The sequence below is a fragment of the Hibiscus syriacus genome, unplaced genomic scaffold (assembly GCF_006381635.1).
Source record: "Hibiscus syriacus cultivar Baekdansim isolate YM2019G1 unplaced genomic scaffold, ASM638163v2 tig00110937_pilon, whole genome shotgun sequence".
In the NCBI taxonomy this organism is placed as follows: domain Eukaryota; kingdom Viridiplantae; phylum Streptophyta; class Magnoliopsida; order Malvales; family Malvaceae; genus Hibiscus; species Hibiscus syriacus.
Window position 1 is genome coordinate 677,262 of NW_024062922.1, and position 72,089 is coordinate 749,350.

Sequence of the window (72,089 nt, forward strand, 5' to 3'; positions counted from 1 at the left end):
GCCATTAGCATAATAACGATATAACCAATCCATTCCCAATATCACTTCAAATTCGTCGAAAGGTAATTTCATCAGATTAGCAGGAAATTCAATTCCCTGAATTTATATGAGACACCCTCGGCTCACCAAATTTATCCGGGCACTGTGCCCTAATGGGTTCATCACTATCACCTCATTGCTAGTAGTTTCTAACGGAATGTTCAATTCTTTCACTAACTTACTAGTAATGTATGAAGATGTAGACCCCATATCAATCAATACAATAACATCTTTGTCAAACAATAGAAAGGTACCTGTTATCATATCTGGGTCATCACAATCCTCATTAGTCTTGAGGTTGTACACTCGAGCAGTGGAGTGTATCTCCTGTTGAGCAAAGGATTCCGATTGGCTTCTTCCTCTGCCTCTACCTCTTCCTCTCTGGCCTACAGAAATAGATCTCTCTGGCTTTGTAGCTTCACTGGTTAACATTGGACAATCCCAAACAAAATGGCCAGTGTCCCCACATCTAAAGCAAACTCCAGAAATCATCTGGCATATCCCTGAATGATTCTTTCCACAATGTGAGCATTGTCTGGCTTGACTCTGATTAGATCTCCCAGCTCCAGATCCCACTGACTGAGTTTGTCTACCTCTTATCTGATTTGATCCTCTAGCGGAGGATGCCACTGACTCTGATCTAACTTGGGGTCGAAAACCAGCATCTCTGCCCCTTTTTTATGGTGCGGAACTCGAAGAAGCACATGTTCTTTTGACTGTCTGAGCTTTTGAATTTTCAAACCTCTCGTTCTGAGCTCTTTCCAGAGCCTTGGCATGGTTGACTACCTCTTGAAACGAGGATAAATTCAAGATAATTAACATTTCCTTCAACCGAGAACGTAACCCCTCTACAAACCACTCACAAGTATCCTTCTCCGTAGGAATTAACTCGGCAACAAAGCGGCTCAACTTATTGAATTCACACTCGTACTCATATACAGTGTGATTCCATTGCTTCAAATTTATGAACTCTTGCTTAATTTGACGAACAAATTGATCTCCGATGTACTTATGTTTGAATTCTTCTAAAAATAATGACCAAGTTACTTGGGCATTAGACATCCTCAATGTAACATTGGTCCACTAGATCCTTGCTTGTCCTCTCAACAAGGAAATTACTCCATCCAGCTTCTCAGCATCAGAATAATGAAGTCCCATAAGCATGACCTTCGCGTCATTAAGCTAAAGGTCCGCAGTAACAGGACCTTCATCAGCTTCCCCTCTAAACTCTAGAGCTCCTAATCCCTTCAACTCTTTCGCAACATTCATTTTTGGAGTTGAAGTAACAAGAGGTTGGAAACGCGTCAATACCGTGTCTAACGTTCTAAAGAATACATCTTAATCATTTACAGGCATTCCAAAGGATGTCTGTTCTTCACTCTGCCTGGCCAGGGCAGGTGAATTACTACTTTCAGCGGGTCTATCATCTACCGCTTCATTCCTAGAACTACCTCGTCCGGACATCTATAAAAATACAACTATATAGTTCTATTAGCAAAACAACATACTTACTATTCCATCAGATCAGAAGTTTCCACTATTTTGTTGGTATATATATATTATCAGACAATCTAGACTCCAGTTTATGTCGAGAATCGACTAAACCGTAGCTCTGATACCATTAAATGTAACACCCCTAACTCATATTCGACCCGAATACAAGTTCGAGATGTCACATTAACTTTTCAAACTTTGATTCTTAAAGAAAAATCCCGGGAATTTAAAACTTTCATTAAAACAAAATATTTTAATTTACATAAAAGAGACCACTTAATACAAAATCGATCAGAGCATTCGTAATTAACCACTTATTACATACCAACACTTTATACACAACAAAATACCTACTTTGTCAATTACTTCTGATCTGATTTCTTAGTAATGTTGCTGTCCGTGCCACTGCTATTCTGAATCTTCTTATTTCTTGGTACCTACGTATAAATCACTTACACGCTAAGTCATAGACTTAGTGAGACAATAAATTAATATGCATTCTTACCATTTCCTTTATGACATTTCAATATGCATGTATCTATTACACAATAACATATATAATCATATCATGCATGTACAAAACTTACCTTCTTGTTCCACTTTCACTTTACTTTATATTTCAATTGCCCATGTATATTATTGAGAATAGAGGTATGTGAGTACATAGAGGTTATGCACTAATGTTGTCACCACAGCTCGTATCAATTCCCTCATGGGGCACCGAACCTTAGTTCAGTATTCGTCCCGAAGGATTGTCATATATGTCCCGTAGGACCACTACATCCCGAAGGACTACGTCCCGAATGACTATCATACCCTCGACTCTTGGCATGCCAATTACACCTATAGCTCTCATATCGTATACTATGGGCATTATTCTTATATTCCATATGTTCATGTACTCATGTCATTTCTCTTGTGATCATGTAGCTCATGTCATTTCTCTTGTGATCATGTAGCTCATGTCATTTCTCTTGTGATCATGTAGCTCATGTCATGTTCTCATATCACATATCATATCATATGTGTATTTGAATCTATTCATATATATATACATCATTTATCTAATCACATGAACATATATATGCCTTATGCATGTATTACAATAATTATCATGTATGCATGTTCACAACTATTGTACTATAAAAATCAATATAGGAATTAGACTTATCACAAGTCTTATTCCATTATACTATACATATAGTATGCACTCACCTTTGCTTTGATTCGATTCTAATCCTTTGATCGTTCCGGAATAAGCTTACTTTTAGTATCTACATAATCACACATGGATCTATATCAGTATTATAGCTAATATACTCTAATGGTTCACTCTTTAGATTAAGATAAATGTCAATTTCCTCTTTTAATGAAGGTATGCAACGATGCACTACTTGTGCATCGGTGCATAAAATGCATTCGATGTTATGGGATGCATCGATGCATGCCTTATGCATCGATGCATTAATTGCATTCAATCTTTTTATTTTAAAAGAGTGCATCGATGCACTACTTGTGCATCGATACAACTTCAAACACTTTCTGGGTTTTAACCTTGATGCATCGATGCACTATGAATATGCATCGATGCATTCTGCCCAGAATCCTCTTTTTGAACCCGAAAATTCATTCATTTTGGATTAAATCCTTCATGTTTAATCCTCTTTTTCATTCTTAACTATAGTACACATCCTTAAACCAATTTATACTCATTTATTTCATCTAAAACCTCCAAATTCTATCATTCATATGTAATTTAAGAATTACATCAATAATTCAACATGTTTGAATTCCACTTTTAACACTTCGTATATCTTAACTAGATTGATGACAAGTCAAATTTAACTTTCAATTCTAGTTATAAACTCTATTCCAAGATTTCATTTAAGAACTTCAAATATTAAATATCTCCTAACTCAATCATCCTTTGATGTTAAGATAACTTAAGCTTAGTTATCATCTAATAATCAAAACCCAATATTAAATTTAACGCTAAACTCAATAATCAGAAATCTTACCTTTGCTTTTGTTCACACGCACAAGGAAGAAAGAAGAAGAAGAGAACTCTGGAAGTCTTGGGTGTTTTCTCCCCTTCCACCCACGTGTATCTTTATATATACATACTTATCCCTTCTTTAATTATTTTTCCTTGCAATTACTCTATTGTCCTTTCATTCCTTCTTCCTTTCAATTCCATCCTACACAATAATTTACATGTAAATCTTTATACTATTCATTCATTTTATTTTAACCACCAAATTCTGAGACTTTACAATTTAGTCACTAACCCGGTATTGAGGATGTTACATTAACATCTAACCTATCGTTCATGCACAACTCCTTTTAGTCCAATGAAATCCTAGCCTTATCTCTAAGGTGGATTATGCCTAGTCACTATCTAGAACTCATTGCTTATGTGGTTCCTCCCTAGTTTCTCTCGAACACTAAGGATGTGCTACCTAGACATTTTCTCGAACACTAAGTAATCTCCTAAGGAACGACTACTCTCATAGCTCCTATAACCTTAAGGTACTAAGCTTCATAAACAAAACAAAATATAACATAGAAAAATAATCATTCATTAAAGCAAAACTTAAATATCCAAAATAAACTCCCACCAAATAGGATTAGTTCATGGTGGGGGTTCGAAATAAGCAAGCACAAAGCAAGTTAATATGTTCCTTACAACCCAAAAGAAAAATAACGAAAGCAATGAACAAAGGGAAGGAGGAAAAGCCTTTGACGTGCACTGCCAGAGCTTCCCTCGGCCACCACGGACAGTCCCAGCAAACTAGCTCCTCTCGGATGCCTAGAATGTCACTCCCTCTAGTTTGTCAACGGAGGAATGCCACGGAAAAAATAATTGACAAAAAAAGAGAGATATTTTTCTCCAAATTTTTAGGCTCTTAGCGGCTGTCTAAAAATCTCTCAGTCCTCTTAAAAAGTCAGGCTTCATCTCCTATTTATAGGGGAGAATGAACCTAGGGTTTTGTGTTGAAATTACACTAGCACCCTAAAGTTCATTCCTTTTATGTGAGAGTCAGTGCAAAGATGGTAACTGACCCCTCCATTATGGCTGATTGCAGAAAGCACTTTTTATGCCATGACAGCTGGCTCTTACTAAAAATATATTCTTTAACTTTTTCTACCCAGAAATACCGTCCGAGATATCGCGGCAATCGCATTTTGCTCAGTAGTCTCATCATGTCATGGCAATTCCCTTTTGCTTATCTTTGCTCCCAAATCCTGCATATCATTAAACAAAACACCTTCCCCATAACGCAGCACTGATTACAAAATAAAATGTCGCGGCAAACAAAATTTCACTACATGCAACTATATACTCCTAAATGCATCTATATGATCCTATATGAGCTCTTAGACAGTCAATAACTTAAGTGAAAAGGTCCCAAATATGACCTTTTTACAGAGTTATCAGTGAGTAATAGAGTGAGTGTAACATCTTAAACTACGAGTTAGTGATCAAATTGTAAAATTTCAGAATTTGGTGATTAAAGTGGAAAAGTTAAAAAGTTCAATGATTTTTTTGAAATTATTTCCTGAAGGGTTGTTAGTAATTATTGAAAGAGTCAAAAGGCAAATAGGTCATTGAACAAGAAAAATAATTAAATAAAATTTAGTGGGTATTATAATACCTATGTGATGCATGTGTGAAGAGATAAGTTTCCAAACTTATCTTCTTCATCTTCTTCTCTTCTCCAACGTGCCCAAGCTAGAGCAAATATGAGTTTTATATTTTGTTGATTATTTGTTAATTTTAAGAGTGGGTTTTGATCATTAGATGATAACTAAGCTTAAGGAGAGCTTAAGTTATCTTAAAATCAAAAGATGAAGAAGTTACGAAAGATTAAAGAAAATGGGTTTTTAGGTGGAATTTTGAATAAAAAGGTTTAAATGAATTTGGAGGATGAATTTGACTTTTCATCTATGAGAATAAGAAGTTAGAAGTGTTAGAATTAAGTTTGGATAACATGGAAAATTTAGTATGATTTTTAGCCTTAAGAATTTGGATGAAATATGGGAGATTATAAAGTGTTGGAATGATATAAATTAGTTAAAGTTGTTATAGATGAGTTTAGTAGCATGATAAGGATTTTATACATGAAAATTGGGTGAAGTATTGATGAATTTTGGGCTATTTTGGACAAGTGCATCGATACACTATGAGTATGTACCGATGCACTAAGATAATTTTTGAATGTGGATCGATGCATTAAGGGGTGCATCGATGCATGTGAGTTCGAAGCCATTTTGTGTACCGATACACCCATAGTGCATCGATACACCCCTAAATAAAAAATGAAATTTTGGTTCATTAAACTAGCTTGAGTTATTAACATCAAGTTATAAGGTTTAGGCTTTTGATAATCATATCGGAAATTATATTTATGTAGATATCGAGCCTAAACGAGTTACGGATCAATCAAAGAGTTAGGATTGAATCAAAGCAAGAAATGGTGAGTGCAATTTAAATTGTACTTATGTGATTGATCAAACATTGGCTTGCGATAAGCCAATGATGGATTTACTATGGTAAGAAGTAACTTATAAAACGCTATGTGATTAATATGCGTGCATTAGTATATAGAAATGGATGTATGTTATTATATGTTTACACATACATATGGTATGTGACAGAAGAGAAGGAACATATGATTATAAGATCAATGATTACACGTACTTGTGATACGTGACTGAAAAGAAAAGGTATGTGTTTTTAAGAGAAAGGATATGAATAAGTAATGTGAATTGTTATAAATGATAATGCCCATGTTATGTGATATGAAAGCTAGGGGTATAGTTGGCATGCTAAGGGTCGAGGGTTTACCTATGTTCTTCGGGACATATGGACTGTTTACCTATGTTCTTCGGGACATATAGACTGTTTACCTATGTTCTTCGGGACATATAGACTGTTTACCTAGGTTCTTCGGAATCTATGGACTGGTCCTTCGGGACATTTAGACGAGTTGTGGTGACAGCATAATTGTGCACAACCTCAATGTACTCAAATACCTTAAGTTCTCAAAAGTATACATGGGCTAATACATGGTCTTTAAAGAGAGTAAATAAATCAATTGATTTGATACTATGTATGTTTTGTTATGAAATAGTATATGTGTTCCATGGTATGTCTAGAAATGTTCGGTATATACTTATACGATAAAAAAAGTATTAAAAGTGTTTGGATTATCATATGTTATCATGTATACTGATTCATATGCGATACGATTGAATTCATAGATTGCATGTTTATATTTATGAGAAATGCATTATTATTATGTTTATGTCTCACTAAGTCTATACCTTAGCGTGTAAGTGATTTACACGTAGGTACTAAGAAGCAGAAGGATCAAAGCTAAGTTCTAAGTAACAACATATCTCTGCTCAAAGATCAGATCAGAAGTAAATTACACAGTATGTATTATTATGTGATAAACAGGTTGGCATGTAAACAAAGTCGATAAATTAAGTATTTATGCTCTGATCGAGTTTTGTAATGTTTTAAACGTGTTTATGTAAATGTAAATGTATAGTAATGAACGGTTAAATTTTTACGAGATTTATGTACATTTTACGAAAGTCACTGTAGCGGTATTGGAGCACTGTTCATGGCGATGTTCATTACTGTTCACGAAGCTGTTCATTATTGTTCACGGTATTGTTCATACCGTATTTTACTGTTCATAAATACGTTTTTATCTCAAAATTTTATACCAAACACAATTGAACAATATATGATCGTATTTTCTTAATATAAGTTCAAATGTTCTGTTATTTTGCAAGAATAAAGGTTTTGAAATGTCAATGTGACATCTCAGACTCGTATCCGGGTCGGGTATGGGTTGGGGTGTTATAGTGAGCTTTAGAAAAAGCTCAGTAATACAAAACTACCAGATGATACTGAAGATCATGCATATAATAGATAAACATATGTTTCCTTATTAATTCAGACATCTACAGACTTTTATGCTGAGCTGAGGTCCCACTGATATCTCAGATAGTGAAAAATAATAACCTTTCAATTCAGAGAAATTGTTTCGGATGACTGGGTTCAGGAGACCATGATAGATTATCTAGTGTGTTCCCACAAAACTAGTGAAAATATATATATCGTTTTTAAAACTGAAGCAATTTAAAACGTATTTTCCAAAAATAATCATAGTATAACCCTCTAACCGAACGCCAATATGCAATTCCACAGAACTGCATCCATAAGGACTTACCCTAGGCCCAAAAGGGCGTGAGAGCCAATATAAGGGAGCACCTTGGGTTCATAAGGTCTTACCCTAGCCGAAGCGTAGGCGCCCACTTGAGGGGAGTGCCCTCAGCCCATAAGGACTTACCCAATGCACAAAGCAGAGGAGCCGCCCTAAGGGAGTACCTTAGGGTCCATAAGGTCTTACCATAAGGCCCATTAGCCCAGGAGCTCACCCAAGAGTCGCCTTAGGTCCATAAGGAATTATCAGTCGGTGTTGAACCTATACAAGGAATTACAAGCAACGACTGAACCTGACAGAGATATGAATTACTAGTCGGTGCTGAACTTATACAAGGAATTAGTAGCTGCGAGTGAACCTACCAGAGTCTTCATACCAGATCCCATAGTACCCTAAATAAAACATTTTCAGCTAGTAAACAGAGATATAAAAAATCAGAGAAAACATCCAAGTGATCAGGGAACACACTAGAGGTTCCAGATATTATTCAGAGATACTTGGTATTTATCAGATATGGAGCTAAGGAATTTCTGTAAGCATGTCAAATCTTAAGAACGAGATCCTAATAACGAGGGGTCGATAGCTAACGGAACAACCAATCATTCCGAAAGAGATGCATCGGGACCATAAGTTATATAGATATAACTACCAGATATTTAGGAACTGTTGCATCGACTTTTTCAGGATTCGAATATTCCTGAGGTGATTCCAAAACTCTTTTACACACAAGGGTACTTTAGTACCAATTGATCAGTTTTGCATATGTGAGCAGTGATCCCTATTATTTCAAAGTTATAGCATCTTATCCATCTTCTAAGTCTATTTGAACCGGATGAAAATAAATATCTACATAATGTTCATCTTTAATCATGTGGAATGATGATTTGGTTCGTGGAGCCCACACACCGAGGACCAATAACAATATTTTTTTTTGGGAGCTCATTAAGAGAGATTGATGAGTTCTAATTACACTATAATAATTATCTTATATCCTAAATTAATTTTTAAACTATCATTTAGGTTAATTAATTAATCTACCTAAATTATTGAGGCTAATTTTTACCCATCCCAATAAAATAAGAATAATAATAAAAAGAATATTATTACCCCAAATATTAAAAATGAGAAATAGAATCCAATGACTTAACATACGTATGATTTGGTAAAACATATAATGTAAAAAGTAATCCCAAGAAACCTAAAAGCATCAATTATTTGACTCTTTCCAAAATAATTTAACACCACAACTATTCCTTAAAATAAACCCTCAACTATTATAATATCTTATCACTAAACTGTCATGATTAAAATCAGATGTGATCTTAATGCTTACTTTAATGACAATCCAAGGTTTCACTTTGTCAGCATTCGTTAAGAAATTACAACAATCAATAGTTTAATGTGTAAATTATACATTTAATTTTTTAATTATCATTTTTATTATGTTTTGATGATCTAATTATTTAAAAAAAATAATAGCTGAGGTTTTAAACGTGTAGTTTATTTTATAAAATAAAATGTAAAATTTTAAGTGAAGAAACTTATAAATTCATCAAGGAGAATGCATTGACCGATCTATAAATATTTTTGAGGATGCATACATATGTATATTAATAAAATAAATTTTTTATATGGACAAGCATAAATAAATTTTTAAGATGAACACAATCTATAAAATAAATAATTATTTAAAAAATTTAGATTTTAAGATATACACATCAACGTGGTTCCACAGCCAGGGGAAATAAATATATGAGTAGACGGCCCAACAAATTGTATAGAAAAAAGATGCAGAATCAAGAGCAAAGCTGAGTCAGGCTTCACCAGCAGCAGCAAGTTGAAGATAAGCAACAAGGGACCTACCTTACCTCTAAAAACTTCTGGTTGCAAAACCATGACAATTCATTAACCTCCCAACAATTATATATAATTCTTCTATCATTTTCTTATAAATATAAAATATTACTCATAGAAGTTCCAACTTCAAATCTTATTGGATGTTGTATTTTCCAACTTTGCAATACCTTATAACCAATGCTTTGTCATGTTCCATAGTGTTAACAAAAAACACAGTGATGTCTTCTCTTCCTTTGGTTCCCCTCTTTCCATGTAGCATGAGATCAATGTCTGTAAACATTTATGTTCCTTTTCATGTTCCAGTTACAACATCAAATCCGGTTATCAAACAAGCCAACAAGATCGTTATGCTTAAACACGATCAAGTTCCGGGCAAACAAGCACACATTCATCTGATCGGATCATTCTCCAAGAACAATGTTAATCTCATTTTTCATGTTGTCTTTCCATTCGTCGTGGATGTTTGATGTCTAGTTGGTGTTTAAACAGGTTTTCAAGGATCAGTCCCAGGGTGTAATCTGCTATAGAGATGGAAATGGGGAGATAGTTTGCGAAGGGTACGATGAAGGCCCTCATTTTCGTCAAGGGGTTCTGGGAACGACTTATCATCCAAGGTAAGAACCCTGTTTCAAGGTTCCATGATAAGCTATATTCAAATTACTGTGAACTGTGAGTTGAAGCTTTTGGCAAGGTTCTGGATCCAGAGATGCTGAGATCCTTGATCTTCTTCAAAATAGATGGCTTCAAATCGTTAATGTTGGTGGATTAAGCAGTTGCAATTAAGGTTTTAGCATTGTGCAAGATGACTCGTAGTGGATTGAATTTAACAAATCCCCAGATTTCATGAAATAATTGTTTCTACAAGAAAGACACTTCAAGTATTAGAGATTGTATATAGATAGCTACAACTCTTTCTCCTGTAATCACCTTTTGTTTCTGGATTATCATGAACAAAGCCAATGAAAGGTGAATGCTACGAACACTGAATGAACAATGATCACAGAAATAATGAAAGAATTGGGAATTCATCTAATTCATTGTGGTACATGAAAAAAGAAAGTTGGAAAAAATACACTACATGATAAATGCTAAATCAAAGAATATTTTGTACAAAAATGTCCTGCTGAGATGAAGAAATATTGTACCTTTGACAGAAATTCTCATGGCTTCAAAAGAATTGAAAAAATGGAAAAAATGATATGAACAAGGAAAAAGTAGAATGGAAGAGCTAAATCCCAAATTATAATTTTGAACGTTCAATGACACAGACTCACAGAATCACTTGGCTGAGGCACCACGCTGGCCCTTCTCTTGACCTGTATCTGACTCAGATTTACTTGGAACGGTGGGAGGAGACCACTGATCCGGGATCATTAGAAAATAAGTTGACATTGCTTTCCTGAACCTTTTCTTGTATTGTTCGGGCGAAATTACGGTTGGCGATGCATTCTTCGGCCCGCCAAGGATGCCTGAAGCCTTCACCCAAGTTTCAAGATGCTTGTCCCAGGTATACTGCCTCAAGAAATCGATGATTCCGATAACTAACTCATGCTTCTCTTCATCCACTCCAAGCAGTAATGAGTAATCCATGAGGTCGTTCGACTGCAGGTGGAAAAAGATGAAGAAATGAGAATGTTAGTTACATAAAATTCGGAAATTCTTGTCATGTGAACACATCTCCACACATGTTAACTCGAAGCAACAATTTAAAACTTACTGCGAGGAAAGCAGTGTCATTCCAGACTGCTCTTTCCAACACACGCTTCGCTTTATTACCCACGAAAATAGGGTTAGTCGGCATTGATTCGATCAAGTTCTGATCTAGCAGAACCTTGTTGCTTCCACTAGAATCAGGATTATAACGAGATCTAGAGGATCCTTTGAGATCATATAGCCGCGTGACATTTCTTCTAAACAGAAGATTCTCCATAACCAAAACATCCATCCTTGATTCTTTACCACCTTTAGGTTGCTTTCTCGTAACCTTCCAAGATCAACAATAAGAAATGATTACGTCAAACACAAGCAACTTGTCATCTATGTAAATAAATGAACACTCTTAGTACTGTCTAAAATCCCTCCATTTTCATTCAAAAGTACAAGCAGTTAGCGTCAAACACCCAGAACAATTTTATAAACAAGCAAGCTTCATTATGGAGGATAATAGTTTTATTTTGTTAATGCAAATCAACCTTGTTTCTAAGCATTTAGTTAAGGAAAACGCAGCTCAGTTTTCAATTTTAGTTATATGGGCATTGAAATGATGGCCAAAACCAGCCATTTGTCTTGTTTATCCAAAAGATTAGTGATTATGATATATGGCATTATAGAATCTGAAGCTCTACGAATACGCACCTGATAAACACCGAGAATCTTTGCCAGGCATGTTGGACTTCTAGATCTAATTGCTTCAGACAAGTAATTGAAATATTTAGGTGCAAGTTTTATAAATGATTCCAACTCTGTCTTTGTGACTTGTTTAATGATAAACCGGTCATCCAAGGTCTTTGCAAAGAAAACGTTGCTTTTACCACCCTGAGCTCCCCACTTCTTACAGCGACTCAGAGACCTTATGAAATCTAGCTCTGATGGGCAACATACTTTCCTTAATGTCTCAAACCACTTTGCATAGTAACAAGTAACCGTATATTTCACTTTATCTGATCCGTCTTCTCCGAATGAAACCCGGACATGCAAAGACTTCATACTCGAGGGTGGATCCATAATCAGGGAGCTTCGGCTTCCAGCAAGGTCATCTGCTGAACCGAAACTTCTCTGAGGATAAAAGGGTATATTGTCAACAGAATGGGCCAACTGAAAATTCACTGAATCAGAGAAGGATGATGATGCCATTGAATCCCCCCAGTCTTTAGGCCTATCCCGTTCATCACTTATCTGGAAATGGTATTCAGGTGATACTAGAGCATACGATATGGTGCTTGTGAGCTCATCATCATAAACTGGAATAACAGTGTCATTAACACCCACCGGAAGAAGCAGCCTATCCCCACCTTGCAGTTCCAACTCTCTAAACGATGAAATATTGAACCGATCATACACTTTTAATGTATCAAGCTTTGAAGAACTTCCTAAAAAGTTTTTGTTCGAAGATGAACGATAGAAACTCAAGAAAGGCATTTTTAACCAGCTAACAAATTCTTCCATATTTTCAGAACCTATATTGAACAATGTAGGGGAAGGAGAACAAATAACCTTTGGCACAATATTTTCTTCAGAACGGTCTTCCAAATCTACAGCAGCAATATCAGGAAGTGAAAACGAATTTTTCTTGGATAATACAGGTCCTCGCTGAATTTCTCCAGTCCAAGCAGCATCAAGGGTATCTGATAAATTTTCTATGACAGGAAACTGACCTTCAGACATGGCTCTGCGAACATTTGCCTTTGGTTTCTCATTGTCATATTGGTCAAACATGCTTTGGCTAGCAGAAATATTGCCATAGTCTTTATTTCCACAATTTGAACTTTTGTTCATGTCTGGTTCTTGATGGACTGCATCTGACTGATTAGCATTGAGCTTTGCATCCACCACAGTAGAGTCACCAGATTCAGATCCTTTTCCATGTTCCAATGTATCCATGTCCTTGACCTTTTCAATATCAATAACCGGTTTCTCTTCATGTCCTGTAATCAAATTGCTGAAACAGTTCCGGGGGATGTAATTTTCTAGTTTAGCTGCAAAAACCAGGCGTTGATCCCACATATAAGATTGGAAAAGTAACTGCCGACGCAACCGGTTTATTTCAAGGATGTCCACAACATGTTGTCCTTTTCTCACTTCCCTTTCCGAAGCTTTTTGCATTGACTCCTGAACCAAAGGGAAACAGACAAACTCCAACCATTTAGGCTTAGACATAAGATCCATCTCAACTATGTGAAAAAGTACAGCACATACAGTCTTACATCAAACTCCAGCTTCTCGTTATGTAGTATTCCTTCTAGTTCAGTAATTTGATCTCTCAAATCAGAAGTTTTCGTGTCACTACCAGGTGGCCCTGAGCTGGTTTGTTTTTCAGCAATTTGATTCAGGAACTTTAGTACTTTAGAAAACAGAAGCTCTGCCTGGTTAGTCACCTGTTTATTACAAAAAGATAATAATAGATTACACAAACTGGATCCTTCATAAAACCAAAACGATTATTGTTGCACCTTATCTGTTTCTTGCTGTATCCATTTCTGACTCTCATGGTAAAACTCAAGTTTTGGAGGCGGGAGGCAGACGGAATGAACATCAATTGTTGCATACCGAAAGCAAGCCACCATTCTCCCAAATCTACATTGAGAGAGAGAGAGAAGAGTGCAGATGTGATGCCTGAAGATCTTTTCAGCTAACAATTCTTGGTATTTTACCAGCCAGATCATGGTACACATCATATGTCAAATAGGAATCAATTAACTAGAACATTCGAAAAGTCTCTAAGATCACAGAAAAATATACTATGATTAATATCAACCGACTGAGGAGTCTATTGACACATTGTGGCGAACTATAGTTATAAGGGTCAATAGCCTTCAAAAAACCACATAATGGCACGTTCTGAAAGAAGCTATTTATACTCGCACATGATAAAGAAAATTACCCATAGAAACGAAGACAATCTCTATGTAATGAATGGCCACAGCTTGCAACCCTGCTCGCAGCTGCATGGTTTGAAAAGCTAAGCTCCAAAAACTTCCCAAATGATAAACCCCATGCAGCATCAGACATCACTCTTCTGAAAGTTGCCGGAGGAAAACCATTGGTCCTAGGACATTGCAAGCATCTATGCCACATCCAGATCTTGCCCTCTTTTTCACCAGGCAAGAAAATTTCAGTGAGTTTCTTAACAGACATGGTTAGTGTTCCTTGTCGATGAGTATAACAGTGAACATGTGCTTCTGAAGGCAAGTCACAAGAAGGGCATCTGTAACTCTGAAAAATCAGCAGTTTCCTTAGTTTCAAGGTGATTGCTACATCCGAACAGGGAAATATACAAATGTGAAGAACATAGAGTTTACCTGATCGAATAAATGATCCCTCAAAAACCGACCCAAAGGTTTATCAAAACTGCCATAGTACTTGATACGAAAGAGATGGGATCTTTCGCAGACAGTCCCTTTCCTCACACTTCGAGATGATAATGACACCAAAATGCTCTGATTATCAGAAGGCGCAGAAGGAAACACTTCTTTTAATGGTTTTGACACAGACTGGTTATTATGGTTTTTACCATCTTGTTGCACAGATGTTGCCTCTGAATTCATGTGTGCCGAAGATTCTGTTCGACGAACACCACTATTCATGAAAGATGACTTATTTTTGTCCACAGAAATTTCCCTCATTGAGGAATCTTTGGTACCCATTTCACTTTTCTTGGAAAACACATCTGGAGTTTTCTCAGAAGTAGATGATACAAGGGCACTAGACTCTTTCAAAGTGGGTTGTACAGACCACAGGCTTATATCTTTACTTGAAAAAGATGCTGGAGCCTCTTCTATCTTCTGAATATTACGACCGACGATTGCTGATAGAACACTATTAGCCCTTTGTGGTCCACTAAAATGCTGAGGTCCCTGGGACTTTATATTGGCAGTAGCAAAGTCAGGAACTGTTGATATGGATCTTGCAATGGTTGATGGTTTATCCGGAAGTGCCACGGCCATTGGAGAGTTTGGGAATTCTGGCAGAGAGGCTCCTTCATCGGCAAGAAATGATGTCTCCAAAGCTAAATGATAAGATGCAAAGATTCCATATTGAACTACATGCTTGATTTTCTTCAATTCGTCTCCATTTGCACCCCTAAGTATTATCTGAAGCAAACATATACATACATACATATATATATATATATATATATATATTCAGTTAGACTAATAAAACGACCCGTAATAGCAATAAATTTGATATAGAGCAACACTGTGAGAACATGAATATTGTGTCTACAAAATTTAATTTTATATACTATTATTTTCCAGGTTTCTTTTGTTTTTGGTTATTTTAAATAACTTACAGTGCAACCCAATGGCTTAGGGCAGCCTTCAAAATACATTAGCGTCTTGGCCAATTTCTTCCCTCCTTGTCCAGGAGAGCCAAAATCTTCCCTGAACCTCTCAACATGGAACTTTTCACAGTATCCCAGCTTCTGAGAAAACAGATGATCAATTGAAGGGATTATTTGAGCACCTGTGCAGCGTGCAATGCGTTCTAATAATGACCTCTTGATGTTGAGAACAAGTGATATGTCTTTCTCAAGAAGATATTCCTGGGCAAATCGAGAAACCGATTTCTCCACTAGAAGGATATGAGGTTTATGTGCATGTATCTTTGCAACAGCCATCTTCAAATGATCCATTTCCTGGTTAAAGATGTCAAAACAATAAGATAAACACAAAATTTAGAATTTAGAAATAAAAAGTTCCCTCCCCATTGAAATGGAAATTGAAAGAAACGTATAAAACATGAAACACCTGCAGCAACAAAGTATCAAAACTTGACAATAAGTTAGAGACCCGCTGGTATTCAAGAGCTCCACCAAGGATCATCAATCGAGGTTTCTCTAGTTTTGAAGTCATTCGACGATGAGCAACATTTTTCTTGCAAACAACTCCTTTGACAACCATACTATATGAAACCACAGAAAATCAGAAATAGCAATAAAATTTAGAAGGTTGACAACCAGGCAGTGCTGTAGTTAAATTGGAATGTATCAATGCAGAAAATGGAAGTCTAATTTCAAAAACTAACTATTATGAAAACCTTCGTTTTACTCATAGAATGAGATAATGAAAGAACTGAAGGGAGGTAGCTGATCTTGCTATGTTTAGGCTGTGGAAAACAGCGAGTTCTTGAACTTTAAAAGAGAGGTACCTCCATCTACTTGGAAAAACCATTCCTTACATGATAATCTAATTCATTTGTTATTCTAATTTTTTTTATTAGAAATTGACGACTTTCTCAAGTTGTAGAACAATTGGTGAATGTGGAAAAATGGAGAAGGACCATTCAGGTTAACAATTTGTTTTTTACATTTTGCTCCTGCTTTAACAGTATCTATGGCTATGGACTCCAATAAGATTGTTGATCGATTCATCTCTTCTTTATGAAACATCAGAAAAAAACGGAGAGTTTAATTTACGCTGTTAAGTAGCATCTGAAGAAAATCCTAGCATGAACATTTTAGATTTACATGAGTTAACAAATTAGGAAGCTGCTATTCAGCAACCAAACTAAGGCAGTATGTACTACATTCATATGCTGGAACATTAAAGATAAGGTAAAGTGTTAATGCAGACAACGTACATGGTTATCTGTTTGATCTAATTCAGATATCGAAATTCATTAGAACAAATGATAAAGGGTACCACATAAACATTTACTATCTTGTGTAACACTTACCTCTCATTGCGATATCCAGAAGCTATGCATTTCACTTTAACATATCCACCAGGGTCCATCTCTCCCCCTTTGGTGGTGTATGGCTTCAAAAGCGAAGCGGCCTCCCAAGAAAGAGCGGTGATGATCTCCAACCAGCTATCTTTACTATTTTCATCACCCACAGGAAGGTTCTCTACCTGTAAAAGCTGAGCAATCAAGGCCCTAAAATGTCCATCAACAATATTCTTTGTTACTTTTTTCTGCTCCTCAGTCGATTTATCCCTAGAGCGAGATTCCCCACTTCCGAAGCTGCTTGTCTTGTGCCAATACCCCCAGTCTCCTGCACCATCTGTATCATCCTCGTCATCAAACAGAGCAGCTTCCTTCTCATCATCTTCATCTTCTGGTTCGGGAGGGAGCCAAAGAGGTCCATCATTTTCAAAATCTACAGGCTCAGCAGGATATAGTGAAGGTAATGCTTCACATTCATCACCATCATGTTCATCTTTCTTCACAGACTGTGATATTCCTTCCGAACTCGGTGAAGGAACCTGGTTCACTGGAGAACTGCTTAAACTTTTTGAGTCGATATTTTCTCCATCAGGATGAACTTTTTGTGGCTCGTCATCATCATTGCTAATTTCATCGAAGTCAGTAGGAGTATAGTAGCCATCATCATCAGAGTAATGCAATGTCTCAGAATCAGACAAATATAAGCGGTACTCATTGTCCTCATCATCAATCCAAACCTTTTCAGTCAATAATCGTTCGGAACTTTTTGAGTCAACATTTTCTTCATCAGAATGAAATTTGTGTGATCCATCATTTTTGCTCATCTCATCAAAACTAAGAGGCGTATAGTACCCATTATCTTCAGAGAAATCAGACAAATACGAGTTGTACTCATCGTCCTCACCATCGAGCCCAATGCTGAAAGAAAAGCAATCAACATGTAAGTAATTGGAATAGCAAGTTGTACCCATTTTAAGAAGGGTGCAACATCATCTGACCTGTTCCATGAAAACTCATATTGGCTTGAAGACGGATCTTCTGCATCCATAATAAGATCTTTGCTAAACCTTGGTGTTTTCAGGATAGGCCGACGCATGCCTTTCTTCATTGCCGAACGAGGGCTGAGAATAGACCTATGATGCAAATGTTGATATTGCCCACCTTGATATGGCACAGAGCTGAGGCCACCAGATTTAGTTCTGGTAAAACTACGGGCCAACATTGAGGAATTAAAATCCTGGTTGGGCACCCAGACTCGACCATCATTAGTAATCAAGCCGTACCTCCACTGGTTGAAACAATAATCACATACCCTAACTGTCTCCTGCTCTTCTAAGGGGATCATTGGATCATAAGACGGAGCTGGAACTGAGTTTGCAGTACACTTGGCACAGAAAACTCGGCCACAAAGTCGACAATGGTGTCTACGATTAAACAACGTGAACTGGGCATCACAATCATAGCATACCCTGCAGCTATGATCGGGCATCCAAAAATCGACTGATACATTAGCAGGCTCTGATCGCCAAGGGATCCATGACTTTAGTAAACTAACTACCTGAGAAAATGTGTTGTTAGAAGCCTCCATCATCCACCTGCCGATATTTCTACTGTCTTCATTCATTGTGCTATATTCATTTGACACCCGCAATGAACCGTAAACTAGACGGCTGGAAGACAATCCCACCAACAATGTTCTGAGTCCATCAATCTAGCTATGGAAGTAATTCTTCTTCATAACATCCAATGACTCTATCGTACATTAAAGACAATAAACCGCTTTCAACTCATTAAAACTAGATCCAAATCAATTTCTGGAAACCCAATCTGCACCATGATTCTAATCAAATGAATTCAAAATTTTGTGAAAGTTCTTCCATCAAGAATGAAGCAAATTGCAAGAAACCATTGAAAAATTAACACCTTGATTCTTCTGTCGTTACGACAGCTAATGATAAATTGATCAATCAATTTTCCCTCTTCCCGCAGATAAATACATGAGAATTTTTCGCAGTTTTACCTCGAATCCCCAATCAACATCGTTATCATCAAACAAGTGATGATCAACCTTATCAAGAATGAAGCAACAAGCCAATAGATTCTTGCGACGCACGCAAACGGGCCGCTATCAAGGAAACGAAAATCAGGCAAAAGCCAATTGAGAGAGAAAGTCCCAGCAGTCAAGAAACAATAAAAATGGTGAAATTCTTGACCATGATAATGAGCATCTCCTTCTCAATGTCAAAGAAAGAACCCCATTTTTCCATTTAGAAAGTTTGGATCAAAACAACACCTGAAAAAGCCCATGCATTGTTTCCATGCACAAAAATAATCTGGGCATCCTAAATATATCTAATCTCACAATCCAATCAAAATTTTATATATATTTTTTCAATTTATTGACAGTGGTGATTCACCATACAACCTGTGGCAGAGAAAGCTCTCTCCTTTAACATGGGTACATGATATGAATTGTACACTATGCTGTATGTTTAAAAGAAAAGGAATTTTGAGCAATGTTTTCTTTTTTTGGGGTTATGGAAGGACAAAAAATGACATTGAAAGAGAGGGAGGTTTTGTACTTTTGAGGTTTGACTATATTTAAAGACAACAGAAATGGGGGAGGCTTTAAAGGGTCATCCATTTGCTGCCTCTCACCCTCAAAGACGGAAAATGATAAACCACAATGCCTCCACCTTCAACCCAAGTCCATGCTTGTTTTGGTTTTGTATGTAGCAAAACCTATTTATTTTCGTTTAACTAACGATATCTATATCTGATCTATTGATCGATTATTTCAGATCTAATTTTACATAGGCTTATTATGTGCATCCTCTCAACCCAATTTACTCCATCTGCAAACGTTAGCATTCGACCTCTTGACCTTCCTTAAAAAAATATAGTGTCTCGTCCTACTAGACAAACTGATTGTTGGCTCGAATGGATTTTTAGATAAATTACTGTGTTGTTTATCTAACTTTTATAGTATTTTCATTTAGTTATCAAAAAAGGATCTTTACAATTTCATCATTTTAATCAATCGATCATCAAATATCTTTTTGGGTTTGTTAAACCTCTAACAAAAAATAAAACTCATTTTAATTGGTTATCTTGAATTTCTCTTTATATTAAATTATCCTCACTCGATATATAATTCATATTTTATTCTTCTAAAATATAGTTTTAACTTAGTTATTTCAAATTACGTTATCATATTTGGTTTGTAAAGATTTTCTCTCAACAATATAGTTTTATTCATATTTTTATTCTTCTAAGGATAATTTATCATTATCAACATCTCTCAAATGCTGAGAGGATCATTCCTATCTATTTATTTGATAATTAACTCGAGTTGGAAATGTCACAATACAATCTTAAAATATTATCTATATTTTCATACAAAGAAAACTATTTACTTTACCTGATCATGTCAATCTTTATTTTTGTTAAACCAACAATGCAAATCAACTTTTAGTAAACATAGATTATTAGAAAACAATATAATGCAAATATTAGGTTAGAGATTTATAATAAAACATAATAAAAACCAAGCTTGTTTATGATATTTTAGTGGCATGATCAAACATAAAAATTAGGCCCCTAATAACAAGTATCAAACAAAAAAATTAAATTATATGAACAAGCAAAACTAAATAAATTTACATGTAAATTGGTTTTTATTACATTTAATAAACTATTTAATAAAACCATCAAGAATTTTTATTAATTACCAAACTACTCACACAAAACAAGAATGATCATCTTTTAAGAGGGTACTTTCTAGATTTTAACCTTCTCCGTTTTGTCAAAAAATAATAAAATGGAAAGTAAAAAAATAATTTAAAAATGCCACATCAGCATCATCATTAATTTTTTAATAGTGGGTAATAAAAAAATGTAACATTAAATATGATTTTAAAAATAATAATAATTTAATGACCAAAACAGAAATAAAATAGTAGGTGGGTGACTAAATCAATAATTTGTCCTTTTTAATTTTATGTGAATTTATAATTTTGGTCTTGGATAAGTGCCCCTCTTGCCAAGGTGCAAATTAAATATTTAATTATATAATTTTTTTTATATTTTAAGAGGTTTTTTGGACATAAAAAAATTATTTTTGCAAAAAATAAAATATTTTTAACTATATATAGTGTTTTGATATTTTTAAGAATTTTTTAAACTTTAACGCCTTGTTGTAGTTTTCGTCTCTCTTGCCAAGGTGCAAATTAAATATTTAATTATATAATTTTTTTTATATTTTAAGAGGTTTTTTGGACATAAAAAAATTATTTTTGCAAAAAATAAAATATTTTTAACTATATATAGTGTTTTGATATTTTTAAGAATTTTTTAAACTTTAACGCCTTGTTGTAGTTTTCGTCTCAAAAATCCTTATTTCAACCTCTAATTCTGAATTTCCTGATATTTATTAATAATAGCGTCAAAAACTATTTTTTGGTAACAAGTTAAATATTTAATTATGTAGTGTGTTTTGATAATTTTTAAGAATTTTTTGGACGTAAAAAAATTAATTTTGTATCAAATTAAATATTTAATTATATAGAGTATTTAGATTATTTTTAAGAATTTTATTTATTTATATAATGTGCTTTGATATTGTTTAAGAATTTTTTTGACGTAAAACTCTTTCTTGCAGCAAATTAAATATTTAATTATGTAGAGTTTTTTTATATTTTTAAGAGTTTTTTCGGACATAATTTTTTTATTTTCGTATTAAATTAAATATTTAATCATATAGAGTTGTTAGATATTTTCTTTTGAATTTTTTGGACCGTAGCGCCATGCCGATGTTTTCGTCCCAAAATGTCGTGTTTTAACCTCTAATTCCAAATTTTTCTGTATTTATTATTAATAACATAAAAAACTCTTTTTTTGTATCAAATCAAATATTTAATGATATAGAGTGTCTTGGTAGTTTTTTTAAAAAAAATTGATGTAAAAAAATTATTTTATCAGCAAATTAAATATTTAATTATATAGAGTTTTTGTATATTTTTAAGAAGTTTTTTGGAATAAAAAAATTATTTTTGCAGGAAATAAAATATTTTTAACTATATGTAGTTTTCTGATATTTTTTAAAGAATTTTTTGGACTTTACAACTTGTCGTGGTATTCGTATATCTTGAGAAATATAGGGATCAGTGTGTGATTGCTTAATAATTGATGTGTTTTGTTGAAAATGAAAGTAGGAATGTTGAATCTAATATTAGAATGTGAAACCGGGCAATTTTGAAAAGTTGACAAATTTAAGGACCAAATCATAAACATAGAAAAGATAGGGATGTAAGTAAAAAATTTGCAATTGTTGGTTTAATATGTTTTAATTAAACATTGAAAATTTTGGTTATGTTAATCGAAGCTTAAGTTGAAGTTAATTTGTTAAGATTAAGGACTAAATTGTACATTTGTATAAGTTGTGGTCTAAAATGAAATTTTAGTATAAAGTTGATGAGTAGAATTTGAGTATGTTGTCGGAATGTTCGAATCTGTTTTGTGATTATTGAATTTGGGAATAAATGGAAAAAAAGGACTATATTGAATAAAATGAAAGTTAAGATGAAAATTTAAAAGAATTTAATCTATGGTTAAAATTATGGTAGTATGGATTTTGAATCGAATTTGGAAGAATGTATAAACTAAAGAAATAAGTTGTAAATATGAAGAAATTAGGGATTAAAGTAGAAATTGAGTATTGGATGATGTGTAAAGCGTCAATAATTATTAGAGGGACTTGAATAGTTAAAGTGAAATTTGGCTCAACGTGTAAAGTTGTATAAGATAGAGATACAATTCGCAAGTTTTAGGAAGTTGGTGGTGAAATGGCAATCATGTAAAGTTAATGCATTAGATTTGATATGATGTAAAAATAATTGATATGGATTTAAATCTAATATTAATGAACTAACTTGTATATATTCAAAATATTGAGTTTATAATTGAAAGGAAAGTATTAGTGGTTAAATGTGAAATGTTGAAAAGTTAAGTTTATTATGGTATTATTGATTTACCAAATCGAAACTAACTATAATTCTGGATTTTTCAGCTTTTCACATTTAACCACTAATAAACTTTCATTTTAATTGATATGGATTTAAATCTAATATTAATGAACTAACTTGTATATATTCAAAATATTGAGTTTATAATTGAAAGGAAAGTATTAGTGGTTAAATGTGAAATGTTGAAAAGTTAAGTTTATTATGGTATTATTGATTTACCAAATACAAGTTAGTTCATTAATATTAGGTTTGAGTTTCACGGGCAATAATTTCCACCTATCAATAGACGGAACTCGAGGAAAATAGACCCCATCAATAGCAATGCTCACATTGGGTCCATAAAATCAAACACTAGAATTCCAAGACTCGCCTCACACTTTAGCCATGTAAAGCAGTTTTTGCTTGTGAGTTGCTATTTACTATTCTTTGATTGTCTTAGGCGAAGCTAAACAAGTTTTGGGCAAAGAAGATGTAGGGAACAGAGAGTATATAATAAATGCCGAATATCCATCCTGCCAAAGGGCCAGTGGTCAACATTTCTGCAATTCAAAATCTCAGTTAATTAGTCAACAAACACTAGCACAGAATCTTGCGCTTGGAAAGAAATTTCAATTTCAATACTTGAATCTTCCTCCTTAAAACTCAAAACATCCTAACTCGCATTTTCATGAGACCTAAAATAAAAAAGTATAGGACCATTTTACAGGTTCCTGGCTAGAATTTGACCATTGACATTTATTATTCAATTGATTTTAGCAAATACCTTGTATACACCTTGTACGCCAGTTAATTTGGCCTGTGGCATGCCTGCATTGCTTTCCCATCCTCCGTGGGAAGCAAAACTTCCTCATAGCTTTTGTTGTTGCTCATGCAGCTGCAGATTCACAATTTCCTTATGTGCCACTTTCAGTGTTAGCATTGAGTTCTTGGAAGAAAGTTTTTACTGCGCCATATGTAGACCAACATATTGCAGCAGCAGGAGCATGGAAAAGCATTCGAGGAATCCATCCCCTCATAAGGCCCATGTAGTTGTCCTTCCGCTCAATTTTTTCAACCACATCCCCAATAGAACTACTCTTAAATCTATCACATCCGCATACATCCTGTGATATAATTTTTAATAACAATACTACAACAGTCAGCAAAGTAAGATTCATTATTAATCAAATTAAAAAGTTAGGTCATTAAGCATGAATATAAATCTTAATGGATACAGACACAAACGATAAATCATTTTTTGTCAATAACCTTTAAAGTCAAAGTGAAAGAGAAAGCAAAGTAGGATGGACAATAAATAAAGACCTTATGAGCAAACACTTTACATGTATCAAATAGAAGGAAAGCCTGCACATGATATTAAAAAATAACTCAGAAGAATGCTACAAACATTCAGTTTGAGAAAAATGTCTCAATCATCCGTGGTTGTGTTAAAGGAGTTACTGACTGCAGTAATTAAGACTAGATGCTGCATCTTGTCACTTCTAGCATCGTATTCAAGATGTTGGTTCAGTTAACCGGATAAAAGAGATACTGGATATATCACGATATAGAAAAACAAACATGAAAGGTAGGGGACAATTGTCAATTAAAACAATCCTAATCAATTAGGCATTCTATCTATTCGTTAGAGGATTTCAACAACCACTCAATAATGAATGAACCTAAAAGCAAATAACACATTATACCATCTGTCTGGTAACACAGACAGTCAGCATTTCCAATCTTTCAATCACGACAACAAAGGATTAATCATGTTCACATTGAAAACACCAGAATATTCGCTTGAAAATTCAGAATATTCACATTGAAAGCAGCCATGTAACATCAAAAATCAGCTTGAAAAGTGTCCAAAAATAAAAATGCAAAAAGCACAGAGCACAAAAGATTTAAAGAGAATGGAGCCGATACATTACCATACTCAAAAGCACATAAAGCAAGAAGACATGGAAGTCAAGCTGAGGAAACAGCTCCACATCATGACAAGCAACGAAGCTGGGCCCAATTGGATGCATGACTAAAACCCTCTCACCAAACAATCTTTCCAATAAACCAAAACTAACCTCGAAAACTTGCAGAAACCAACACATCCACTGCAAACCATAGGCCAATGCCTCTCCATTAACAACCCGATTTTATCCCTACACCAAGAAACAGCTGTTTTCGCCTTGGAGTAAACATGTTTCTGATATTCCAACCATTTCCAGCCCTCCTTGAAAAGCCCTATATCCTCCATCGCCCATATTTTTAGATCCACCCTCGAAAAAGATCAAATTTTTAATAGGAAAATGGAGAGAGGAAAAATACCCATTTCGGGGATTACAGTTTTGGAGGAAACAAAAGCATTGTAAAAGGAAAGGGAAAGAAATCCAAAGAATCCAAGGCTGGGAAAGCTAAAAAGAATAAGTCTCCCTGGCAGAAGCAAAAGATCTCACATGGGGGGGGGGGGGGAAATCAGTATGTGAATGGTATTTAAAATAGAAGCCACTAACGTAGGAGCGGGCTGGAAGGCTTATGCTGGGTGTTGGTGTTGGGTCTTGTGTTCCGGGTTCACCTTTTGGTTTGGGTTAAAGGGTTCTGGGCGTGAGGCAGGCCCTGGGGTGGTGGACGGGATTTTAGGGTTTAGGGTTTCCCATGCTTATTATCAAGGGAGTAATATAGTTTGTTAAAATGGAGAGGGTATTAGAGATAGTGTTGCGGATTTTGATAACTAGATCTTCACTCCCCACTAACCCTGACTCATCGCCTACTGAATTAGAGAGACGATCTGGTAGCTGATTCATCAATTCCCTGCCTTGGACAAGTTGTTCGATTGCTTTCTTTGTGGTCCTAGACATGTTTTCCGACCAAGCTCCGTATGTAAAATGGAGAATAATTGGCTTAATAGATTGTAAAAGGGAACAGCAAACTCATGGAAGAGACAAGGAACCCAAGGTAGAAAATTCCAGGATGGGGGCACCTCTCTTTACGTTCAATCCCCACTCGCCCTATCTATTGGATGCAAATTTGTCCCCTTGTACAGTTGTACTTTTACACTCCATGCATATTTGTAATCATCCAACTCATTGTTTATTTTTTTGGATTTTCATTTTCTTTTGGTTAATAGGTTGAGTTATTATTTTAATAATCAAATTATATATAATGCTCTTTTGGTTCTTTAATTTTGTAAATTTGATTATTATAAACTATAATATTTTATTTTAACTTTTTTATCTTGATTTTTAACTTTCCTTATCAATTTAAATATAAATCATAATATTATTTTGTTTTCAAATGTTAAATATTTTGTTCTTATCTATCACTCACGGATGAAGGCGAGGAATAATGTAACTAACATTAAGTTTGTTAATTTTTTATGGAAAATATATATATTTAAATCCATGTAAATTTCATTGTTTAAACCTGAATTATTAAAGGAGAATAAAATTCTCTTAATCATTAACATCATTATAATAATTCTTGTTAACCTTTTTTATGTACAAGTATATTATCATTAATCGATATAATTTTTATATTTTATATGTTAATGAATCAAATCATTAAGATTAATCAAATTTAATTAATCAAACTATTAAAAATAATGACTAACAACTATAATAACAAGTTTTTGACAAATGATTAACCTTTATTAAATTAGAAATATATATTTTAAGAGAAAATATAAATATAATGGGTTGTTTTAATTTAATAAATAATAATGAATAACGATGAGATATCTATTTTAGAATATAATTTTAAATTTAATATTTATTTTATAATTTTTAATAATTTAATATAAAAAAATTAATTACTTTTCAGTTTTGAACTTGGATAGATGCAAAGGATTGTAGCATAGGTTGAAGAACGTGGGGACAGAAGTTAAGATATAGAGATAGGGTTCATACTATGGTTGAGTGATGTAATGAAGATTATGTCATTATGAAATCGTCACCATTTTAAGAGTACAACTTGGATACTTTTTTATTCATAATAACTTGTGTTTTACATCAACGGTCAGAATTTTATAATGAGAAAATGTGCCCATGTAACACTTACGACAATAATAAAACTCTATTCTCATATGCAATAGGGTAAGGGGAGGTAAAGTAGTAGGCTGTCCCTAACACCAGGTTGAAAGCAGCTTCGGTGGAAGACCTTCGGCAGTCAGAAAATTAAAAATAAAATAAAATGCAATGCAATGCATGTATAAATAAATAAATAAATAAATACATAGTTGAACAGTCTTCATATGCGCGTCTGTAATGGAAAGTAATCTCTGCAAGTAAATCCCTGCGTAAAAATCTCTGTATATAGACAGAAACGTAAGACCCGACTAAATTTAAAAAGAGGAAACATGAAGAAAATGATACACAGAAGTCAACGATAGCAAGCTACGATAATGAATAAAGTCAAATGGGTTATAACCTAAACTAAGGCAACACTACTTCGCTACCTTAGTTTTAAGCCTACATAAATTCTAATGACAGAAACGTATAAAAAGTAGAAGTCATGGAAATTACTATAAAGACATTAAAAGAAGACAGAGATGATACACCCTATGGATGTGACCCGCACTACTCGGCTACCCTGGTCTTTAGTCTCCATACTTTCATATCAGAGGTCATGTCCTCGGTAAGGGCTAAATCCTTCAAATCAGATCTCAAGCAGTCTTCTCACTTCCGCCTTGGACGTCCTCTCCTTTTGGCACCGTCAACTGTAATCGACTCTACCCTCCTGACCGCATCTGACGGTTGTCGCCTAAGGACATGCCTAAACCACCGTAGTCTTCCCTCCTTTAATTTTTCGGATACAGACACCACCCCTAAGAACATCCTAATAGTTGAGTTTGGTGTCATGTCCCACAGAATCCTACCATATGTCCATCGAAGCATTCTCATTTCTACGACCTCCATCCTCCTTACGTGATCCTTCTTGATTGCCCAACATTCTGATCCATACAGCAGCGCTGGTCTTATTGCCATTATATAAAATTTTCCCTTAAGTTTTAGAGGCACCTTCTTGTCACACAAAACTCTAGTAGCAACCCTCCACTTTAGCCATCCCGTCTTTATATGGTGTATAACGTCATCATCTACGTCACAATCTTTATGTATCATAGACCCTAGGTACTTGAAACAATCCTTTGAGGGGATAACGTGTCCTTCTATGCAAACTTCTACATCTTCATCGTTTTGGTTCCCACTGAAGTTTGAACATAAATACTCTGTCTTTTCAATATTGATTTTTAGACATTTTTCTTCCAAAACAGTCTTCTAGGTAGCCAGTATACTATTCAACTAAGTTTTTGATTCAATAACTAGGACAATGTCGTCTGCGAAAAGCATACACCATGGAACACCATCTGGTGTCATACAATAGATGTCGTCCATAATCAAGGCGAAGATGTAAGGGCTAAGAGCCGACCCCTGGTGGAGTCCGATTTCCACCGGGAATGCCTCGGTGTCTCCAACTGTAGTCCTGATGTATGTAGTAGATCTACAGTACATATCACGGATCGCCCGGATATAAGCAGATGTGATCCGTCTCGTTTCCAAGGTCTTCCAGATCGTATCGCTTGGAACGTTGTCATACGCATTCTCCAGGTCAATGAATGCTATGTGAAGATCTCTATTTTTTCCCTATATTTCTCCATAAGTCGTCGAAGTAGATGAATCGCCTCCGTAGTAGACCTGCTAGGCATAAAGCCAAATTGGTTTTCCGAAACCCTAGTAACCTGTCTCAACCTAGCCTTTATCACCCTTTCCCATAGCTTCATGGTATGACTGAGTAGTTTAATACCTCTGTAGTTTCCACAACATTGGGGATCTCCTTTATTCTTATAAATTGGTATCACCGTAGACTCTTTCCACTCCTCTGGCATCTTGGCAGTCTCTAAAATAATATTAAAGATATGGACCGACAACCCTCCCCATCTTTCTAATAACCATTTTGACTTCCTCAAACCCAATCCTACTTGTAGTGCAGTCATTGGTTGTAGTATGATGGTCGGCTGATCCATCAATGGTAATATCTCTACAGGGAGAGGCACTGTCATTAAATAAGCCAAAGAAATAACTACTCCAAACCCTCTTAATATCATGATCTTTCACTAAAAGAACACCATTGTTATCCTTAATAAACCTAATGCAACATAGATCATTTTTCCTATTATCCCTGGATTTTGCAAGCCTGAAGATGCCGTTTTGTCATTCCTTGGTGTCTAATCTCTTGTACATTTCCTCGTAGGCCTTATCATTTGCTTTAGCCACTGTTTTCTTTGCCTCCTTGTATCTTTGTTTAGCTCTCGATCTTTCTTCGTTGTCATTGCATTGTAGAAACTCCTTGAAGCAAGTTTGCTTTGTCTTCACCTTATTTTGGACCTCGTCGTTCCACCACCACGATTCTTTATGTTCCTTGACCTTCCCTGTCGACAACCCAATGGTGTTTTTTCCCACCTCTCAGATGAAATTTGTCATATTTTTCCGTAACATATCTGCATTATTTGAGTTTGTAGTTCTAAAACCTGTATTAGACAAAACCTTACTCCTAAAGTCATCAGCTGTCGCTCCATGTAAGTTCTTCCAAAGGATTCTAGGTTTACCAAGTTTAGCCCTCTATTTAGTGTTCCGCCCATGGCGAACGCAAAACACCAAAACCAACAATCTATGTTGTGATGCACATGCCTCTTCAGAAAGAAAGAATTTGGAGAAACTTGTTCTTAGGTGAGTTTGTATTTAGATCATTTTATGTGCTTGTCTTGTATGTATGAGTTTATGAAACATATGAGTACATTTTTGCTTACAAATGGTTTTAGACAAATTCAATGTTATTGTTACAAGAAAAATAACCTATTATAATCCCTCATAACTCCCATAATCTTTAAGTAACACTTAAGGGCCTTAGGAGGGCTTTAGGGCTGGTACCCATACCCAGGATAAGATACTGGTATTATTGAGACAGATGAAGGCTACGAGCCTTGATTGCTAAAGACTCGAGGAAGGGGTCTAGGGATGTTGAATCCTACTAATAAAAGCTTACAAGTGAAAATATTAAATAAAATGTACGATATGCATAAGAACATTATAATGTAAGATTCCATAAGACTTATATCTTATTTTAGTGAGAAATATCCGAATATATCCAATTCATTGCTAAGATACTTAAATGCTAGATGGGCGTTTCTATAATGTTATGCGACCTGGAGGCATTCCGAATACTCATGAGGAGTAGACCATCCGGGTGTATGCTTATGATGTTGTGTGATCCATATCTCACCCTAGGTACTTGGCAATGAGGGCCTTTCTAGATGAATGTTTTAATGTTGTGTGACTCATGTATTATCTAGAATACCTTCGGTAGGCTAGATGAGTGTGAGTCTCAGATGTTGTGTGACCCTGCACTACACCATGATGCATACTCATGCTTGTGTGTAAATGTACTTATATTGTTCATAACTAAATGCTAGCATGCTCATACAATGCCTACATGTAATATAATAGAGTTATTTGTGTGGCACTAAGCTTGTGAATTCAATATCAGAATGCGCTTTCATGTTAAGGTTCTTAGATAGATGCTCGATGTGATTATAATCATGTTCATGTTCTAGATCGACTGAGCTATTAGAATACGTCTTGAGTATTACTAGTTTGGACACTTATTTTTATATTAAGTCAAAAAATTTAATGCAATAAAGTGATTTTTTCATACCTTCGCCAAATAGATTTTATTCAGTCAAAAGAATATAAATTTTATATTTTTTTTATAAAAAATAGAAACCATAAATAAATGAGACAGCATGGGAATAAAATATTTATTATTAAAAGAAGGAAAATTAAATGAATCGAGTCATATAAGAGTCAACACCCCGCAGCAAAGAAATAATTTGTGTGGCACACCAACTTTGACTAGATCAACGGCTAAAAATAAAATATGTTAAAACCCGCGAAGCACTAGATCATTAAATTTCCTTTTGCAATTATTAATACGCTGTATATGGATGCCGGATATCTCTCTCTTTCCCATCTGCTAACAAAGCCAGAGGGAGAGCCAACTAAGAAAATAAAAAGTTTATCTTTTTGGTTCAAAAGCAAAGCCCTACTCTACATGCGGTTCGGATCCGGATGTTCAAAGATCCGATTGGCATTTTCGGTTCAATTTCCTCTCTGATCTGTTCCGAAAAGCGCCTTACCGGCCGTGAAAAATGACGCGTTGCTGCTCGCATTGTAGCCATAACGGGCACAACTCTCGGACCTGCCCGAACCGAGGGGTCAAAATTTTCGGAGTTCGATTGACTGATGGGTTAATTCGGAAGAGCGCCAGTATGGGCAACTTAAGCCAATATTCTGGGTCGAATTCTGGCGCGCATAACGGGAATGGGTCGGGCTCGCCCGGTGAGGCGCCGGATCACACCGACGGTTATGCTTCTGAGAACTTCGTCCCCGGGTCATCTTCGAGTCGTGAAATGAAAAAAAGTGTCGTATTTTTGAAGGACTAATTTTATGTTTTCTTAATTTTATTTGCTTTATTGTTTAAGTATTTATTCGGTGGATGATTAGTGTAAGACTATAAGCGATAAAGAATACCTTCCGAACACTCGAGTGTTTGATTTGGCTTAAAAAATTTCACTTATTTTTATTTTGGGAAAAGTGATCAAACTGGATTTCTTTACCAATTTTCATATATTTATTAATTTTAACTTTATGTTTGTATTATTAAATAGTTTAAGGATTTAAAATAAAGTTGTATTTTTTCCTGGTTAGTTTGTTTGGAATTTTAGCTTATAATTAATAGTTAATTTTCTTTTCGTTACAGTCAGGTGGGTTGTTGAATAATAAGAAATGGGTCTGATAATTTCAGTAATTATGCAGTAGAATATCTAAAGATATGCGAACATGGTGGAAATTGAGATAAGACAAGCAGGGCTCTCAAATGATTTTAATTAATTAATTAATATTATTATTTATGCTATAACATGAAATTAATTGGGAAGTTTGCTTGAAAAAATGCTTATAAGATGTGATGTCACTGAGTTTTGGAGGTAATAAAATGGATTTCTTTATGTGCCTGGTGTTTGTGTACATTATTCTAGTTTGGATAATCCTTTAAAAGTTTAAGCATTGGCATTGGAAACAGAAGTCCGGAAAGCACGGAATAAGGTTCTAAGTACGGATAAAACAGGGTGGTACATGTCGGGATTCTTGAATCCAAGTTATTTTTTGTATTGCAGGGGTTCCTTGGACAGAAGAAGAGCATAGGATGTTTCTTTTCGGTCTGCAGAAACTTGGGAAAGGTGACTGGCGTGGAATCTCGCGCAATTATGTAATATCAAGGACTCCTACTCAAGTGTTAGCCATGCTCAAAAATATTTCATCAGGCAGTCCAATGTTTCTAGGAGAAAAAGACGTTCTAGCCTTTTTGATATTGTGGCAGATGAAGTTAGTACCCTTCTCTCAATAATCATGCATCACTTGCCATATCTTACTTGTATGTCTAACAAATTTAAATTGTATGGTTCTTGGTTGACGCTTTGAACTTTCTAATTACTTTTAACCTGAAGGAATTAGCAGTGTAGTACAAGTAGGATTGACATACCATTGATATTTCTTTTTATTTGCCTGTGAAGATTTTGCTTCTATATTGTCGAAATTTTATAATTAGTTCACTTTGTGTAAAAGATACCAGTTTCTGAGAAAATAGTTTGCTTTGTAGAATCAAAAGGGGAAATTGCAGTTTTTCCTCTATACAGTTTTTCGGGGCTGCACGTGATTTAGTTATTTTAGTTTAGTTCTTTGAGCAAAGGAAATAGTCTACGTACCATCGGCATCTAGTGCTAGCATGTGTTATTTATCCATCCAAATTGTCTGCTTCACTATTTGTCTAAGAGACCTTTTTCTTGTTTTTTCTCTTGCAGTCAGGTGACACTCCAATGGTATCATCACAGGATATGTTTCCTGCAAATCATCCAGAGGTCGAAGCACAGAGCAATGACCAGTTGCCTATTTCTCCTCCATGGGATGAAGAAGATAAATCAATGAATTCCAACAACTTGAATGACGGGTAAAGTGTTCCTCCAAAGTTGGAGAGCTCGCAACCGTTTTACCCAGTAGTATATCCTACTTACTTCCCACCATTCTTTCCATATTCATTTCCTTATTGGATGGGGTATAACACGGAACCAACCAAGGACACACATGAAGTGGTCAAGCCGATGGCAGTACATTCGAAGAGTTCAATCAATGTTGACGAGCTGGTGGGGATGTCAAAGTTGAGTTTGGGAGAAACTATTGGTGATGTTGGCTCGTCTCTTTCATTAAAACTCGATGGCTCATCGAGGCAGTCTGCTTTTCATGCCAATCCTGCTTCTTCTAGTAAGTCTAGCATGGATTCAAGTGGGAACCCAATCCATGCGGTTTAAGATCAGCTCTATCTGAATCAAATGTGTTAGATTAGCAGTACAGGTTTATTGTTAGTAGAAGACTAATAATAATTTACCATCTGGTTTGGATTTAATTATATATTTCATTTGTGGGTTCAACTCAATAAGTTTGTTTTTCCAGTCTTTAGTAACTTAATCCGATGCTTAGCATTAGGTTAGAAATTAATTGAATCTTTAAACAGTGTGTTTGCCATGATTTGTATAGGTTTTTTTTGGGGGGCTCAGAGTTGCTACCAATGAAAGATATCATCTTGGAAGGTTCTCTCAACTTGCTTGAGATGCATGGATATTATTCTTAAAGGCATTTTACGATAAAATATATTTTTTAGGATTTAACCAGTCACGGATATAAAAATATTTTTTTACGGTGGACACTTATATATAGGGGTAAGTGAAATTTGTTTCGATTCAAAAAATTGAACTTTTTGACTTGATCCAAATTGTTTTTGAGTTGTAATTTTATAATTTTGACTCAACTCGTAAAATTTAAGTCAAGTTGAGTTATAAATAGAACTCGAATAGTTTGAAATTTTTAGTAATTAATAGATTGGTTTTCTTGATCTAATTTTTTGACTTTATTAACGGTTGAGTGGTTGATTTATTACAAAATGATAACATTAATGACAGTTTGTTATTCATGAAGCTTTAATGTTGAAAAAAGAAATTTACTCATATTTTAATACCATTTATGTAGTTTACCCTTGTTTTTATTAAGAGAGTGAGTCCAAGGGTTGCTTCTAACCGGAGCTCCATGACACAATTTAAATAAAAAATAATAGAACTCATATTTTACAAATTCAAATATAATAATAAGGGTCCTATGAAATATAATACTCTTGAAGAAATGTTGGAAATATTGTCGCGATAGTGTTCCTCGAACAACTCAAGATACTAAACTGCGAACGACTCAATGATAATATCTAGTATCACAATAGTTGTCATGTACTAATCACAAATGGGGAACTCGATATCACATAAGCATCAATAAAAATTCCACCAACATACTAAATGATCTCCTAGTCCTTATATAGTCTTTAGGTAGATCACAAAGAGGAACCTGATATCACAAAAGCCTTGACATAATTCATGCTTAAACAAAGCATTGTCTCAATATCACAAAAATAGTCAAACAAAGCATCATGGATATCCATCAAATAACCTCAATGCAACTATACATGCATACAAGGGTGTCCAGAGGTCACTCACATCAATCAATACTACACAACATCAATGAAGGTAACTCGATTACTCATCATCATGGTACAACACAAGTATGTGAGGTCGTCCCCTCACTTGCTACTATCTCGTTCATTCTCACCTAGAACGTTATGTAGGGGTTTATTTGTCTTTCCACATTTATTAGTTCATTAAACCACTCTATTTTGGTCATTTACACTCAATGGCATTTTGGTCATTTTCTCCTCTAAAAATGTCTTTAGTTTTTGCGCACTTACGATGATTATTATTACTGCTACTCACTTGGTGTATTATTTGTTAGCCTGACATTTGATTTAGGTTCATTACTCATTAGCAACTCTCTAATTGATAATAACAAACTACCCTTCGATTCAACCTTAAACCGAAGGAGCAACTTGCGAGTCTTTGATTTATTGATATTCACATGGTACATGATTCCTCTATAACACTATTTGCGTGGATCATCATCTCGCTCACAGACACATCCTTCAAAACGATCCTTCATTCGTGATTACCCGATACATGCTTGATTATGGGTACTTGGAAGCATTCCACTCATTAAGGTTATTTCGATCATAACCCACTCCTAAGAGTGTTTCTAGCCATTTTTAACCATTGAAGCCTCTCTCAGGCTAAATCCCAATATTACGAGTTATCCCTAGTACTTACAGGATTTAGCGAAGTTGAATTTGACCATAAAAAACAAGTAGTATCAATACTCTACATGTAGTATAGATACTGCATAATCAAGTATCAATTCTCCCTTGAGTATTGATACCAAAAATAGCTAGTGTTCTAAAATTACCCCAATATCGATACTGACACACTTGGTATTGATACCAGATGAGCAATATCGATACTATTCCCTAGAGTATTGATACTCGTTCTAAAAGAATGTCATATTACACTAAAAGTATGAAAAGTATCGATAATGTTCATACAATATCGATACTACAACCTAGAAAATCTAGAAATAGGCTCAGGAATTACTCAAAAATTCTCCCAAACACTCTAGTTTGATCCTAATCATGTTCTAAAGCTTAGAGAGCTTAGAGGAATTATTTACGATCATCCAACACCATAAAAACACTAACTTTACCACAAAATATCATCTAGGGCATGATCAAGCAAAAACCCCCCAACATGCTCAAATATCTAAATCTCCAACAAACATCACATTTAGTAAAGCCATAACACAATAAAAGATTGAAAATACACTACTTTAGCTAGAGAATCTGAAATGAAGTTCCTTTAACTTAAGATCACCTTCTTCTTCCTCTCTTTTTGATCTAAGAAGATTTACATCCCTATTTCTAGCCACACAAGGAAATGGAGGATTTTTCTTAACATAAATGGTTGTATGAAGATTAAAGTATGATTAAAAGTTGATAGAGAAATGGAAGGAACCCGTACCATCCACCTTGATCTTAAAGCTTAGAGGAGAAACAAGAATGAATGAAGGAAGAATAAGAAAAGAGAAAGAGTACAATATAATAAGTGGCAACCAGCTTTTGCCTATGTTACCCATGTCCAAGGCACAAACAAGATCCTAAAAATCAGGCTTGTTTTCAACAAAGATCTAATTATACTTTTCGAGTTCGAGTCGAGTTTCAATATTATATTTCGAGTCTGAGCTGAGCTTGATAATTTTTTGCTCGCAAGTTTTTGAATCGAGTCGAGCCTAATTTTATACTTTTCGAGTTCGAGTCGAGGCTAATTTTATACTTTTCTAGTTCGAGTCGAGCTCAGCAATACTCGAGCTCGACTCGACTCGTTTACAACTCTAATTATTAATTTACATTGTACACCTTTTGACTTCATAAACTGAATAAAAACTTCAAATAATGCTTATTTTTAGTATAACTGCTAGACATGAAAAATTTGATATGTTATCTGACTCAAAATTTGATATAAACATGAACAAGATGATCTCAAATTGATCCGGAACCCGAACCCAAATTAAACCGAAATCGATCAGAATTTTAGTTGGATCGAAAGAGATCCGAACCGGAAAACTCAAACCGAAAGCAACTCGAATTTAGTTTACCCATACCTGATTTGAACCAAACTTCGACCCGATAATTAAGACTAAGTGAATGAATAATTTATTATTATTATTATCTATTTTTAGTATTGATAGATAGTAAAATGATGTATGTTTTATTCTCATTTTATATTATACTACTAGTTAACTACCACTTCTAGTAATAATTTAATGGTTTAATATAATTTTTCCTCAGTTAAAAGATCATCTCTATATATGACGAAATAACTTCTATCTCTTAATTTGGACTGTAACAATTTATATTCACATAAAATTCTTGATTTTAAAAATTTATTGATTCAATTGATTTAAACTAAAACTTCTAGCTCTGAATTTGAGATGCGAGAAATTTGACAATTTTTTTATAGAATAATATATAAACATTAGATTGTGGAGAGAAATATAATAAAACTTTTTCAATGTTTATTTTAAGTGAACTTTGATTCATATTTATAAGAAAATTCATGCTTCTTTGTATTTTTCTGTATAGTTACAACTATTTCAAATATGTTTAATTTTTTTAATAGTATGCGGTGATTATAGAATAATATTTATTCATAATTTTTTAACCAATTAACAACACAATACACATTACAAACGTAACTACTCAAATTTAAGAACACTAAGAAAAATAACATTCCTTCTTCCCACTGCGGTCCTTGATGAATTCCAAATATGTTTTATTTATTAAGTTAAGGTGTTTACAAAGTAGTATTTATTTTAAATACTCTTAATCATTTGACAATGACTGTTCAATCACTCTTGTAATCGTTGATGCTCGAATTCGTGACCTCTAAAAATAACAACAATTCTTTCATCTATTGAAATAAGTTAGTTCGTGCTAGTTCTAAATATGTTCTATTTGAATAACGGTATCTTTTGATTAAATACGGAAATATAGAATTTTATAAGCTAATAGAAGCAACAACTTTTAATCCGTTAGTTAACTTTTGGATTATTTACAACTTTTCTATTGAAACATTGTTCTCTCTTTGTTCTCATTATTTTGTCACTTGTTAACTCTGCACATAATTTTAATAAATTAAAATCATGTCATATAAAAGTTTGAAATGGTAAAATTATTTTTTAAAAAGTTGAATTTTTTTAAGGTTAAAGGGTGAAAAGAGAAATATAAAAGTCAATATTTGTTAAAATTTTCAAAATGAGATAATTTTAAAATAGAAAAGTGACAAAATAATTGGGACAAAGGAAGTGAATGTTTTTTTTAAATGTTTCAACATAATCCAGTTAAATTAAATGGAAAACTTTCTAGCCGCTATCTCCACTTTACCCTAACCGCTATTCTTATTTGATTTTGTTTAACCGGCGGTGACACAAGTTTTAATGTTGGTTGTCAATCGTTGATTATTTTTTTATTTATTTTTATTAGTTTTTTAATAAGAATAATTTTACCTTTATAACACGTTTTTCTCTATCTTTGTGACATATTTTTTTGTTTTCTTTCCGAGTTATTTGGTCGTTCTTTTTATTTTATGTGTTCTCAAAGTTAGATTTGACGATGACATGACTGATTAAGATGTCATTTATTTGTAATCCTCCGTGCTATGAATCCTCAAATTGAATTTGGAAACGCGGTTTTCTATTCATGGATAATTTCTCATGATGACCGGCTCTGATTTGCGGTTCTCGATGGTCTTTCAATAGCTTAACCTCTTTTTATGATTTGTTTGTCAATACAATCAGATTTGTTCGTATCTATTTTTTATTCAAGTCTTGTAGTTGGATTTGTAACCTTTCCCATATATGATTCTTATATGATCTAAGGTGATTAGTTTAGGATAATAGTTGTAAACTCTTTTAGTAATTTTGAATATTTTTACCTTTTAATAAGATTAGCTTATTGCATTAAAAAAATGAAAAATATCTTGGTATTAGAATCTTATTGAAAATATTATTAAATTCCGAGTAAGAGAAAATAAATTTAAGATTGTATATTTTGAAAACTCTTCCAAAAAAGAGACAAAATAAGAAATGCTAGCATGGTAAATTTGATTTGATAATATATTAAAAAATTATTATTTTTCATAATTTAACATTTTATTGAATTTCATATCTTTTATAATTTTTATAAAATGTTGAATTTTCATTTTTTTTATTTTTTGAATTTTGTTAAGATATTTACATCAACTTTTTATTTGATTTATTCAAGTTATAATTTTTTTATTAGACTAAGGTGACTATAAGGTTGTATTTGTTCAAAAAACTTAATCATTTGACAATGAACCTAAAACATCATTATAGACGACTTGATCAAAAACCTTAGGGATAATAATCATCTCTAAAAACCACTAAAGTTTCTTCGTTAGCGCATTCAAGTTATAAAATTTAACTTGTTTCAAACTAAAAAAAAAAACAGAAAACAAGTAACTCAATTCAATTATTTAAAACTTTATTTATTTATTATTAACTAGAGGGGATTGGCACTTACCATTGTAGCACAAAGTCTAAATAGAACCGGTAGTTGAGGGCATGTCCCAGGAAGGGTAGATATCTTTAGTCACTAATCATTCAATTCTCTGTTCTATTAACCCCAAACTCTTCACGTTTCATATACTCTTCATTTCCCTTCCTCGTTTCTCAATCCACACCTATTAATCATCTGTGCCAAAATGGCTCCTAAGAAGGACGGTGTGAGTAAAAGGGCTTTGAAAAAAGGTGCATGGACAGCTGAGGAAGATTCCAAATTGGCCGAGTATATTGAGGTTCATGGTGCAAAGAGATGGAAAACAATCGCCATTAAAGCAGGTTCTTTGTGTTCATCAATAACAGCTGCTTCTGCTTTAACACAGGGAGAAACTACATGTTTTTCTTTTCACGTGTATAGGATTGAATCGGTGCAGCAAGAGTTGCAGACTGAGATGGTTGAACTACTTGAGACCAAACATCAAGAGAGGCAACATATCAGATGATGAAGAGGACTTGATTCTTAGGCTTCATAAACTGCTAGGGAACAAGTTTTTCTATCAGATATTACCATTTTCTTTTCTTTTTTCTTTTGGTTATTATTTGTCTTGTAGGGTCAAGGGATGATGCATTTTGATTTAAATGTTGGTACAGGTGGTCTTTGATTGCTGGGAGACTTCCAGGGCGAACAGACAATGAAATTAAGAACTACTGGAATTCACATTTGTAAGGTATGGCTCATAAATATACCGGTAAAGAGGACAGGGGATAACATCAACTGTTCTTACAAAGAAAGTCTTGTAGAGGGGGTTACAATTATGTGGGTTGGGGGTGTGGGGGCTGCGCCCCTGCGGTACGGTACATGGTTAATTTTGTAATTATGTACCAGGGTTTTTCTATTATAAATAGAGATGTAACCTAAACCTACTATCATTGAATAAAAATTTTCTAGCGCCGCCTAGGCATCGAGGACGTAAGCACATTGCCGAACCTCGTTAAAATTCTTGTGTTCTTTCATTTACTTTGCCCGATTTATCAATAACATTTGAGCAAGAAAGTAAACCAGAATGTTAAGACAGAACAAACTTCATCATCGGAACTAATACTGCCCCACAAGGCATCGAAAACCGTCCTGATCGAAGAACAAGAAGAAGAAGAGGTCGTTAAAGGAAGTGATGAGAACTTCGATTTAAGCGTTGATGTAAACGAGTTCTTCGACTTCTTTAGTGAAGGTTGCTTTGGTTTGGAGTGGGTGAATGAGTTCCTTGAACTTGATGATCAAGAGAAAACCATAACATATGTTAAAATTTAAAATTTCAGTTAAAACGCATAAAATTATAAAACAATTTATAATTAAAATACAAGTTCAGAAAAATCATTCATATATTACAAACATAATTAAAATTATACAAGTTTCAGATTCAAATATAAAAATAGAACACAACCTACATGCCCCCTAATTACATGCACTGTACTCCGCAAACAATGCCGGTGGAACTCTTTTACTGATGTTGATAGTTGCACTGGTTCGATTCTTTTAACCTGAAATGGTGAGTAAAAGAGTGACATTTGGGATACCCAGTAATACAAAACTACCAAGTGATGGTAAAGTACATGCAAATAATAGGCAAGCATAAAAATTTTCTTATCGATTCAGACGTCTACAGGTTTACAGGACGAGCTGTGGTTCCACTGATATTTTTTCGAGTAAAAGACATGAAGATTTTAGTTCAGAGGAAACATTCAGAGGACCAAGTTCAGGAGATCGGAATATGATGTCTAGTGTGTTCCAACAAAATAGAGTAATGTATATAGATCCTTTACAAACGTTAGTAGTTTAAAACATATTTTAAAACCACAATAATACCATCCAACCGAAGACCTCTATGCAATTTCCCCAGAACTTCATCCATAAAGATTTACCCTAAGCACACATCAAAGAAACCACCCTAAGGGAGTACCTTGAGGCCTATAGGCCTACCCAAAGGTCTCCTTAGGTCCGTAAGGAATTACCAGTTTGACCTAGCTGAACCTGCATACTCCAGCTTACCCATACAATCCCCAGTAGAAATCATATTTATCAGTACCTTATAATATCAAAATCATGATCAAGTAGTATACTGTAAAAATGATCATGTAGTTATTTAAATAACATGAATGCCCTCCACCCATACACCATATGCAGTCACGTGATTTACCCAAGGGAGTGCCTTGGGGCCTAAGACCATACCCAAGAAAGGTTCTCGGGGCCTCGGAGCCTACCCAAGGGTCACCTTAAGTCCGTAAGGAATTACCATCTCGATTGGTCTGAACCTCCATACTCCAGCCTATCCAGATAACGTCCCAATAAAACAGTTCAAGTAGTAACTAGTAGATCTCATGATCCATAAATCAGGAACGATTATAATTTCCAGTGAAAATAGGTAATCAAAGAACACATATCATGTAGTCATAGTTCATTTAAAAGTAAATCAAAACATCAATAAATCCGTAATTTCGGAAAATCATGCTTTAAAACAGGTAAAACATTTACATGTCACATAAGGAACACAATAGAGGATCTAGTTATTCTTTGGAGGTACTTGGTAATCAGGAAGGTATTCAGAATCTTTTGCATAAGAGTTACTTAAAATTTCAAGTATGACATAAGTGATTCCATTATTCAAACAAACATGAATATTTTATACATTTTGATTCTTGGAGAATTCTCAGTAATTTAACTCAATAAGGGTAGAACGATGATTTGTGGTATTCAAGATTATATATTGAATTATCAAGATTTCGAGTCCAATTGAACTACAGATCCCAACACTGTGATACTTGTCAATTATTCGGACCGTGATACTTCACTATTATTCACTTCTTAATACTGAATGCACTAGCTGAACTGATCAATATCAAGATCATCATTGATCAGTTCTTGAGGAGACGAATAGGTATTCCATTGGTATTTATTTCATTTCTATATTGTAATAGTATCCAAAATGTTCGAAGACTTGGGTCATACTCCATAACCTTTAGGGGCAGTATATCATTTAGGTTCATCAGTGTTCTCATAGTCTATCCAAAGACATTCACTTAATCCAAGTCATAAAGATATTTAGGTCATCTCGGTATTTGAGGTTATTTTAGTCATTTTGGGATCCAAACACATTATTTATTTTAAAACTTGAGGATAATCCATCATTTAAATACTTCAGTGACATGCCACACTTCCAATAATCTACTTTTCAAATGATAATTCAAAAATAAGAAGATCGTCGTATTAAGAATTCCAAATGTAGAAGTTTATTTTTGGGGATTTTCAAATACACCAAGAATCTAATCGGTGATTCCAAGGTTCAAGTGGATCAAAATATGAGTTCCCAAGTCGTCTCCATTATCATAGCCATCCATAGTCCTTTTTACACTTTAAGGGTTTTATCGTCATTCCATTCAATTTTGTCAGTAGTAATACTTTTGATAAATTAGGCTTCAAGTGTTTATTCAAGAATAAGAATTTATAGGTATTGTGCTTTTTCTGAGCTTAAAAATTGATTATAATATATTTTTCATATAAATTAAGAATTAACATGTACGTTATTAATTTTATCGGGTCAAAATACAAATTCTCTGGGTAATTTCACTATCAGGGTCAATACATACCATTTTTACAACTTAAGGGTATTTTCATAATTTCTTATGCATGTATATCCGACATTTAACCTTTAACGAAAATAATAAAAGTTTAAGGATCTTGAACTCAGTTGATTTACTAACTAATAATTGAACTTGAATTTATTTCTTATCTATCTTCTAATTCCTTACCCAAGTCATTAGAGTTTTATACGGTTTACTACATTCTTATCGTAATCATAACAGGTTTACCTAAATCAACGATATCCATAAGATCAATCGAACTCATTCTTGCTTTTACTAACTATCAACGTGTACCATACAACATACGAAAGGTAGTAGAGTATTATCTCGATTTTCTTGCTCCAACGATCAAACATTTAAACTTCATTTGATCACTCTCGATCTTGAATACAACGTCCAACATTATCTCGGATACATATAAATAGAAATTACATCAGAAACAGGGCTTAATTGCGGAAAACGGATCAAATCGGAAGGTAAAATGCTAAAAACCAACTTACCGGGATTGAATTTCAAGAAAACGGGTTAACTTAGACGAGTTGACTCAATTCGTTTTAGCTCGGTTCGATCCAAGTTGACTCGGACCGGTTTGACCTGGTCTGGTCAAATAGACCCGATTCAGACCGGCTTGGGCCGGTTCGAGGCAATCCAGACCGTTTTAGAAAAAACCAAAGCTGAGAGGCGAGCCCCACGCGCACCCGACAGTGCGTGGCAGCGCGTGAAACAACGGTAAGGAGAGGGTCGGTCGACCGATTACTCTAGTGCATCCCAATTGCGGACGAATAAAATCGACAACGGTGGATGATGGCTTGGGTAGGGTTCTGGTCGGAATCGCCTAGGGAACACAGTGTTGGAGGCGGTGAGGTAACCCGACGTCAGAATCAGCCGGAATCAACCGTAAACCAGTGATGGACGGTTGGTTTTCGCGACAAGACTTCATGATGAAATTAACGACGTCATCCCACGGCGGAATGCTGGTCGGGCTTTGGTCGCCGATCGATGGCGAGCACGATAATGGCGGTGGCGGGCTGAACGACGATCAGATGATGGGGATTCGACGAGGCCGGCGGGGAAGAATTAGGGATTGAATTTTTCCAATTTGGGGATTTTGGGGGTTAACCGGGTTTTAACTAACTAGGAAAAATTGGGAAAATTTAGGGCTAAGTCCCTAAACTTCCTATAGGTTCCAAAATCAACTTGCAAACTTTTAAAATTTGGCAATTTAGTCCTCAACTTTCTTTTAATTAAATTTTTGGGGTCTTACACGTAAATAGACCAAACACAAGTTTCACACATCCAAGGCTTGCTCCAAAGTCCTAAGACAATGCACATGTTGATGTTACATAAAACACTCATATCTATCTTTCCCTAACTGCTGTATAATCACCATGGAATCATTGCATAGTCATATACAATAGGTTGGTAAAATTTCTACTGTTAAATGAAAACGTTAATACCGATGGTCACAAATAATAATAATAAAATAACATAATTATCGTGTCATGTAAGTCATTATCTTAAAAGTAAATTTATCTGGTTAATGTAATCGCAATAATGAAATTACTGTAAGAGTTAACACAATCTTCTCAAATTCATACACCCGAAATAAAGAAATGAAACTCAAATAATATTGTTCTTTTTTTTTTATAGAAATACAATTCAATATCTTTTATAGAAGGTGCTGGTAAATGCTCTAGAAATAAATTCAATATCTTTTATAGAAGGTGGCTAATACTTGACACTTACGTGCACAATTTTATCAAGTATATCTCAATAAAGATCACATGAATCAAGACTGTTAAAACACTAAGAGCATTTAATAAGTTCAACATCTCAAATTTAAATTTTGTGAATTCACCGAGTCGATCTCAATAAAACAACCCAAACAAAATATAAGATCTCATTAAGAATAAAAAACTCAACATTATATGTCGATAAATTTATCAACTATGTCTCAATAGGACCACTTAAAACCATAGGTATAAACTCATTAAGAACACATAGTGACTCATCCTATAAATTCAGTAAATTCATCAAGTTCGTCTCACTAAGACCGCTCAAACTATGGACTATGAAGTCATTAAAAGCGTTTAGTAGTTTATCTTATAAATTTGATAAAATTATCAACTTTATCTTTATAGGACTACCCAAACCACATGTACTATGAACTATTAAGATCAAATTGTTTATTCTTAAACACGTACATTATATGAACCTCTTCTCATACTTGACATTTTAGTGAATGGATCAATAAGATTACTTTTTGTTCTCATGTACTCCAAAGTAAGCACTCCATCAAATGTTTTTACAATCACATCTAATTTGTTTGTGCCTTTTTCTCATTATTATATGCCTGAATTTTAGCAGTATAAAAATAGCTTCGAGTCACATAAATAAACAAATGTTTATCAATTTTATAAAATTTTAAGAAATAATTGTTCTAGCCAATAAAAGCTACTAATAAAAGTTTAATTTCATTATTTATTAGTTACCCATATTATATCGTAATTTTTTTCTAATATTATAAGGTATCCAATAAATTACAGTTCTCAATTTTGTTTCAATTTTAAGAACTTGAATAATTATTTTTTAATAATAATTTAATATTCACTGCTAAGAATTAAGATTGTGGGTATACTACAACATCGATAAAACTAGGTCGAGTAAAATTCAGTGATAACATATAACTCAATAAATTTTAGCGTACTAAATTTTAGGAAACATTGTTCCCTTTATTCTTTCTTTCAATATTATACTATATTTTCAAAAAAAATATTATACTAAAGTTGTATAGAGTACTCATGAGAATCATATCACAATTAAAACTTCTATGAAAAGAATTGATTTTAAGAAAATCATTTTGAAAAAAAAAAACATTTAAATTCCAGTTATCTCATTCAAGTTGTACATTTCAAATTAAAAGAATAATTAAAAAAGAGAAAATATCTCAAATTATAATAAATGTTTATAATCATAATCGTAAATTAAACACATAATTAAGATATTTTCTTATAATCATTGACACAAAAATTAGTAACTTAAGATTATATAAGGATCATATAAGGAAAAACTAAAAAATTTAATAAAAAACTCGAACAAAAATAGATATAAATAAATTTGATCTCATCAACAAATGAACCACAAAATAAGATCAGGCTAATGACAGACCACTGACAAATCGTAAATCAGAGTCGAGTGACGTGAAAAAATTATCCGCAAATGTAAATCGGTTATCCAAATCTAATTCGAGAGTTTAAAACAGAGAAGATCAGCATGATTACATATAAATATCATCTTCATCCACAATGACAATGTCAAATCAACCCTTAAAAAAAGATAAATGAAAACAACGGTCAAACAAATGAAAACAACGGTCAAACAATTGAAAACGTGTCAAAAGGTAGATGAAAACATGTCATAAAGATGAACTTATTAAAATTTAAAAATAAAAAAAATAAAGATGTGATTTAAAAAATAAAAGAGCAATAAAAAAATCCACGGTTGACAACCAACGTCAACCAACAAAAATGAAAAGGAACGATCCTTAAGTTTTTATGGCGAAGCGATCCAACTTAATTTAAAAAACAAGATGAAGTTCGAGTTTGAATTTTTTTTTTGATTTGGAGTCTTCATCGACTTTTGGGTTAGGTAGTCGAACACCTAAAAATGTATTTTAAATGATTTTTAGGAAAAATTCATTTTAAAAGACAAAAATGGTATGCATTTAACTATAAATTAATTTTTAAGCATTCGGGAGTCGATTACGTATGGGGAAGGATGAGCATCCCACAACGTCCAAAATTGATACCTAAACGATTATACATCATCTAAATATCAAAAATTACAAATTCGAATATACATTTTAAATTATGATCATTTTATTCATATGCATTTTCATTTATTTTGAAAAGGGTGTCCTTTTAATTTGAAAAATTAATAAATATCACCATTCAATCAGTCATAATATTATCTCATCAATTTCCAAATTAATACAACATTGTCTTGAAAGTTATTAAATCACAAAAAATATGACAAATTAAACAAGTGTGATGAATGTAACATGAATGCATATTAATATATAGTAATAACACGTTTAATATTTATATTACAAAATAAAATCATTTAAAATTTAGAAAGATATCTTTTGTACGAACAATTTTCAAAAACACATTTCTTGTAAGTCAAGAGATGTTTTCGTAGATTCCCCTCACAAAAGATCATTGCTTTAATTTCCAATAAAAAATATATACATATATATAAAAACATAAAAGAGTATTATTTTGTATGAACAAATACTTAGAAACACACTTATTGTGAATCAAGATACGTTTTCATAAATTCCTCTTACAAAATAATATTATCTCATTTTTCATTAATATCTATAATATACCCAACAAAATACATTTACCACATATAAATAAGTACATATAAACATTTAATATTTACTAAAAAAAGGTATGAGAACTATATATATATATATATTAATATAATCAGAGTTATTTTATATACATATAAATAAAAATGACATGAGCATGTACAAAGAAAACCCAACGAGGATTTAAACGTAATAATATAAACATGGTAGGCTGAAATGCAAATAACAAAATATTAAACAAACATGAAAATGAGTGACCAAAGTAAAAAAGGTGATAAATTTAAAGGTCAAACAACAAAAGCAGCAAAAAAATGGAAACGAATACTAATCTCATGCAATTTGGGAACTGAAAATGAAAATAAACCATAAATGATATTTAGGACTAAAAGTAACAAATATTTAAAATTAAATACCAAATGTACAATAAATGAAAATAAAGGCAAAACGCACTTAAGTGACTAAAATGGAATTTTTATAAAATAAAGGGATAATTAAGAAACTTGCAAAGCCTCAAATTTGGATTAAATTGTATTAAAGTTGAAAGTGGACGGAGCCCTACAAAAATAACTCAACAAGAAAAAATAGGTTGCCCTAGCCTCTAAACGGCAGCGTTTTAAAATGGAACAAAAATAATAGTTTAGATACTAAATCTGTACTTTACCCTATTTATTTTTAGAACAGCACCTGGGTCGCACGTGCCCATCCAGATTAGAGATACTTATATTAGAAGGTCCATATTTCTAACCAAATTCCCCATTGATTTCTCTATTAGAAACCCTCCCCAAACCCTAACCCTAACCCTAAAAAGATTGATGACGATGATCGTTAATCCTTTCTGTCTCTCCAATCTTTGATCGAGGTCCTACAAATTTTTATTATTCCTTTTTCACCAGAGGAATTTCAGAACCGAAACCTTCGAAGCTGCTGCGTTTTTCTTTGAAGATCGATCGGTGGTTGGATTTTCTGTTGAAGACTACTTTTGGTTCGAGTTTTAGTAGATCTGGATCAGCGGAGAATTTATTAAATCCGAGCTAATAAAACAATACAAGAGATCGTGTGAATTTGTCGAGTGTCTATGGCCAAGTGGATTTTACATAATTCATTTTGATTTGCCCTGATATATTTCGGAACTTCTGGATTCGCTTACAAATTGTGAAAATTCGGCTATTTTTTGATAAAATCCTGGAGAAATTGCCAGAATAGATTTGTTGAAGAGAGAGCTTCGGATTTTGCATCGCCGAAGTATCAGGAGTTTGGTTCTATTTCTTTTAGAATAAGAAAAAAATGAAGATTTTTTTTTACAGTTCAATTTTGTTTTTGTTTTCTTACCAGGCCTTTCTTTGAAGGCCAATAAATACTTTGATTACATTTTTTTAGTTAATCATCATCATCATCATCATCACTGTTTTTCTCTATTAAGAGGAAAAAGAAAAGAAAAATGGCTGTTTATTACAAGTTTAAGAGTGCAAGAGATTTTGATTCAATTGCCATGGATGCTCCGTTTATAAGCGTTGGTACTTTGAAAGAAAAAATATTTGAATCAAAGCACTTGGGCAGGGGTACAGACTTCGACCTCGTTGTCACTAATGCCCAAACTAACGAAGGTTGGTCTTTTCACTTTGATAGCTATTTTCAATTAAAAGTTAATTGGGAGCAAATATTGCATTTAGTATATTATTGAAAGGAAAAAAAGGGATTGCATTTAGTACCATGTCCTTAACTACTTCATATTATATGTATTCTCTTTTAGTGTCTAAGCTTTCTAATTTGATTGTTACACATCTTCGACCGGATTGCCTCAATTTGAAATAGAGTTTTATCTCGAGCACAGTTTCCATTGTATAGGTTGTTGTAACCTTGTCTAGCCTTTTGCACTTTGAGTGTTTGGAGGTGGGTTTCAAAAATTAAAAGTCGGATAGTCAATATAAAGAATTGTTTTTTCAGGGAGTGGTATTCTGGTTTTTAATTGAATTCAGCATAGAAATGCCACTTCTGAGTACAGCTAAATCAATCTTTATGTTGGTTCACTTTGTTTCTTGAATGGTTATTTAAATTGTTTGTCCCTATTGGATTAGTCTGTTTTTAGTGTTTTATAGACTTGTTCTCTATTTTCAATTTCAGAATATCTTGATGAAGCAACGGTAATCCCAAAAAATACTTCTGTACTAATTCGCCGGGTTCCTGGAAGGCCTCGCATGCCCATTGTTGCTGCTCAAGAGTATTATCTCGATCGTTTAGATTTCTAACCAGTCAAATATATAACTTTATTAAAGTTGTTGAGAAAAGAAGGTGTAAAATGTTCAATTACTGCATGAACTTAATGTGTTGTGATCTTCTCTGGTGTGTACTGCCTACTATTGGTAGATGAAATTTGATAATGGGTCTGAGTTAGGGTTTTGTCATGCTTCACAGGCCTAAGGTGGGAAATCATACTGAAAATGTTCAACCTGAAAAGATTAACTTTCTGGATGCCGAGTCATCTGCCCCAAAATATGTAAGCTTTTTTTAACGTATTATCCTTGAGGAAAATTTGTGTGTCTTCATGCTACTTGTGTTAACTATTGTGTATTTGGGGAATATTCTACGTATTAGCAAAGAAAAACATTAGAAGTCTAATATCAACCTTGATCTTTTTTCTTTTAGCCCGAAGAAACTGAATGGGATGAATTTGGAAATGATTTATATTCAGTCCCTGATACGATGCCAGTTCTGTCTAGCAATCCAGTTCATAATGCTGCCCCCACTAATAAAGCTGATGAAGACGACAAGATTAAGGCTTTAATTGATACTCCTGCCTTGGATTGGCAGTGGTAATATGAGTCCTAGTTTCTTTTCTTTTTTGTTGTATTGGTGTAACTTTCATTAGTAATGATTTTATTTATTTTGGATTGACAGCCAAAGTGTGGATGGTTTTGGACCTGGTAGAGGCTTTGGAAGGGGTATGGGTGGAAGGATGGGAGGGCGTGGTTTTGGTGATTCTCCTATGCCTTTTTGGTTTTTATTGCATCATTTATTCACGGTGGATGAGAATGCATTTGTGCGCATGATGTTCTTTTTAGGCTAATCTCTAGATTATTTACACTTGAAGCTGTTCCTACTTTTTTGAATGTGATATTAGTTATGCGATTTCATATTATTTTTGTGTCTAATGGTCTATATATGTTTGCATGCGAGTATGATGGCCTTGTCCATAGTTCCTTAACTTGCAAATTTACTGAAGTTTGCACTGTCACCTTTTTTCCTTTCGCTTTTAACATGTAATGATTTTTAATTGTCATTTATTCTCATTTTAAATCAGCCAAGTTTGAAATTTTTTGGGACATTTCATTCATGTAATTGTACTGAAATTGTATATGGAGCTGAATATTATGCTTGTTTTAATTGAACTCAATTAGGATTAGAGCGGAAAACACCTCCTCAGGGTTATGTTTGTCACCGCTGTAAGGTTCCAGGTATGTTGATAATACTTATTTTCCTGGAGTTTGTGCTTTTTAGCAAACTTGTGCTTATTATGGAATTTTTCATATAGGGCATTTTATTCAGCACTGCCCCACAAATGGTGATCCAAACTATGATATCAAAAGGGTAAAGCCTCCAACTGGAATTCCAAAGTCGATGCTGATGGCAACTCCAGATGGCTCTTATGCATTGCCAAGTGGAGCAGTTGCAGTTTTGAAACCTAATGAGTAACTGTCCTGTCTTATAAGTTCAATTTTCTCTATGCTTGTAGGGAATTCATTTTTTATGCTTGAAAATTAATTTGGTTTTTTTTCTAACAGAGCTGCTTTTGAGAAAGAGATTGAGGGCTTACCTTCCACTCGTTCTGTTGGTGACCTTCCACCTGAATTTCACTGCCCATTGTGCAAGGAAGTAATGAAGGATGCTGTTCTAACTAGCAAATGCTGTTTTACGAGTTTTTGTGATAAATGTGAGTTTCATAGCTACTTATTCCATTCATTTTCTAGTTATAATTTTCCTGCTGATGCTTTTGTTTATGCATGTTGAAGCTCACTTTAACAAAATGTAACTCAGGTATAAGGGATCACATTATCTCAAAATTAGTTTGCGTATGTGGGGCTTCCAACATACTCGCCGATGATCTTCTGCCAAATAAGACCCTAAGAGATACAATTTATCGTATATTGGAGTCTGGTAACAGCAGTGCTGACAATGCTGGAAGCACTTTTCAAATTCAAGGTTCATTAGCCATTGTCATAATAAAATGAAGTTTTCAATGAGTTATATGATGTAAGAATCATTATTGATATGTCATTTCTTTCAAATTTAGATATGGAATCCACCCGATGTCCACATCCAAAAATTCTGTCTCCTACTACATCTGCTGCATCAAAGGGAGAGCAGAAGCCAGTATCTGCTAAGGAAGAATGCCCTGTTGTGAATGAAAAAGCTTATGAGGTGAAGGCAGCTATTCCTCCACAGCAGGCCTTGGAGAAAGTTAAGGTTGTTAAACCTGCTGATGCATCTGAGGCTACGCTGGAGTCAATGAGTGTGAAGGAATCTGCATCACAAGGGAGTGCCCTGCTTGCAGAGGAAGAAGTGCAACAGAAGGCAGCTTCTGGAGAGGCAGGTAATGATTATTTGTTTCTTAATTTTTTTTTATCTTGATTTGGTCGGTTTGGAAGAAAACATTCAATAATGTTGGTGCTAATCTCCTCTAGAAATTGTAAGAAAGTAAATAAAGGAATATACACTACCATTGTTTGGTTAAACAGCGGAAAGAAAATGATTCATTTTATTGACCTTTTCCAATTGTATTATCAATTTTTTTATAAAATAACTTGTGTAAAAGATTAAGGGGATTAAAAGGTATAGGTATTTTACATCTTAATATATATATTTTAACTATCCTTTCCCCCAGATTGGGGTAAATAAAAATGGTGTGTTTCAAGGGAAAGCAAGGAATATTCCACTCCCTTCACTTTTCCTTGCTTAAATAAAAAAAATATCCAAAGAAGGGAAAGGTGTTTACTTTCCTTTCCCTTAAAATATAGTTTGAAGTGAGGCTATTCTGCCACATGCCTGCCTTAGTACCATTCTTCTTGAAAGATTGTGGCAAAGGTATCTTTTTTGATAAGAATATTCTGGTCGGGTATATTAACATACATTCTTCAGGTAGTAAATTTTTATGTAATCTTCTTTCATGTTTCATCTTACACACATAGTTGGATGTTGGTGTGTATTATAGAGAGAATTGTTTTCCTTCTCTAGTGGGAATGATGCAATAAATGGATCGAGTTTTAATTTTGATGCTTCGCTTTTCCAGGAAAGAAAAAGAAAAAGAAGAAGGTCCGTTTGCTAGCAAATGGTAGGTCTACGGTCCCTTTTTGGTATTTGATGATGATACTACATGTGAGACTCATAAAATCATTAGGAATGTTTAATCTGAGTCTTATTCTTTTTGCTTTCTAGACTTGCATTGGAAAACCCCTCAGGATCTTGCAGCTGAGAGCTATATGATTTCTATGGGTCCTTCAGTCTATAACCCTTACTGGACTGGTATGCAGCCAGGAATGGATGGGTTTATGGGTCCTTATGTTGGTGGGATGCCTTATATGGGGGGATATGGACTAGGTCCACTGGACATGCCATTTGGAAGTGTCATGCCTCCAGATCCTTTTGGTGCTCAAGGGTACATGTTTCATCCTCCCCCATCTCAAAGGTACGAGTAATATTTGTTAAATAGTTATATGTTATGTTTATAACAGTTGCAATTTTATTGCTTGGGTGTATGCGTGGCAGTTTTGTCTGCTTTAACTTCACATGCAATTTGATTTGAATGTTCTATAGAGATCTTGCTGAGTTTGGAATGGGTATGAATGTTGCCCCACCAAATATGAGTAGAGAGGAATTTGAGGCTCGGCAAGCTGATTTGAGGAGGCGGCATGAAAATCTGAGAGGAGGTGAAAGGTACTGAACATACTCTCATTCTAAGCTTACTATTTGCACGCCAATTGATCACTTACTATGTTCAACTGACTTGGGAATAATATTCTTCTTGTTATTTAGAGATGGATTTCACATGATTAATTGGCTTAGTAGCTATTTTCTAAAATTATTGCAGGGATTTCACCAGAGATCGGGAATTCAATAGAGAAGTGAGTATCTGCAGTGATTTTTCTTTATTGAAATCAAAATATGTATGTATTCATTATTTTCCTACTTTCTGTTTCTGGTTATGCCCATTGCCCATATGGTTCCACTTATTGACATAGTATAAATGAAAAAGAATAGTATAAATGAAAAAGGATAAGCACATAGAGATGGTCAGGGTTGCACGGTTTAAGCATTGTATTTGTGTCATTTTGCAGGGTTCTGATACTATATTATCTATGCTGCTAAATATGTGTTATATACTCTCTGCTTCCTTTGTTTCTTTAAGACAATTTCTGCTGTTTGTTGAGTTCGCAATGAAGTAGAACTTACATTAAACCTCGAAGCCATCCTGTAGTCTTCTATTAATGGTGGCAGGCTTGAGCTCGATCTCGAGCTCAATTAAACTCATTGATTTTTGTACTCAAGCTTGAACTTGAGCTTGATTAAGCTTATTCGTATTCAATAATATGTATTAAGGGTAGAAATGTATTTTAATTATATAAAAAAAGCTCGAAAATCTTGTGATCCATTTGAGCTGGTTGTTATGGTGCTCGAATTCAGTTTTGATCTTTAACTTGAGATGCTCAAGCTCGAGCTTGGCTTGATAATTACCAAATCGAATTCGAGTTTTTTTCAAGTTGAACCAGATAGTTTGCGAGCATAGGTCTCCCATTTGTGCCCTAACTTGAGACACAGATTTCCTTCTAGTTCATCCTGTTTGTGTTTGTTCCTTGATGTTTTTTTTAAAGTATTTTTAAAATTAATTGTAATCATTCTGCACTTGCCATCTACTATTCTCGATCTTTTATCTACCAATGCTCTGTTGTTTTGCTGTTCTATTTCTATCCTCAAAATGAACATTAGAGAGAAATGAACACGAGAGATATATGCTTCTGGTCGCTATTCATGAAACACTACTGGAAGATTCTCTTGGCTTAATAGCATCAGCATGCTCATGTCCAGTGGCTGTGACATGGAAAAATAAGATAGTCTTTTGAGTCGGGGTGGAACACATTTATGATTTAACTTGATCATTTCAATCATGGTTGTTTGTTGCAGAAGCCTACCCCACAAATGTTAGGTGGTGAACGTCGCCATGAGTATCCTCGTCTCCAATCAGAGAGGAGCTCACAGGAACTTTCCTTGTGGGACCATGAAGCAACTTGCTGTCCTTCAAAGAGAAAACCTGACCAACATACTGAACGTGATCGGGATCACGGTCGTGATCACAATCATCACCATCGATCCGAGTCTTCGAAGCTTGCCCCTGAAACAGTCACCAAATCCACTTCCACGACTGCTGCAGCAACAATGGAAAAGACCCAAAAGTCGAGTGTGTTTTCTCGCATTAGCTTTCCAGAACACAGCAAGAAACACATACAATCTTCGGATGCACCTGCATCTTCTGGTCATCACAAGTCAACTTCCAATGGATACAAGGCAACTTGTGTTAGTAGCAGTGGTGGTAGGAAGAACAGTCGGAGCAATGCTGTAGATCAGGAATGTAGTGATGATGATAGACATTTCAAAAGGAAGACATCAAGGAATTCGCGCTCACCATCAACGGAGTGGATAGAGCAATCGCGGCACTCAAGAGGATTCAAGGAACGAGAGCGCAGCAGCTATAATAAACATAGATAAGAGTGAAAATAAGAGTTTGCATCACTGTGAATGCCTACGAAGCTATCGTGAGCGAGCACACTGAAGCTATTGGAATCCCTTTTGGACCTTTTATTGCATTATATGCTTACAATTATAATATAATATAAAAGCTTTTTGCTTTCCCTGCATTTCACATCCCGTAATTATTCTTTTTGAACAATTTTTACTTGATCTTAATAGGTATTAAAATCACAATTCAAGAAAGAGGAAAAATGTTAACTGATAATTTTTAATCACTTATTTTAAAAGTTATTGATCATATTTTATAATTATTGAATTATCGTTGTTTTATCTTTTTCGGGGATATTGATGGATATAAATTCCAGATTCGTGATAATAAATTTGGGTACATGATATTATATTGATAAACAAAGTTTGGTACGTGATATTATATCGATAACATAAAAATTTATATATATTAATAATTGGCATTAAATACTAAAGTAAGTGTTCAAATATACTCTTCGTTCACTTTAAGTGTCTAAAGTATTTTTCGTTCAATGTAGATATCTAATGTTCTCAACGTTATCATTTTAGGTGTCTGATTTATTATGTTTGAAAAAACAAATTGTTACCTGACACTTGTTGCATTTATATTTATAATCAACCTTATAATATAGTTTATATTCAATTAAACCATGTACAATCAATGAGTCGATATTTTGTTTTCACTTTAGTAATTTCACATGCAATATCAAGGACACTGTACACAAACAAAGTAAATAGATAGACATATAAAAATTTTATTTATTTCATTTCAATTCAAGTGGTTTCATTAATTATATAAATTACTTCACTTAGGACATAAAACTTCAACAATTGGTGATTTAGATATGTTTAAGGCAGGTTAGAAGTACCCTAAATTCGATTAAAGTCTCTCGTCACCACCACCACTTACCACTGTCATTGTTGGTCACCATCGGATGTCATCATTCGTCTTTATCGTCAACTGTTTGACCCCAAAATTTATTATTAACTCAGTTTTTATATTTTGAACACGAATTTGATATTCGTTTCACTAGAAAATATCTAAAACTCAACAAATCTAGTCTATAACCATTTCACTTCCTTTAAAATTAAACCAGTTTATTATTAATATTCCTTTAAAAGAAAGCGCATCAAAAAAATTGAATTTATATCAAAATTAAATTTATAAAGTTTTTGTTTATGGTATTGTTATGTTATAATATTTATTATATTTATAATATTAATTATAAATTTTTAATAATGTAAATATTAAAGATGTGACATAACCAAAAATTATAAATATTAAAAAATTACAATTAATATTATAAATATAATAAAAAATAATATTATAATATTATAAACAAATTTTATACATATTATTATGATATAGATTTAGATGTTTATTGTCTTTAGTTTTAAAGAAATATAAATAATAAATTTATTATTATGGTTTAATTTTAAAGAAAGTCGAAGGGTTCTAAACTAGATTTGTTGGGTTCAAAATATTTTCTGGTGAAACAGACACTAAATTCGTGTTCAGAATGTCAAAAGGGAGTAAAATGTAAATTCTGAGATGACGGTAGTCGATGTCGACTAACGATGGTAGATGTCGACTGACGGTGACGACATAAGATTTGACTCGAACCTAGGGATCAAATTAATATTTTATTTTAAATTTAGGGTCAAAATGTTATTTTATATAAAGTTTAAATCAAACTAACTAGTGTTAATGGCTCCATGACCAAAATGTAACATTCGATAACACATGTGACCAAAACTTAATAAATCAATAATTTAAATGACAAAAAGTTAAATTATTTAATTTGATGAGCAAAAACGTACGAATATGAAAAGAAAGTGACAAACCCAGAAAAATATGGTCATTTCTACTTTGGCAGATTGGGGTCATTTGTGGATTTAAAACTTCAATAACATTATGAACTTGATTCTAATACTAATTATATTTATTATGCGTACTAATTGCGTTACCAGAATTCTTTGGCAAGTTCGATTTATCTTTTATTAAAAAAAAAACCAAATCGAATGCTCTCCTAGTAGAAAATAACGGGAGACCTCAGTCGCATGTCATTGAGTGAGCATAGAGTCGAATGTTAATTAAATGCTCAAGATGGCAGCAAGGGTCCATAATCAACGATTATGGAACGGTATTTTGAATAAATTTGATCATTAACATTTGAGTAATAAATATAGCAAAACAAAGCTCCACTATAGTACTATCTTCATAACATATAATTACATACCCAGTTAGTGATTAACCTAACAAAAATATATAAATTAAAAGTTTCGTTTCTTAAAATCTTCCCTTCCCCTGTGCAGAATGCCTTTTTATTTTTCATGGATTTAAGCAAACAATCTACATTCTTTAACGATCGAAGATGAACAATCTACATTCCTTAATGAACGAAGACGAATAAAAAAATTTGTGTTCGTTTATGTTCATGTCCGTTCATTTGGTCGATTAAAGTTAAACGAACGAACATGAACATATCATGTTCATGTTTGATCGGTTCGTTTACAGGCCTAATGATTATAATTGTTTATAAAGAAAAAAATTGGGTTTGATTTACATACTCAGACTACAAACGTGATAATTTATTATCAAATTTAAGCTAAAATTAAAATCAAGTTGAATTTGAAATTTCCCCAAGCAAAAACCCAAATAATTTGAAGTTTATGATCATAATTGATATAAGATTAAAATGTTCATAAGGTTTGAGTATAGAGAGTAAAGTTCAAAAACTGAAATTAAACTACTCAATCAAGATAAACTTTAATATCAATTCTATTATTTGTCTCTCCCTGGGAGTATAAGAAGCTGTATACACATCGACTTCTCGCACTCTCTCAGCTAATATTCGTCTGATCGCCAAGCAAGCCGGGGGCAAGATGCACTTGATTACATGCATGTCTGGTGCCTAAATGTACACTTTTCTAGAGTAATAGATGCAAAAATACTCCACCCCGATTAAATTTCTCTATAGTTTCTTTTAGGGTTTTTTTTCATATTGTACCTTTACTACTAAAAAAGGGATAATACCAAACTCTATACTTCTTAATATTTGAGCATTCAACAACAAATATGAGACCATAAGAAAATCATGCATATTGGTCAACGAAAAGAACGGAAATTTTACATGTTTTATACACGCGTGCGCGTAAACACACATACAGAAACACAGACATAATATTAGGTTTTTATATGCATCACTAAGTTCACGACTTAGCGTGTGAGTGTTTCACACGCAGGTTTTGCAGAGTTTATGGATCGATGGGAAGCAAGACAGGTCAGTTCTCCTTACCGAAGGTCAGATCAGAAGAGAGATGAATAATATGTATTTTAGTATATAAAAATCTAGTTGGTATGTATTTAAAAGAATAAATTGTATAAACTCTGAACAGTTTTGTAAACGTTTTAAATAGTTATATGTAAACCATTTAGTGTGTTTTTAAATTAAGTTTGAATATTTCTCTATTTGAAATAAGAAAATGGTTTGAAAAGTCAATGTAATACTTCTGACTTATATCTGGGTTGGATACGAGTTGGGGGTGTTATATATTTTATATATATATTTTTTATTGAAAATCTATTATCGTATCCTAAAATATTAGTTCACCCCCTAACATAAAATCTTGCGTCCGTCACTAATAAAATGTTAGTAGAGAGAAGTGTTAAAATAATAATATGAATGGAAAGCGTAATTCAATATGATGGTTGAATTTTTAAAAAAACTAAACGTTAGGTACTAAAATGAACCAAAATCGATATTATAGTTACTAAATGTGTAGTTTACCCTTTTTTTTAACTAAAAGCATAATCTTGAACATTTACGAAGGCATTTAGCATAAAGTCAAAAGGATTTGTATAACATTGAAATTGAAATATCCAAAAATATGGTTTGAACCCATATAATATAAAATATTTAATACTGATAATGAAACTTTAAAAAAAATTTAATCGTTAATTGGTCTAATATATAATTATCTTATCGATTCACCGAACAATGAACACCCTTACCAGAAAAATAAATGGAGACATTGATCTGCTGTCTGGCCTTACTATGATTGTCAACTAATTAGGGTGTTCAGACAAATCAAACCAAAAGTTAAAAAGAGTTTTATTGGAGCAGCAGAAAGGCAGAGAGAGGGGCAATATAATTCATGGCAGTGAATTAGAGACCTGTGTGTCGGCAGCTTTGTTCGCTACTAATATCCTAAAATCATAGCATAACTAGTAGACCACACCCCACCCCACCCCACCCCACCCCACCCCACCCCATACCCATGCATGGCATTTGGCTTTGGCAAATCGATTTTGCCCCTCTTTGCTCATTGTCGTGTAACGAGAATAGAGCAAAGATCAATAGATGATCAAGTTTGTCCGGCCATTAGAACTTCAAAAGATTAATCCGCTTCTCTATTACTTCAGGATAAGCAAGACTTGAAAAATCTTCGAATGACGGGTCTGCTCCCTATTCTTTCAGGGAGTATAAGACTCAAACAATCTTCAACAAACGGGTCTGCTCCCTATTCCTTCAGAGAGTATAAGACTCGATCTTCAATAAACGTATCCGCTCCCTATTCATTCAGAGAGTATAGGACTCGAACAATCTTCAACAAACGGGTCCGCTCCCTATTCGTTCAGGGAGTATAGAACTCGAACATCTTCTTCTTACGGGTTCGCTCACTCTTTCTCTAGGGAGTATGGAACTCGAACATCTTCTTCTTACGGGTTCGCTCCCTCTTTCTCTAGGGAGTATGGAACTCGAACATCTCCTTCTTAGTGGTTCGCTCCCTCTTTCTCTAGGGAGTATGGAACTCAAACATCTCCTTCTTACGGGTTCGCTCCCTCTTTCTCTAGGGAGTATGGAACTCGAACATCTTCTTCTTACTGGTTTGCTCCCTCTTTCTCTAGGGAGTATGGAACTCGAACATCTTCTTCTTACTGGTTCGCTCCCTCTTTCTCTAGGGAGTATGGAACTCAAACATATTCTTCTTACAGGTTCGTTCCCTCTTTCTCTAGGGAGTATGGAACTCAAACATATTCTTCTTACATGTTCGCTCCCTCTTTCTCTAGGGAATATGGAACTCAAACATATTCTTCTTACAGGTTCGCTCCCTCTTTCTCTAGGGAGTATTGAACTCAAACATATTCTTCTTACAGGTTCGCTCCCTCTTTCTCTAGGGAGTATGGAACTCGAACATCTTCTTCTGCTTTACTACTTTCTTGTGAAGACTTCTAGATGATTTGCTTCACTACTCTCTCGTGAAGACTTATGTTTGATTTGCTTCGAAGGTCGAACCTGAAAATCAAACATTATCAATCATTAATGTGTGCTTGAAAATTTGAAAATAATTATACTCAAAAATTTAGAATTTAAGAGAATCTTTTTGAATTCATTTCTCTTGTGAGAACTTGTCTCGCCGCAACTAAATGCGAGAGTCTTCCTTGACTTGACTGTCATTTGAACCCCTCCCTTCCTGGGACATTGAATCGGTTAATAACTCCTCGCGCGCGTTTCTTTTTCTTTGTACTCAAGAAATTTTGCTTTTTCTCCTACATCTGATAGTCTGATGGTTTGCTCCAACACTCTTCCGAGAAGGTTTAAAAATGATATGCTTCACTACTCTTCGATGAAGGCTTAAGATGGTTTGCTTCACTACTCTTTAGTGAAGGCTCAAAATGGATTTGCTTCACTACTTTTTGGTGAAGACTTGGCTTTGCCCCAATCTTCTGTGTACAAGTCACTTTAATCGAGTGATTTCTCTTTTCATACGCGAACATCTCTGTTTTTCTTCTATATCTGATGGTTATCACTTTAGAGTAATGCTTCTTCTGTGGATTAGACCTCTCAATTCTTCAAGGTATGCCTCTCTAAACGTGATTTCTTGCGTTTGAGGTTTGAAATCTTCTTTCGACTTGTCGGGCTTCTGACATCATACATCTTCTCTTTTCACTGGAAGATCTGTCAAAACCATGTGTTTATGCATGAAACACGAACACAAATGCAATTAAATGTATTAGTGTAATGCATTTTCTTTTATGCAAATGATGTTCTCATGAATGCATAAATGCCGATTCCATCTTCATTTGACTTCAAAGTGGTGAACTTAGTCTTCTTATACTTGATCATTCCTTTCCAGGATCTTCTTTATATACCCGTGTAGCAACTCATAGTTTCCAACTTACATTTTTGACGAGCCCTCTGATCTTCTTCTATCTCCTTGTCATCTTTGTTATCTATCTTTATTTCAGAGAAAGTGTTTTCTCTCTCTACTTCTCGCTATGGTCAGAAGCATGATTGTGTTGCCCCGTTTTTGGAGACTATGTACATGACTACCAAACTCCGCCAAGATTAAAGGGATAGCTGTGTCTGTTCTGATTTGACTCTTGAAACATGACGCCAAGAGGACCCATCCAAATTTCTTTTCATCACATCATTTCTCATTTTAACCTTGGAGTTGCGTAAGACAACCTTCATCTTGGATAATGGAAACAACACATGATCTCAACATTGATTTCACATCATATTTACTGGCTCGTAAAATATTTAACACATTCATCTTTTCCTGTGGCTTCTGCCCATATCTTTCAATTGGAGAAGCTTTTTACAAAGCGCTTAGAGTTTTTTTGCATGGTATTACAAGGATACCAAAACTCAATGGAGATTAAGATGGGATATTTTGGCTCGCCAACATTAATGCATGTGAAATCACTGGAATAATGCAATGATGATGGACAAAATGATCATATATGGTAAACTCCACTGTCACTGTTTCACCATTTTCATTCTTCATACATTTTTATCCCCTTGGAACCATTTTTCCATTCAATGATCATTCCACATGTCTTCATTGGCTTTTAAAGATGCCCCACAATAATACCTTTAGCTGGAACAAGCCTTCAAAATGCCCCAACATTTCAAGTTGTAAGACTCACTCTCAACGTCCTCTTGGTCTGAATCTTATCATTTCATCATGATGTGAGTTCAGTCATGCCCCAATATTATCTTTTACTGGTACGGGTCTTCAAAATGCCCCAAAACCTCAAATTATAAGGCTTATTCTCAATGCATTCTTCGTCCGAATCATGTCATCTCAAAATGATGGGGGTTCAGTCATGCCCCAATATGGGTATTCACGGCTCCCTTCGTACCAAAATCTCTTGACTTTGAATGCTCAAATTCTAGTGCCGCTACACAACAGTATAACCGAATATCTTGAGGGATTCTCTTCATGTTGCCCTAAACACTTAATAAGTGATCAATTCTTCTAAAAAAATGTCTTGTGCTTTTATACAAGTCGTAAAATGTGCCTCTTCTGAATGATGATATCATCTTCTTCTTGATGGGTTACTGACAACGTCACAAGGAAACGTTACAAGCTCCATTCCTTAGTCCTTCTGATTTCTCAGACTATTTGCTTTCAACACTGTGGAATGCTTCATGTTCTGGCATCGCTTATTCTTTCTTCAATGGAGGCAAAAAGAGCCTCGTCAACCTCAAGGACTTTTCACATTTAAGACTATCCTGTTTGAAAATATTTTTCCCTTTTCTCTTATTTTAAGGATCAAAGAATGAAATAATTTTGTAAAACACTGCCCCTTAATTCAGGCTCACAATTGAATCAAATCATAAACAATAGTTCACAGAATATCAAAAGAATCAATAGCTCTTTAATATTTTCAGGGTTATAGCTCTTTGACAAGTGTCAAAATTGAGGGGGTGGTTTCAGGTTGGCTTACTATTTTCTAAGGTTTCAACCACCGAAATATCATTTCCTTCTCAGTCATCGTGAATATTGCAATATGCCCTTCTTTTTTTTGGCTTGGTATTTTAATCGGATGCGGACAAAATGACGCAACTAGCATAATCCATTACTGGACTTTCTAGAACACTTCCATTTCAGTTCTCTGAAATCTTTCATTTGTTCAAGCCTCGTAGACTCCTCTAACCAAGGCAGTGCAGAAATATCGATCTAAAAATAAAATTTCTGAGTGCACGTGTGAAATTGACTATAACAGGTGTTCCTTATCTCCCTTAGTCCATTTTTGCCGTCACTCCTTATTTATAAAATTGATTTAATTTGCCATTGTCTGGCTAGCTGAAATTAGCTTTATTGTAATTTCCCTTTATCGGGCTAGCTGAAGGATTCATCTCATCACAAAGTCTTTGACTTGACAATCACAGTGGAGCATACACCAAATTGCCAAGTACCCGATTAAGGTCATGGTTTGAATATAATCTATTCATAAAGTCAGGGCTTTCGAGTTTCCTCTATAACCAATTGCTTTAGCGGAATAGCTCAGCTTTATTGTATACATATAATATAATCATCTTTATCAGGGTAGCTGAATTCTATCCATAAAGCCGAGGCTTTTAACCAATTGCTCTAGAGGGACACCTCAAGCTTTATTATATACATATACTATTATAATCTGGGTATACGGATCCAATTTCTTAAGCTTGTCAAGAAGAACCTGTCATAGTCTAGGTGTTGTTGAAAGTCAAAAAATTTTATCGTTAGAGTTTAATTCCCAAGCAACTGACCTAAACTAGACTCATCTACTCGACTATTCCATCCGTAAAGATCATAATCATCATCGAACGTCGTCAACAAAAGTATGGTCTAGATAGTTTTGTAATGTCATACGCAAAAGATGCCCCATGTTGTCCGCTCCTATGCATATCTGAATACTAAGCCTATGGTTCATTCTATTATGATAGAAAAAGGCTATATCGGTCCCTGCAATAAAAAGGTATGGTGTTCAATTGTATCTTCTGGGGATAAAGTCAAGGTCCTTGTTTTATCATGTTTCAACCTTATCATTTTGTCAAAAACTTATAACTCTAACCATTAAAGAGCTTTTAATTCAATTGATATTCGAAGAATTTCAAATTATGGATTTGATTCAATGATCACCATTCTTAAAGTAACATGAGTTCATTTAAATATCATTATATATATAAAAAAACTGAGAAATGATGAAAAACAAGTTCAAACATGATGTTGCAAATGGGAAACGCGATTGTGGTGGAGCACAACCTTCACTTGTTCAACCAAAAGGCCCTACTTTCCCTAGAATGGCGGGTGCCCCGTTGGATTAGGGTTTTTATCCGCATTCTCTCCCCATATCTCGATCATTTCTTGTGTCAGGACTCCTTTATCAACGAGATTTTCTATCTCTTCCATCAACGGTATGCACTTGTCAGTGGGATGACCTAATGCCCCCATATGAAAATCACAAGCACTATTCGGGTCGTAGCCATAAGCGGATGGGCTAGTCTTCATTCTTAATGGCCTTGGAGTGAGGCACTGATTCTTGATTAAAGGGGATAACAAGTCGGAAATGGGCACTTGAAAAACCTTGAGGGTCGTATTTTCCCAAGACATCTTCTACGGCCAGTCTCAGACTACCTCTTCTTTAACTTTCTTCTTGTTACTTCCCACTTCTATCTTCTTTTTTAGCATCAAAGAGGTCTCAAGAGTTGAGTCTTTTATCTCTGTTTCACATATCTCGCTTTCCTTGATTTTATTTTTCTCCTTTTCAACACTCTCTTTGGTATGTACTTCACTTGTTTCAACCCCATCAACTTTATTCTGGCGATTAATTTTCAACTGTTGAGCATCCACCTCTATAACTCCATGAGCCAAAAGATCTCGAACCTGTCGCTTGAAGTTGCTATAATTCTCGATGGAGTGTCCTCGGGCTCCAATATGATATTCACAAGTAACATCCTCATTATACCAACTCGGATAAGGGGGCAGCAAAGGCTTGGCCAGACGTGGGACAATCAGTTGGGCTTGGAGCAACTTTGGATATATCTGGCTATATGAAAACTCTTTTGATCCCACTTTCTCCTTGCCGTTATTATGATCATATTGAAGACCTTGTGACTGATCACTGGAACATTCGCTTTGAAGGTTTAACTTTTGACCAACATCTTGGGAGAGACATTGATTTGCAAATCTCCCTTCATCGATAAGTTTTGAACTTCCGGGGAGTTTAGGTTTTCCATTTTCAAAGCATAACAACCCTTCCGTGATGAAGTTTTGAACTTTAAATCTCATGATCGTACAATCTTCTATAGAGTGGCTAAACTCATGAGAATGATAACCGCATGATTTTTTGACACCTTGCCAATTTGGACGCAAATAAGTATTGTACCTCGGAGGAAAAGGCTTTAGAAGCCCACTTTCAAAGAGAAAGGGTAACAAATCAGAATATGAGATTGGAATCGGAACCATAGATGTCCTCTTCTTCTTCTTTCTATTATTTTTGGCCTTCTTTACTGACACTTGAACTTCCTCTATGCCTCTTTTCTTTGAGTCCGGTTCCACTTTCGTATTAGAAGTTCCACCCTTAACTTCTGCTTTTCCCAGTATGATCTCCGTAGCATCTTCTGGAATCTTATTTGATTTTTGGAGTTGACTTGAATTACCACATCCCATAATAGGTTCTTGATCAGTTGCTATCATCACATTGGCTGCACCACTAACATTCAGATTCTCACCCAAAGTCTTCATCTGTTCTTGATCATTTGCTATCATCACATTGGTTGCACCACTAACATTCAGATTCTCACCCGAAGTCTTCATATTTTCTTGTGTAATAGGGTCATCTGATTATTTCTCCCCATATATCACTGTAATCATCATGCTCATCAACTTGGACATCTGTCCCCTGGATTCAACTTGGAACTTCCTTACTTCATCAATTATTTCTTGTTGGGTCCTTACAAGCTGTTCTTGAATTCTCTCGATCTTACTAACTCGTGCTAAGATCTCATTCATTGTTGTCTCTCTTTCTAGAAACACGTCTCAGAGTAACTTCAATTTGCTTCCAGAGCTTCTGTCACAGTATCTTTCATGAGTTACTCTCACATTTTCATGATTGATGCGTGTAAAAATGCTTAAATTAAAGCGATGCGAATGCAAATGTGGGTGCAAAATGCAAATGCAAAAGGTGTTAATTCCAAAAGTGACCACTATAGAACAACCTTCATTTAGACAACAAGATTTCATTACACCATGTGATCAAAATACAATTGTGACTCGTCATCTCTTCATTTCCTTGAGTCGTACTCTTCATGAAATCTGGCATTGCACCTCCAAAATTATCGGCGTACTTTATTGTCTTTGATGAAGTCGAACGTCCTTAAATTGAATCTTGGGATCTCTATCTTCACTTTCAATGCAAAATAGTCTTCATGTCTTTTTGAAGCGTCTTCTCGTCCTTGGTATTACTGCATCTATCTCCTGAGGGAACATCTTCGTCCTTCGCTCATTTGAAAAGAGTCTTCGATCGACTTCTAACTTTATTCATCGGATGTCTTTCTTCATGAATCGCTTGAATGTCTTTGGATCTCCCGATTTTGACTACATGGCTAAGAGTTTCTCGTCCCATATGACCAGCCTTCTTATTAGTCAATCACTTGCGAATTAACACCTTTGAATGACATGAAATACAAATGCAAATATAATAACTCCAAAACAAAATAGTCATAAACAATCAATGGGTTAATACACATAAACAACAAAATGATGAGTATCGTAACAAATAAAACCTATCCTCACATGCTGACTACCCAATCATGCTTAGTAGATCCTACCCAACATGATATCTACCCTCATGCTTTGTTATTCACAAAAATTCCTAACCGCATTATATCTACTTCGCATGCTTTGTTCGAGAAAAATAAACCTAACCGCATGATTTCTAGTTTGCATACATTTATTCAAAAAGCGAAAATAAATGACTCGAAAACTTTTCCTTGTGTACACTCCTCACGGAACTCTTAATGTTCGGGTTAGGCTCAACCTAAGTTCAAGCTCTATGTTCACTACATGCTGAGTTCGGTTCTAAAGCATTAGGTTCTCGAATTGTCCTTGCCGGTGCCCCCTTGGGCTGCCGAACCCTCAATCCTAGCCCATCACAGGCTTTAGGGATCGAGTTCAACTTCGAGGGAACACACCTCCCTATGTCCATGCGGAGGTGAATACCATCACGAGGACCATAAGGCGTGAGCTCCAGGAGTGATCCACTATCCCATGCGGAGGTGAAAACCACACGAGGGAGTAGTCTCTCATTCCTACTTAAATAGGACGGAGCGGGGTTTTAGCTCATGTTATGCCAATGCAACTGTGCAGTGTGTGAGGAAAAGCGAAAATAAAACATATATTCACAAAACACTCAAAAGATCAATCCTCTTTCAACACATAATTAATCTGAAACCATTAACAAACAGATCAGTACAACTATTTATTGATTAATCAAATCAAAATCAAACGGGGATCAAAAAGCAAATTAGAGCGAATTTATAACTTTCAATTGCAAAGACAATCAATTAACCGACTATAGGCCTGACTCTCTAAAAAAAAGTCCCCAGCAGAGTCGCCAAGCTATCGAAACGATTTTTTTCTTAAAAGGTGAAAAGGGGTGATTTAATTTTTAAGTTACCTCTTTTTAATTTAAAAACAAATGCGATTTAAAAGGCCTCTCGTTTCGAAAAATTTTGGATTTCCTTTACGATCGAAAAATACGGTTCAAAGAGTCGCCACCAATCCTTGATTAGGGTGTGATTGGGCACCCAAAAATGTTTTGTCATTTTAAATGAAAACTAATTTTAATTAAAACAACAAATTAAAGTCTGCGTTACCAAAATCCGAGTTCGGGAGTCGGTTACGTGTGGGGAAGGATTAGCACCCCCACAACGCCCTAAATCGGTACCTAGTCGATTAATTAACGTCTTTGCAATGAACTTTACAAATTCGAATTTATTTTGATTTTTGATCCCGTAAGACAACAAAAAAGTGAATTTTACAATACTAAAAAACACTCAAATAAATTAAATTAAAATTACCGAATCATTTTAGAAAGATAAAGAATATTCGATTATTTACAAATATCGAGACCAGATCTTAAAGATATAACAACATTTTCTCGATATATTTAAATAAACGAACATTTCTTTTTCTCTCGTTTCCAAATTTTAGATGACGAATCAATTTTTTTGTTTCACTTTCGGGATACACTTTTATTTTAAAATCATTAAAAGCGGACCTCAAATCAGTTATGACTGCCCACTTAAAACAATTTTAAATTAAAAATATATTACCCTTAATCCAATTATAAATATGTCGAGTTATGCAAGTGAGGCTATCATGCAAATTATGCAAAAATGATGTCAAGTAAAAATTAATTAAACATACGATTAAAATAAATGAGTAAATAAATCTAAAGCTAAAATTACTATTAAACAAAGACCACAAAAAAAACTATCAATGCATTACATATACCAAGATCAACATAAAACTGAGACCACCTGTAAAACTAAAATGAAAACCGAGAAAATGTTATGCCAAATATGCAACATCACATAAACTTAAAATAACATGCCCACATGACTAAAATGTGACATGCAAAAACCTTAAAGTCTAATATCTAAACAACATAAATTAAACAAATCAATATTTAGGACGAAAATTAAATGAACATAAAATAAATAGACATAATTAGATACATGCAAACTTCTAACTAGGGACTAAAATGTAACATGCGAAAATTAATAGTTTAATGTCTAAAACGGCAAAGATTAAATACAAGAATACTTAGGGCTAAAATTAGATGCGGGTAAAATAAAGAGACAAAACTATAAACATGCAAATGTTGATTTATGGACTAAAACGAACATGCAACAATTCAGAAGTTAAATGTCTAAAATAACAAAAACTAAATAATATAACATTTGGGACTGAAAATTAAAACGCATAAGATAAAGATGCAAAATTGGAAATAGGAAAACATTCGGTTTGGGGACCAAAATGAAAATAAATACAAAAACTATAGGGATTAAATGACACTCTAAGGACTCAGTGGCTAAAAGCTAATTAACCCTAAAGTTTTAACATATAACCTAAATAACAAACCTAACCTAACTCTAAACTAAACAACCCAGCCGTTCCTCTCATCTTCTCTATTCTTACTCTACTCAACTAACAGAAATGGTGACCACCATGCCTAAAATCCCTTCGATTGAGAGCCACGAACGCTCGGCCAAGGTAAGCTCTCTCTCTCTCTTTCGTTCTTTACTGTTTTGATTAAAGAAAGAAAATATTTTTATTAAGACTAACGTCAATCCCTTTTATTTTATTTTATTTTTAATTCGAATGAAAAACAGAAACAAAAAGAAACAAAAATTCCCTAAAATCAGATTTAGAAACTACCTTGTAACTTGATTTTGATTTTGTTTATCTTATATTTTCCTTATTAAGCCAAGCTAATCCAACTAAATTAGTCTTGCCTTCAAAATTTGGAAATCAGAAAACTTTATTTCTTTACCCTGTCGAGCAATCATCATAAGCTTTGTTTGCACCCGCATGTACACGTTTCCAATTCTTTGTGGAGTTTCTGAACTTCGTTTTGAAGGCCTTTAATATGCTACACAGCCAAGTCCAGCATATCTGAATAGCTCGTTTGCTTGTCTATGTTAGGAACAAGCTCTTGTAATTTCTTCAGTTTCCCACTTATTCTTGTTCTTCTCTCCTTTGTTTTCTGCTGCTCTCAAAAGGATCAATTACATGAATCCCTTTTACACACACTGTTTGATCTTTTTAATCTCAAAAAAATATTGTTTACACTGTTTTTATCCGTTGCTTTTCTGTGTAAAACGAATGAAAAGGAAAAAAAATCTTTTGTGCCTCCTCTCTTGTGCGTAGCCTCCCCCCTTTTCTCCTTTTCTTTTTTTGTCTTCCTTTTCCAGTCGTTAATCCTAAAAACTGAACTCTTTACAGTTTATTTCCCCCAAAATACTCTTCAAGTCGTGCCCCCACTTACAAACTGTTTCCATCAGTTTTTACCCTTTTTTTCCCATAACAGTTTGCCTCATTGCTTCTTACTTGGCTCCCAAAAAATCTGACTTGGTTATTTGCTGCAGTTATAGGCGAAACGGTTGAAGAGAGACAACTGGGTGTTGCAAACTGTTATATTTATTTTAGTCCTGCAATCCACTTTGAATCTTGTATTGGACCCTGGACAAAAACGAGCATCTACAGATTTTTTTCTCTTTAACTTTTTTATGTGTAGTTTTTAAAGGTGAGCATATCAACCAAGCAAATGAGATTTTTTAGTATGACTATGACCCACTAATATTTTAGAAAAATGGTTGGATGAGATTGAGAACATGTCTGGATCTATCAGATGCAAAGAAGCCTTGGATATTGTGAACGAGAAGACAAAGACAGAGACCCATCATGGTGCACAACAATGGCATCCAAGAGCGGTTTTGCAAGCCAATACTAGTGGAAAAGCATGCACTTGAACATTCATATACGCCAACAGACATGACATGGTAACCATTTCCAAACAGGATATGATGTCTGACTTTTCCATAACAGAAATGTCATCAAGTCAACAGAGCACGGAGGTCAATATGTCAACCACTAGAAGTAGGGATGGAAGATGGTGGGTGGGGTAGTGGATATGTAGATGCAAATAGATAATTTGTCTATTTTACCGTATTAAATATTCATATTGTGCCCATTATCTCCTTCATCTAAGACACGTAATTTGCAGAATCAAAAATAGAACAGGAAAGAGAGTGAGGGCAAAATATTCCATATTTTTTGGTGATATCATCTCACTTTCTAATTCGGTGATGAGTTGATGGAAAGGGATGTAAGTTAGGGGAAGAGTCTGGTTTGCAGCTTCGGGTATTCCCATTGTTGGCATATATGACAATACTGATGGAGTTTGCATGTTACGGGTTGGAATTAAACTAGTGAATATCACTATCCTGCGGCTCAACGGTTCCTCCTCTCCCTCCCTAATGGTAATACAGACAAAGTTGCATGACAGGGTTGCAATGTGACTGCATTTCAAAATGTAAAGCCTGTTTTTGCTCAGGATGTATGTTTTGTACTTCTTTCCGTTACTGAAACACCGATGACATGTAAAACGCAATAAAATGAATTATCCTCAAACTATATATGCTTTTCTAAACAAAATGAAAAAAAAAAGTGTATTAATGAAGAAACATTTTTGAATATCCTAGTGTTGGACAGACATTCCCATTTCCGAATCTCGTCCGGTTCTTGAAAATTATCTTTCTTACACTGAATCAGAAGCATAGTTGAAAGAGGCACAAAGCTGATGATGGTAACGTTAAATCTGCAGTATACTTCATCATATCATGTATGGACAAGTTTGGATTAGATAGAAATACATTTAAAATGTGATTATGGTCATTTTTGTCCAACACGAATCAATTCCGTATGGTGTTACTGCAATGATTCATATCTGTTTATAGCCTAGTTATGAGCTGAGGGTGAATATATAAAAGAAAACTGCAGTTCACTTAAAATTGGGGTTTTATTGGTTTATGTTGAAAGAAGACGATGACCAATGATACATGAATGCACTCTAAAAAAAAACTTTATAAACCAAGATTCCCCAGCCTTGATCTTCCAAAGCAGGATAGCTGATAAACTGTCTCAAAAATGCTGTTGCTAATATCTGGTTCCGAGTAACATGACCGCATATAGACAGAAGCAAATTCAGGAGTAGAAAAACTAGTCAGTATTCTCATTGCACCGAAAAGCAGGCTCAACCGTTACACATCCATAACTGAATGAGATTGTCTCTGTGTGGGGCTTACACTCCCACCACGGTTTATTTTGAGTGCATCCAAATCTTTTTGTATCTCCATGGACATTGCACTGTCCACACTCCCTGAAGATAGCTTCTTATGTGCTTTCTGCAAATGAAGCTTGAGTGAACTACTGCTCAACCCAGCATTCTTCCCACAAATCGGACAAACTTTCATCATTGGTTTTCGTTGATGCCAATCCATTGAAACCTTTCCATGCAGTTTCCGATCAAGATACAATAATATCCTTGCAAACCCATCATTTGGTTGGGCTCGACGATGAGCTCGCTTGAAGGAATTCCATGCTTCTAATATAATTAAGTTCCTGCCCACAATAGCAATAACATTTCATTCAATTGGAAAAAAAGAACCTCCTCCGATTTATCGATACTGGAGGTTCTTTAGCAACAATATAGCCTTCTATCAAGCTATAATTCTGTAAAATGCAAAGCATGAAATATTCTTACTTCTGAAGCATCAGGTATGCAATCACTACTGTGGCACTCCTACTTTTCCCTTCAAAGCAATGAACTAAGATTCTTCCACCTATT

General features: G+C 34.4%; 6 protein-coding genes, 1 long non-coding RNA gene and 1 pseudogene across 10 annotated transcripts in view; 5 read left to right on the top strand and 3 right to left on the bottom strand.

Moving 5' to 3' along the window:
- Nucleotides 1-9,731: 9,731 nt before the first annotated feature.
- On the top strand, nt 9,732-10,588 carry LOC120147290. Its single transcript, XM_039160703.1, has 3 exons — nt 9,732-10,051; nt 10,122-10,246; nt 10,337-10,588. The coding sequence occupies exons 1-3, from the start codon at nt 9,773-9,775 to the stop codon at nt 10,413-10,415; spliced, it is 483 nt and encodes a 160-aa protein (XP_039016634.1). The 5' UTR covers nt 9,732-9,772; the 3' UTR covers nt 10,416-10,588.
- A 225-nt stretch (nt 10,589-10,813) lies between these two features.
- LOC120147291 (1-phosphatidylinositol-3-phosphate 5-kinase FAB1B-like) lies at nt 10,814-18,678 on the bottom strand. Its single transcript, XM_039160704.1, has 11 exons — nt 18,017-18,678; nt 17,028-17,936; nt 16,100-16,253; nt 15,643-15,987; nt 14,651-15,442; nt 14,233-14,564; nt 13,802-13,925; nt 13,556-13,726; nt 11,988-13,460; nt 11,350-11,616; nt 10,814-11,234 (listed from the first exon to the last, which is right to left on the bottom strand). Exons 1-11 carry the CDS (start codon nt 18,640-18,642, stop codon nt 10,911-10,913), a joined length of 5,517 nt encoding a protein of 1,838 aa, XP_039016635.1. The 5' UTR covers nt 18,643-18,678; the 3' UTR covers nt 10,814-10,910.
- A 4,989-nt stretch (nt 18,679-23,667) lies between these two features.
- LOC120147321 lies at nt 23,668-25,965 on the bottom strand. Its single transcript, XM_039160721.1, has 2 exons — nt 24,955-25,965; nt 23,668-24,144 (listed from the first exon to the last, which is right to left on the bottom strand). Exons 1-2 carry the CDS (start codon nt 25,126-25,128, stop codon nt 23,935-23,937), a joined length of 384 nt encoding a protein of 127 aa, XP_039016652.1. The 5' UTR covers nt 25,129-25,965; the 3' UTR covers nt 23,668-23,934.
- Nucleotides 25,966-31,040: 5,075 nt separating this feature from the next.
- Nucleotides 31,041-33,583, top strand: LOC120147319 (annotated as a pseudogene).
- Nucleotides 33,584-39,305: 5,722 nt separating this feature from the next.
- Nucleotides 39,306-40,429, top strand: LOC120147322 (transcription factor MYB114-like). The gene is made up of 4 exons (XM_039160722.1): nt 39,306-39,459; nt 39,539-39,668; nt 39,772-39,839; nt 40,161-40,429. The coding sequence occupies exons 1-4, from the start codon at nt 39,324-39,326 to the stop codon at nt 40,427-40,429; spliced, it is 603 nt and encodes a 200-aa protein (XP_039016653.1). The 5' UTR covers nt 39,306-39,323.
- Nucleotides 40,430-47,884: 7,455 nt separating this feature from the next.
- Nucleotides 47,885-55,035, top strand: LOC120147332 (E3 ubiquitin ligase PQT3-like). Of its 4 annotated transcripts, none has more exons than XM_039160729.1 (15): nt 47,885-48,735; nt 49,253-49,349; nt 49,544-49,625; nt 49,775-49,941; nt 50,027-50,103; nt 50,518-50,583; nt 50,661-50,817; nt 50,911-51,059; nt 51,164-51,328; nt 51,420-51,719; nt 52,416-52,457; nt 52,562-52,811; nt 52,940-53,059; nt 53,214-53,289; nt 54,305-55,035. In XM_039160729.1, exons 1-15 carry the CDS (start codon nt 48,570-48,572, stop codon nt 54,884-54,886), a joined length of 2,496 nt encoding a protein of 831 aa, XP_039016660.1. In that variant the 5' UTR covers nt 47,885-48,569; the 3' UTR covers nt 54,887-55,035. The 4 variants fall into 4 exon arrangements, with proteins under 4 accessions (XP_039016660.1, XP_039016662.1, XP_039016661.1 ...); XM_039160731.1 differs by having other exon boundaries at nt 53,214-53,247; XM_039160730.1 differs by having other exon boundaries at nt 48,570-48,735; nt 50,527-50,583; nt 54,305-54,886.
- A 13,817-nt stretch (nt 55,036-68,852) lies between these two features.
- Nucleotides 68,853-70,861, top strand: LOC120147336. Its single transcript, XR_005518280.1, has 3 exons — nt 68,853-68,953; nt 69,829-69,986; nt 70,092-70,861. It is a non-coding gene; the product is annotated as an uncharacterized LOC120147336 (long non-coding RNA).
- Nucleotides 70,862-71,264: 403 nt separating this feature from the next.
- LOC120147318 (dual specificity protein phosphatase PHS1-like) overlaps nt 71,265-72,089 on the bottom strand; it is a 2,197-nt gene continuing 1,372 nt past the window's right edge. The window contains exons 4-5 of the mRNA XM_039160719.1: nt 72,006-72,089; nt 71,265-71,863 (exon numbers count right to left, since the gene is read on the bottom strand). The exon at nt 72,006-72,089 is cut by the window's right edge and continues 74 nt beyond it. Coding sequence (XP_039016650.1) covers nt 71,503-71,863; nt 72,006-72,089 — 445 coding nt within the window. The 3' untranslated portion in view covers nt 71,265-71,502. The remainder of the gene's footprint in view (nt 71,864-72,005) is intronic.

Bases quoted from the DNA above. Each gene is read 5' to 3' on its own strand.
- LOC120147332 (XM_039160729.1), top strand. From the start codon at position 48,570: ATGGCTGTTTATTACAAGTTTAAGAGTGCAAGAGATTTTGATTCAATT. The intron at 50,818-50,910 runs GTAACTGTCCTG...TTTTTCTAACAG, and splicing joins GCAGTTTTGAAACCTAATGA to AGCTGCTTTTGAGAAAGAGA. The intron at 52,812-52,939 runs GTACGAGTAATA...AATGTTCTATAG, and splicing joins CATCCTCCCCCATCTCAAAG to AGATCTTGCTGAGTTTGGAA.
- LOC120147290 (XM_039160703.1), top strand. From the start codon at position 9,773: ATGTTGTATTTTCCAACTTTGCAATACCTTATAACCAATGCTTTGTCA. The intron at 10,052-10,121 runs GTTAATCTCATT...GTGTTTAAACAG, and splicing joins GATCATTCTCCAAGAACAAT to GTTTTCAAGGATCAGTCCCA. The intron at 10,247-10,336 runs GTAAGAACCCTG...TTCTGGATCCAG, and splicing joins GGAACGACTTATCATCCAAG to AGATGCTGAGATCCTTGATC.
- LOC120147322 (XM_039160722.1), top strand. From the start codon at position 39,324: ATGGCTCCTAAGAAGGACGGTGTGAGTAAAAGGGCTTTGAAAAAAGGT. The intron at 39,669-39,771 runs GTTTTTCTATCA...ATGTTGGTACAG, and splicing joins CATAAACTGCTAGGGAACAA to GTGGTCTTTGATTGCTGGGA. The intron at 39,840-40,160 runs ATTTGTAAGGTA...TTTATCAATAAC, and splicing joins TAAGAACTACTGGAATTCAC to ATTTGAGCAAGAAAGTAAAC.
- LOC120147321 (XM_039160721.1), bottom strand. From the start codon at position 25,128: ATGTGTTGGTTTCTGCAAGTTTTCGAGGTTAGTTTTGGTTTATTGGAA. The intron at 24,145-24,954 runs GTAATGTATCGG...ATTATATCACAG, and splicing joins TTTATGTGCTTTTGAGTATG to GATGTATGCGGATGTGATAG.
- LOC120147291 (XM_039160704.1), bottom strand. From the start codon at position 18,642: ATGAATGAAGACAGTAGAAATATCGGCAGGTGGATGATGGAGGCTTCT. The intron at 14,565-14,650 runs GTAAACTCTATG...CTGATTTTTCAG, and splicing joins GGGATCATTTATTCGATCAG to AGTTACAGATGCCCTTCTTG. The intron at 11,235-11,349 runs GTAAGTTTTAAA...TTCCACCTGCAG, and splicing joins ATGACACTGCTTTCCTCGCA to TCGAACGACCTCATGGATTA.